Consider the following 60,948-nt stretch of genomic DNA (forward strand, 5'->3'; position numbering starts at 1 on the left):
TAATCCCCTTGAAACTGTCCAACTTGTCAGACCTGCCGAGGACTGTCAAGAAACATTGGAATTAAAACTCACAAAGAACAATGAGGGGAAAGCCACTGCAGGAGAGACAAGTGAGCAGAGATCTCATCATCTTGTCTCCTATTTAACAGAAATCGGACCCAATTATTCCCCAAGATGCCTCGCCAATTTCCCACTGCTCACTACAATACAGACTCCAATGTGGGTACAGTTCACATACCGCTCAGCTTCACCACCAATAACAAGTGGTAGTCTTCACATCCAGGTCCTGTGAGTGTGATCCAGGATGGACAGATCGATGAGGCTCCTCCTGTGAAATTCGGAACCGTGCAGGTAAATACTGTTGAGCTATCTGGCTTCACATTGAATGTCAGTGAATTAGACTCCATTTCATCTTTGATCATTTTGCATTGTTTACATTGCTGCTTACTTTTCTTAAGTTTGTCTTTTTCACAATCCCCATTATTATCCATTGTTCTGTGACACATCATTTTCTGAAATTCTGAACTGAGGTCACTGATTAAGCACAAGGCTCCAGTGTCCGTGTTGTAGGAGAATCACTCAATGTTTTATAAAAAAAATACCAGGAGACACAGAAAATCCTTCACAAAATTAAACTTTAAACTTGTAAAATCAAAGCTGTTGCAGCCAGAAAAATGTCTTCCCTGACCACCCACAATTTCTTTGTTCTCCTCCAGCTTATACAATTTGTTGGTCTCACGCTTATCAGATAACACTAGCATAGCCAATCATGAAGATTTGCTTTATCTTTCTAAACTAATCATTGTCTGCCACACTGGTTTCCTCCATTACACTTAACCTATCACAGTAGTGGGCGGCACGGTGGCACAGTGGTTAGCACTGCTGCCTCACAGCGCCTGTAGACCCAGGTTCAATTCCCGACTCAGGCGACTGACTGTGTGGAGTTTGCACGTTCTCCCCGTGTCTGCGTGGGTTTCCTCCGGGTGCTCCGGTTTCCTCCCACAGTCCAAAGATGTGCGGGTCAGGTGAATTGGCCAAGCTAAATTGCCCGTAGTGTTAGGTAAGGGGTAAATGTAGGGGTATGGGTGGGTTGTGCTTCGGCGGGTCGGTGTGGACTTGTTGGGCCGAAGGGCCTGTTTCCACACTGTAAGTCTAGTCTAATCTAATTACAATGCCAACATCTTTAGCATTAGCTCATCTCCCGGTGATTTAGCTAACCTATCACAATGCACTATCATTATCTGTTACTGGAACCCTGTAACATGATCCCAGGCATACATTGCAATACTACATTAACTACATGACTGCCATAATAACTTCCACATCCACAGCACCAGAGGATGGGTTACAGTATAGAGGATGGGTTACAACCCTGATTGTAGGGTTTGGAGATAGATGGATCCTGTGAGAAAATGCCAGACAACAGAAAGGGTGATTTAAAAAAATCCATTTAGGAATTATGACTAAACGCTCAATGTAAATCATAGCTCTGCTGAATGACTGATTCTAATCCAAGTAAACCCTGTCCACACAGTCTGGATACAGGTACATCCTCATTCCCAGTATTACTCTGAGTCTGACAACTCTCATGCATTCTACAATAGAAGATGATTGTGATATGAGTTGCCCTCAATGGGGTATTTGTATCTTTTGTGGCAATACCTTTGAAAACCCCCACAACACAAGAACTAGTTTCAATAGAATGTTACTGCAGCTGCTGATATCAGCACAGGTGAGCACAGGCTAGCACTGAACATGTAGCTAGAAACTGTAACACTCTTCCCTCAGCATGTCACACTGCACTGAGTTGGAGACTGAAACCTTGATACCATCAGAGTTGACAAGGTACTGAGACCGTATGAGATGCGTCCAAATATTCTGAAGGAAGTGGGAATGGAAATTGCAGGGGCACTGGTCACAATCTCTGTGTCTTCCCTGGACTCATGGCAGGCGTCAGAAAACTGGAAAATTGCAAACATTCTAGATTTGTTCAAGAAAGTTTACAAAGATAAGCCCTGCAATTACAGGCCAGTCAATTTAACTTGAGTGGTAAGGAAGTTTCTGGAGACAATTTTTCAAATTAAAAATCGAATCAATGGTTACATGGAAAAAGGGGGCTCATTAAAAAAGGCAATATGGATTTCTAAAAGGGAAACCATGTTTAACTAAAGTTGCTAGATTGTTCAGAAGAGGTTCAAAAAGGCTCAATGAATGGAAAACTGTTGATGCAGTGTTTATAGACTGTGGTGTACATAGACTTTCAAAGGACATTTGAAACTGTGCCAGAAAACAGACTTGTGAGGAACTTTATAGATCATGCAGTGTTGGGATCAGTCTCAAGACTAACCTGAAACTGGCTGAGTAATAGGAAATTGTCTGAAATAATCAATGGATATTTTTCGGGCTGGGTAAACATTTTTCCTGGAACTGCCCAGGGGTCAGTTTTGGGACCCTTACTTTTCCTGGTAAATATATTAATGAACTTGATCTTGAAGTGCAGGGGGAGATTTGCAAATGATACAAACTTGGAAGAATTATAAACAATGAGAAGGAGAATGTAGAGCTTGAGGGAAACATGGACAGGTTCATGGAGTGGGCAGATGGATGGCAGATGAGGTTCACTACTGAATAGCGTGAGGTGATGTATTTTGGTAGGAAGAAGTTAAATGACAATATAAAACAGGGGTTACAATTCCAAAGGGAATGAAGGAGCAGAGAGTCCTGGGTGTACATGTGCACAGATCATTGAAAGTGGCAGAACAGGTTGAGAGAGCAACATTTTTTATGAGAGAGATAGAGTACAAGAGTAAAGAAGTAATGCTGAATTTGTACAAGACACTTGTTAGATCGCAGTTGGAGTTCTGTATACAGTTGGGTACCATGTTATAGGAAGGATGTTATTACATTTAAGAGAGTGCAGAAGTGGTTTATTAGAATCGTTCCAGGGATGAGGAACTTCAGTGACAAGGAAAGATTGATGAAGTGGGGAGCATTCTCTTCAGACAGAAGATGGTTGAGAGGAGACCTGGTAAAGGTTTAAAACCCATGAACCAGCTGGATAGAGTTCCTGCTTGTAAAAGGACCAAGAAGAAGACGACATAGATTTGAAGTGATTTGCAAAAGAAACAAGAGTGGTGTGAGAAAGAGCCTTTACACACAGCAAGTAGCGAGGCAATGGGATACACTGCCTGGAAATGTGGTAGTGGCAGGTTCCATTGGGGTATTCAAGAGGCCATTGGATAATGATTAATCAGATAAAAGTAATGTACAGGAGTAAGGGTAAAAACAGGAGATTAACACCAAGTAATGATGCTTTGTTACTGAGTGAGTCCTTTGATTGTGTGACCAGGTCACGTGACATGATGCAGTGATGACATCATCAGCATGTCTCTTAAAGCTGCATTACCTACTGCCTGAGTGACACAACACAACAAAGTGAGGCTGTTGAAAGTCAGTAAACACAAGGCCTGTCATTAACTGCTTCACCAATTACTTCCTCTCCATAATAAAGTTAGGTGTGGGACTGATTTCTGATGATTGGACAACAATCATTCTCTATCAGATCCTGAAGCAGACCTGCTCAGAGGTCAGCATGGGCTGCACAGTGCCAACTAACATTCGGACTACAAATAATGCCAGGCAATGACCATCTCCAAGGACAGAATGTCTCACTGAATCACCTCTCTGTTCAAAACTGTTCCCATCATCAAATACTCCATTGAAATTCTGCACGTTCCCATAAATCAGAAATGTAACAGGACTTTCCGTGTACATACTGTGGTGACTCGACAATCTCTGAGGCTGGGAATCCAGCAGTGAGTAACTCGTCCTGTGAGCCCCCTGAACCTGGCCTCCATTTACAAGGCACACACCGGGAGTTGTAGCTGATGAATATACTGGAGCATTTCTGAAGAAACACGTATTCATCACTTACTCATCAGGACATCTCACAAAAATACCAATAAGAGAGGAAATCAATATTCATACTGCACAGCAGGAGAGTACTGACTGATTGTTGCCAAGGAGAATGCAGCAGTTAATGATAATTGACAGTTAATTGCCAGGCTTGTTCAAATTTCAAACCAGGGGGAATGATTCTAATTGGTCAGGCATTGCCTTGAGAAATGAACTAGTGAATGGTTATCATTTATTTCGTTGAGTTGAAACAGGTGCAGTGGTTGGACACATCCTTTTTTCTGCAAGAACATGGCTCTGTGTATTGATATCTGGAGCCTCCGGGACAAACATTTGAGCCAAACTGTGAGTTCAACTCAAGCCTCGAGCAATCCACTTGTTAACCAATCAGTACTCTCCTCTTATACACTGTAAATGTCACTTTTGCTCTTTGTTGGCATTCTTGTGAATCATCCTGATGAATGTCAGACAAAAAGTTATGAGGAACTGTATCTTATTTCAGCACTAAACATGAATACTATCAGAATGTCAGAGTCAGGGAATTTATGAAGCCTGACATAAAGTGGAAGTAATGTATATTTGGATTCAAAACGGTTCAATCAAACAAAAATACAGAATATTAACCATCAGTCCATGGCATGTCCCCAGAACAAACTGACTAGCTCCCACTTCCCACGTTCCGATATCATTTTCAATCTCAAATGTTTATTTAATTCTTATTGAAAGATACAATGGCTTCCACCTCATCCACTGATGGTGTCTTCTAAGCCTTATTTTGTTGCTTCTAATCTCTCTTCAGTCTTTTATAGGAAGTGTTAAAGTGTTAGCCCGTTATTAAACTATGCTAAAATGGCACAATGATGATTATGATTCCAAAAGAAACTGAAATTTCCAGATAAGTAATAGTTAACAAATAATGGAAAGTATCAATCCTTGCCTGTAGCACCTGAGAACATGAGTAAAAGGTACACACACAAAGCACTGAGTATCAGTTCTGATTCCTAGCTAACCTTGCTTCTGTAGAAACCGAGTTGCTGCTTTACCATAATTTTCTCATCTAAAACTAAAGGAAATGTAAGTGCTGTTTTTAGAGACAACAGAAGACAAAGACAGCTTCCTGTTTGACCCACAGAAGCATTGCATCATCTTACACCACCCATTCTTTGAAAGGCTTAGCATGGAACACAGTTTAAATATTGGATTAGCAGATCATAAAGGCGAGAATTCAGCATCTCCTCCATCATGCCATCTAAGTGTTCCTATACTGAATCCAATGTCTCCTTTCCCACAGTTTTCCCAGCAGCAACAGATAACAGGATTGTTAGTCTGTGTTCAAATTTCCTTTCACCAGATATAGCTCAAACCCATTTTCTTGAATTTTAATCTGTTTTCAATGGCATCAGAACTTACTGTCGGAATAGTGGTTGATAGAGTATTTTAATCACACTTTAGTTTGTAAGCATTTTGAAATTCCAATATTTGTTGCTCTCCTCTAGTTATGCAAAACCGAACCAGAATTGTGCCGGAGGATTGGAAAAAGGTGAATGTTGTCTCTCTTTCCAAGAAAGGTAATAGGGAAATCCCTGGCAATTACAGACCAGTCAGTCTTACATCTTATGCACTCAGCAAGGTTTTGGAAAGCATTCTGAGGGATAGGATTTATGACTATTTGGAAAAGCAAAGTGTGATTAAAGGCAGTCAGCATGGTTTTGTGAGGGACAGGTCATGCCTCACAAATCTTATTGAGTTCTTTGAGAAGGTGACAAGACAGGTCAATGAAGGTTGAGCAGTGGATGTGTGTATATGGACTTCAGCAAGGCATTTGATAAGGTTCCCCAAGGTAGGCTCATTCATAAAGCCAGGAGGTATGAGATACAGGGAGATTTGGGTATCTGGATTCTGAATTGGTTGGCTGACAGAAGGCAGAGAGTGGTTGTAGATGGAAGGTATTCTGCCTGGAGGTCAGTGTTGAGAGGTGTCCCGCAGGGCTCTGTACTTGGGCCTCTGCTCTTTGTAGTTTTTATAAATGACTTGGATGAGGAGGTCAAGGGGTGGGTTAGTAAATTTGCAGAGGTTTGACACAAAGGTTGGAGGTGTTGTTGATAGTACAGAGGGCTATTGCAGGCTGCAGCGCAACATAGACAGGATGCAGAGGTGGGCTGAGAAATGGCAGATAGAGTTCAACCTGGATAAATGCAAAGTGATTCATTTGGAAGCTCAAACTCGAATGCTGAATATAGGATTAAAGACAGAATTCTTGGAGGTGTGGAGAGATAGAGGGATCTTGGTGTTCAAGTATATAGATCCCTCAAAGTTGCTACCCATATGGATAGGGTTGTTAAGGAAACATATGGTGTTTTGGCTTTCATTAACAGGGGAATTGAGTTTAAGAGCAACGACGTTTTGCTACAGCTCTACAAGTCCCTGATGAGACCACACTTGGAATATTGTGTCCAGAAATGGTCGCCTGACTATAGGAAAGATACAGAGGCTTTGGAGAGGGTGCAAAGAATGTTTACCAGGATGCTGCCTGGACTGGAGGGCTTTCCTTATGAAGAAAGGTTGACTAAGCTTGGACTTTTCTCTCTGGAGTGAAGGAGGAAGAGAGGAGACCTGATCGAGGTGTACAAGGTAATGAGAGGCATGGATAGAGTGAATAGCCAAAGACTTTTCCCCAGGACAGGATTGACTGGCACAAGGGGTCATAGTTTTAAGATATTAGGAGAAAGGTATAGAGGGAACGTCAGAGGTAGGTTCTTTATGCAGAGAGTTGTGAATGCATGGAATGCGTTGCCAGCTGTGGTGGTGGAAGCAGAGTCATTGGGGACATTTAAGCGACTGCTAGACCTGCACATGGATAACAGTGAGTTGAGATAACAGTAGGTTAAGTTATTTTATTTTACATTAGGATTAATCTTCGGCACAACATCGTGGGCCAAAAGGGCCTGTTCTGTGCTATACTTTTCTATGTTCTAAAAGGTGATAGAGAGCCCACTCCCAGAGCTGCAGCAGTAGGGATACCTGCAGTAGGGATACCTGCAGTGTAGTTAATGATGAAATTCCAGGATTAAGACACAGCAACAGTGAAGGAACAGTGATATATTTCTAAATCATGATGGTATATGACTTGGAGGGGAAATTATAGGTGATGGTATTCACAAACATTCGCTGTCCTAGTCCCTCTCAGGAAAGGAGTCACAGGTTTGGGAAATGTTGCAGAAGATACTTTGGAAATTTGCTGTAGTGTATCTCGTAGGTGATACACATTGTTACTGCTCAGTACCAGTGTTGGAAACAGTGGATACTAAATTAATGCATGAGCTCTTTATAAATCATTGGAACTGCTCCCTTCCAGGAAAGTGGGAATATTCCATCACATTGTTTGTGCCTTGTAAATGTTGGAAAGAATTTAGGAGTCAGGAACTGAATCAGTCACTGCAGAATTTCTACCTCCTAATCTGTTGTTGTAACCATGTCATTCGCAAACCTGGTCAAGCTACATTTCTAGTTAATGTAGAGACATTTCCTCAAAAACTCCCTCCACTAATACAGAGGGCAGCACGGTGGCACAGTGGATAGCACTGCTGCCTCACAGCGCCAGAGACCTGGGTTCAATTCCCGCCTCAGGCAACTGTCTGTGTGGAGTTTGCACGTTCTCCCTGTGTCTGTGTGAGTTTCCTCCTACATTCCAAAAATGTGCCGGTTAAGTGAATTGGCCGTGCTAAATTGCCCATGGTGTTAGGTGAAGGGGTAAATGTAGAGGAATGGTCTGGGTGGGTTGCTCTTCAGAGGGTCGGTGTGGACACTGTAGGGAATCTAATCTAGAATGTTGACGGTGGAACTCCCAGAGAGGGAAATGCCATTAAATGTCAAGGACAGCTGGTTAGTCGCTCTCTCTCCCTTATTGGAACTGACCATTGCCTGACATATATATTGTGTATCAAAAGTGAGGACTGTGGATGCTGGAGATTAGAGTTAACATTAGAGTGGCGCTGGAAAAGCACAGCAGGTCAGGCAGCATCCGAGGAGCAGGAAAATCAAGAGCCCTTCATCAGGAATAGGCTGGAAGCCTCAGGGATGGAGAGATAATTGGGAGGGGGTGGGGCTGGGGAGAAGGTAGTTGAGAGTGCAATAGGCAGATGGAGGAAAAGGTAAAGGTGATTGATTGGAGAGGAGGGTGGAACGGATAGGTGGGAAGGAAGATTGACAGGTGGGACAGGTCATGAGGATGGTACTGAGCTGGAAGTTTGGAACTGGGGTAAGGTGTAGGGAGAAGAAATGAGGAAACTGGTGAAGTCCACATTGATGCCCTGGGGTTGAAGGGTCCCGAGGCAGAAAATGAGACGTAATTCCTCCAGGCGTTGGGTGGTGAGGGAGTGGAGGTGGAGCGTCCCAGGACCTGCATGCTCCCCACCCCACCCCCTCCCATTTATCTCTCCATCCCCAAGGCTTCCAGCTTCATTCCTGATGAAGAGCTCCTGCCCAAAATGTTGATATTCCTGCTCCTCGGATGCTGCCTGACCTGCTGCGCTTTTCCAGCACCACTCTAATCTTGGATATAAATTGTGTGAATGTTTCTACCGCTTATTAGCCTGAGCCTGGATAATGTCCATGTTTTGCTGCATTTAGGCATAGACTGCTTCAGTATCTGAGGAGTCTTGAGTAATCCTGTACATTATGCACTCACCAATGAACATCCCCATGGATATACCCAGTAAGATGGACTTCTGAGGCCAGGGGTCAACTGCTCAGTCAGCATTTTGTTTGTTTTCTCCTTCTTGCTTGTCTAGTTTTTTGGTTATATTTTCTTGTTTTTTTTATTACCTAGTCTTGGAAAGAGCTTGATTGCAGGGACAGCACCCATTGAGGGCAGTGAGAGGGCCCAACAGTGCGGACCCAAGTAGGCCCAGCAGTGTGACATCAGGACGGTGGCATCGGAGGTGAGTTGTGTTTCCTGGTGGGTTCTGATGAGGTGGTCCTGGCGCCAACTAATGGCTGCTATTGAGGATGGGAGTTTGGGTCCCCAGCAGCAGCTGCTTCCAGTGCAGATCCATGGGGGTGAAAGTGCAGGTGATTTTGGGCCCAGTAGGAGACCTAGTGGCATCAGCAGCTGCTGCATCGGTGACATAGAACATAAAGTATTACAGCGCAGTACAGGCCTTTCAGCCCTTGATGTTGCACTGACCTGTGGAACCAATCTGAAGCCTACCTATCCTACACTATGCCATGTTCATCCATATGCCTATCCAATGACCATTTAAATGCCCTTAAAGTTGGCAAGTCTACTACTGTTGCAAGCAGTGTGTTCCACACCCCTACTACTCTCCAAGTAAACAAAACTACTTCTGACATCTGTTCTATAGCTATCACACCTCAATTTAAAGCTGTGTCCCCTCATGCTAGCCATCACCATCAGAGGAAAAAGGCTCTCGCTGTCCACCCTATCTAACCCTCTAATTATCTTATATGTCTCAATTAAGTCACCTCTCAACCTTCTTTGCTCGAACAAAAACAGGCTCAAGTCCCTCAGCCTTTCCTCATAAGACCTTCCCTCCATACCAGGCAACATCCTGGTAAATCTCCTTTGAACTCTTTCCAAAGCTTCCACATCCTTCCTCTAACTTGGTGAGAACTGTACGCAATACTCCAACGCGGCCGCTCCAGAGTTTTGTACAGCTGCAACATGACCTCATGGCTCTGAAACCCAATCCCTCTACCAATGAAAGCTCACCCTCCTTAAGCCTTCTTAACAAATGTATCAACCTGGGTGGCAACTTTCAGGAATCTATGTACATGGACTCCGAAATCTTTCTGCTCATTTATGCAACCGTGAACCTTACCATTAGCCCAATATTCTTTATTCCTGTTGCTCCTTCCAAAGTGAATCACCTCACACTTTTCCACATTAAACTCCATTTGTCACCTCTCAGCCCAGCTCTGCAGCTTTTCTATGTCCCTCTATAACCTACAACATCCTTTGGCACAATCCATAACTCCAACAACCTTAGTATCATCCTTCTATGCCCTCATCCAGGTCCTTTATAAAAATGACAAATAACAGGGGACCCAAAACAGATCCTTGCAGTACACAACTAGTAACTGAACTCAAGGATGAATGTTTCCCATCAACCACCACCCTCTGTCTTCTTTCAGCTAGCCAATTTCTGATCCAAACCACAAAATCACCCTCAATCCCATGCCTCCGTATTTTGTGCTATAGCCTACAAAACTCCTTACTGAAATCCATGTATACACATCTACTGCTTTACCCTCATCCATCTGTTTGGTCCCCTTCTCAAAGAACTCAATAAGGTTTTTGAGGCACGACCTACCCTTTACAAAACCGTACTGACTATCCCTAATAAACATATTCCTCTCTAGATGATTATAAATCCTATCTCTTATAACCTTTTCCAACACTTTACCAACAAACCAAAGTAAGGCTTACTGGCCTATAATTACTAGGATTGTCTCTACACCCTTCTTGAACAAGGGGACAACATTTGCTATCTCCAGTCTTCTGGCACTATTCCTGTAGACAATGATGACATAAAGATCAAAGCCAAAGGCTCTGTAATCCCCTCCCTGGATTCCCAGAGAATCCTAGGATAACTCTCATTCAGCCCAGGGGACTTATCAATTTTCACATTTTCCAGAATTACTGACACCTCCTCCTTGTGAACCTCAACACTGTCTAGTCTAGTAGCCTGTATCTCAGTATTCTCCCCGACAAAATTGTCTTTTTCCATTGTGAATACTGATGAAAAATATTCATTTAACGTTTCCCCTATCTCCTTGGACTCCACACACAACTCCTCACAACTGTCCTTGATTGGCCCTATTCTTACTCTAGTCATTCGTTTATTCCTAATATACCTAGAGAAAGCTTTAGGGTTTTCCTTGATCCTATCTGCCAACGACTTCTCATGTCCCCTCTTCTTAGCTCTCTCTTTAGGTCATTCCTGGCTAGCTTGTAACTCTCAAGCATCCTAACTGAGCCTTCATGTCTCATCCTCACATAAACCTTCTTCTTCCACTTGACATGCCATTCAACTTCTTCAGTAAACCATGGTTCCCTCAGTCGACCACTTCCTCCCTGCCTGACAGGTAAGTACTTATCAAGGACACGCAGTAGCTGTTCCTTGAATAAGCTCCACATTTCAATTGTGCCCATCCCCTGAAGCATCCTTCCCTATCCTATGCATCGTAAATCTTACCTAATCGTATCATAATTGCCTTTCCCACAGCTATAGCTCTTGCCCTGCAGAATATACCTATCCCTTTCCATTATTAAAGTAAACATAACCAAATTGTGATCACGATCATCAAAGAGCTCACCTACCCCCAAATCTAACCCCTGGCCTAGTTCGTTACCCAGAACCAAATCCAATGTGGTCTTGCCCCTTGTTGGCTTGTCTACATACTGTGCTGAAAAATGTGTTGCTGGAAAAGCGCAGCAGGTCAGGCAGCATCAAAGGAGCAGGAGAATCGACGTTTCGGTCATAAGCCCTTCTTCAGGAATGAGGACCAGTTCAGTCAGTCGAAGGAGGGTGTCAGTGGAAGGATACTGGTTGGTTCGACGGAAAAGGAAGAAGTGCAGGGCTTTGAGGCCTTCATGATGGGGGATGGAGGTGTATACGGACTGGATGTCCATGGTGAAGATAAGGCATTGGGGGCCTTTGACTGACTGAACTTGTCCTCACTCTGAATAACTTCTCTTTCCAATCCTCCCGCTTCCTCAAAACCAAAGGAGTAGCCATGGGCACCCGCATGGGCCCCAGCTATGCCTGCCTCTTTGTCGGATATGTGGAACAGTCCATCTTCCGCAGCTACACTGGCACCACCCTCCACATTTTCCTCCGCTACATCGATGACTGTATCAGCGCTACCTCATGCTCCCACGAGGAGGTTGAACAATTCATCCACTTTACTAACACCTTCCACCCCGACCTCAAATTTACCTGGACCATCTCAGACTCCTCCCTCCCCTTCCTAGACCTCTCCATTTCTATCTCGGGCGACCGACTCAACACGGACGTTTACTATAAACCGACCGACTCCCACAGCTACCTAGACTACACCTCCTCCCATCCTGTCCCCTGTAAAAACGCTATCCCATATTCCTAATTCCTTCGCCTCCGCCGCATCTGCTCCCAGGAGGACCAATTCCAATACCGAACAACCCAGATGGCCTCCTTCTTCAAAGACCGCAATTTCCCCTCAGACGTGGTTGATGATGCTCTCCATCGCATCTCCTCCACTTCCCACTCCTCTGCCCTTGAACCCCGCCCCTCCAATCGCCACCAGGACAGAACCCCACTGGTCCTCACCTACCACCCCACCAACTTCCAGATACATCGTATCATCCTTCGTCATTTCCGCCACCTCCAAACAGACTCCACCACCAAGGATATATTTCCCTTCCCTCCCCTCCCCTATCAGCATTCGGAAAGACCACTCCCTCCATGACTCCCTTGTCAGGTCCACACCCCCCACCAACCCAACCTCCACTCCTGGCACCTTCCCGTGCAACCGCAAGAAATGCAAAACTTGCGCCCACACCTGCCCCCTCATTTTCCTCCAAGGCCCCAAGGGATCCTTCCATATCCGCCTCAAATTCACCTGCACCACCACACACATCATTTACTGCATCTGCTGCACCTGAAGTGGCCTCCTCTACATTGGGGAGACAGGCCGCCTACTTGCGGAACGTTTTAGGGAACACCTCTGGGTCACCCGCACCAACCAACCCAACTGCCCCGTGGCTCAACACTTTAATTCCCCCTCCCACTCCGCCAAGGACATGCAGAGTGGGAGGGGGAAGGCCTCATCTTCCGCCTAGGAACCCTCCAACCACACGGGATGAATGCAGATTTCTCCACTTCCTCATTTCCCCTCCCCCCACCTTTTCTCAGTCCCAACCCTCGGACTCAGCACCGCCTTCTTGACCTGCAATCTTCTCCCCGACGTCTCCGCCCACACCTCCCTCTCTGGCCTATCACCCTCACCTTAACCTCCTTCCACCTATTACATTCCCAACACCCCTCCCCCAAGTCCCTCCTCCCTACCTTTTATCTTAGCCTGCTTGGCACACCCTCCTCATTCCTGAAGAAGGGTTTATGCCCGAAACATCAATTCTCCTGCTCCTTTGATGCTGCCTGACCTGCTGTGCTTTTCCAGCAACACATTTTTCAGCTCTGATCTCCAGCATCTGCAGTCCTCACTTTCTCCTTGTCTACATACTGTGTCAGGAAACCCTCCTGCACACATTGGACAAAAACTAACCCACCTTAAGTACTCGAACTACAGTATTCCCAGTCAATATTTGGAAAGTTAAGGACCCCCACAACTACCCTGTCTCTCTCGCTCCTCTCCAGAATCATCTTTGTTCTTCTTTCCTCTACATCACTGGAACTATTCAGAGGCCTATAGACCTCTCATTTCCTGTTTCTAACCTCAGCCCATACTACCTCAGTACAAGATCCTCAAATATCCTTTCTGAACCATAATACTGTCCTTGACTAACAATGCCACACCTCCCCCTCTTTTATCATCTTCCCTGTTCTTACTGAAACATCTAAATCTTGGAACCTGCAACAACCATTCCTATCCCTGCTCTATCCATGTCTCTGAATTGGCCACAACATCAAAGTCCCAGGTGCCAACCCATGCTGCAAGTTCACCCACCTTACCCCAGTTGCTCCTGGCATTGAAGTGGACACACTTCAAACCACCTTCCTGCTTGCCAGTGCACTCTTTCTCCCTTGAAACCATATTTCTGACTCACTACCCTCAACCTCCTGGACATTGAAACTACAATTTAGGTTCCCATCCCCCTGCTCAATTAGTTTTTACCCTCCCGAGGAGCATTAGCAAATTTAGCCCCCAGAATATTGGTACCTCTCTGGTTCAGGTGTAGACCATCCTGTTTGTAGAGGTCCCACCCACCCCAGAATGAGCCCCAATTATCCAGGTATCTGAATCCCTCCCTCCTGCACCACCCCTGTTGCCACTCCTCTCTCTCCCATTCCTCACCTCGCTAGCACATGGTACGGGCAACAAACCAGAGATAACAATTTTGTTTGGTCCGACAGGACTTCAAAATGGACTCATGGCAGCAGTGCAGTTGGAGTTGAGTTTTGGCTGGTGTGGTACCCAATGGCACCAGCGGCTACTGCACTGGCGAGGGTGTTGGTGGAGGTGAGTTGACGTCGAAGAATGGCATCTTTCATTCCAGCGGCAGCGATGGGGAAAGGCAGACTGACGCTTGGCCCACATGCCCATGGGGATGTAGCAGAGCAGTTCACAAGAAGAACTGTAGAATTGAATCATCTTCTTTCTCCATTTTTCTGCCTTTATTTTCCTGTGTTTCAAGATGGTGCCGGAGAGTGGCGACATTATGCAACACGTTTCGCTGTATTTTGTAACAGAATACATGTGACAATAAACAAATAAACACAATATTTGGGACAACGATGTTTCTTTGCAAAAATGATATCAGTGAACTTTTCCTTAAATGTAAGGATTCTCACCAAGAATTAATTTACCATAAAATTACAAACCACTATTTCCTATTACTATGGTGGAGGAGCTATGGATGGTTGGGTCTTGGACACTGCCCTGAGGAACTTCTGCAGAGATGACGTGGCTGGCTGCCAGCAGCTACAACATCTGCCTTTGCATCTTAAAATCCACCCCTCTCATCGAATGTTTTGGCTACCTTTCCTATGGGCTCCTTTCTCTTTCACCAGTTTCTAGTTCTTACCCTCTAAGATGGACATGTTCATAAAAGTTCAGCTTTGGTACTAGTTCCTCGATCAAGGACAATGTGACGATTTGCAACTCGATTACTGGTTGCAGTTGCGGGTATGTCCGCTGAACTGAGAAGTTAGTTTACAAACAGCACAGCCAACACACCCATAATAACTACACTGGTTCCTCATTGTAAGCTTTGACTTTCGGATAACAAACAAAAAAGGGGAAGTCTGATGAATGTTTTCAACACAAATTTAAATTGTGGTTAATGACTCATTTTCCTCCCGAACATAGAAAATGCCTCACTGGCCTAGAAATATCTGCTCATTGCACGGTCTAAATGGGGCACATAATTATCAGGAAAATCAGAGACTGAAGATCTTTGTACGTTGGGTTGGGACCTCTGTGGAAAATCTCATGTGCTTGTCCATCAAGGCAGCAACTGTGAGTAGCCGAGTCTGTTGCACTTGCTTTACTGACAGTCATCAGGAACATTTCACAATCACCACAAAACACCCTGCTACTTTATACAGAAGAGGCTTTAATGCTGAAGTAAAATTGATCAGTTAAGATCCAAAGAAGTCATATGGGACTTGAAATGTCAACTCTGCTTCTCTCTCTCTCTCTCTCTCTCTCTCTCTCTCCACAAACATCGCTCCATCAGCCTGAGATTTCTCTGCACTTCTTTGATTTTATTTCCGATTGCTACCTCTTCACTTTTACTGTAAGTGTTAGTACAGCATTCATTTGGATTCACTTCACTCCAGTCCTTGTTCTGTGTTGTTCACATTGCAGTTTTCAGAGTTTGGTTCATGACTGGACTCCAAAAAACAGGTTTGGAACATTCTTCTAATGGGAGGTAGCACGAGCTAAATAGAACGGGAGCATTTTTTCAAACGACTTTGGTGACAGGAGTACTAGGGAGCAGGCCTAGATTTAAATGTAGATTTTATTGCCATGTGTACTTGAGTACAGGAATGCAGGAGTACAGTGAAGAGTGTACAAAGTCTGTACAAAGTCGTCATTCTCTGGTACCACCTTACTATACAAAAACCAAAAGAAAAAGAAACATCTTGATTCTGCAATTCCCCCCCACCCTGTTCTGCTATGAATCCTCACCCCCACCAGGAAAACACACTCACACAAAGTCCATCCCTCAGTCTGTAAACACTCAGGCACTCCAGGTACCCACATGCCGCAACATCTGGAATACAACCACGTCCAGATCACTGCCACATCCGGAACTTCACCGCATCTAGAAAACCACCATGTCTGGAACACCACCGCATCCAGAACACCATTGTGCCTGGAACACCACCACATCCAGGACACTACCGCATCTGGAACACCACCTGTCTGGAACACCATTGCGTCTGGAACACCATTGCATCTGGAACATCATTACATCCAGAACACCACTGCATTCGGAACAACACTGCGTCCAGAACACCACCACGTCCAGAACACCACCACATGTGGAACATCATTGCGTCCGGAACAAACCATGTCCAGAACACCACCACGTACAGAACACCACCGCATCTGGAACACCACTACATCCGGAACAGCACAGTGTCCGGAATGCCACTGGAGCTGGAACAATACCACATCTGGAACACCACCGCTTCTGGAACACCACCGCGTCCAGAACACCACCGCATCCAGGATACCACCACATTCAGAACACTAGCACATCCGGAACACGACCGCATCTGGAACATGACAGCATCTGGAACACCAATGCGCCCGGAACACCACCACATCCAGAACACCACCACATCCGGAACACCACCATGTCCGGAACATCACCGTGTCTGGAACATCATTGTATACAGAACACCACTGCATCTGGAGCACCATGGCATCTGGAACACCACCGCGTCTGGAACACCACCATGTCTGGAATGCCACCGCGTCTGGAACGCCACTGCTTCCGGATCGCCACCGCATCTGGAACACTACCATATCCAAAACACCACTGTGTCCGGAACACCACCGCATCCAGAACACCACTGTATCCAGAACACCACTGTGTCCAGAACACTGTCTCATCCAGAACACCACTGCAGCCACTAAAACCGTCACATCTGGAACATCACTGTATCTGGAAGATCGCTGCATCTGGAACACCCTCAACTCTGCCAACAGGTACTCAGGCCCAGCCATTGCCTGGAGCCGCACTGCTGCTGCTAGAACTATGTGGCTATTCTAGATTCAGAAAGGCTTTTGACAAGGCCATGTATGGTAGACTAGTTCATTCGCAAGCTAAAAGCCCTTGGCTAATGACGGGGGGTGATGGCTGAAGCCTGTGTCCAGAGGTGTACTGTAGGGTTTGGTCTCTTGTTGCTTTGTGTTCATTAATGATCTACATATGAATGTAGGGATATGATCAGTAAATTCACCTATGGCATGAACATTGGTGATGTGATAAATGGTGAGGAGGAAAGCTTTAGATGACAGAATGATATAGACAGGCTTGCCTGATGGGTGGAACAGTGAAAATTGGTATTTAATTCTGAACAGTTTGACATGATGCCTTTTAGGATCTTTTCTTTTTCCTTATTCATTCAGAGGTTGAGGGCATTGCCAACTAGGCCAGCATTTATAACTCATTCCTAAGTGAAGCCTCAACCACATTGCTGTGGGTCTGGGGTCACATGTAGGCCAGACCAGGCAAGGATGGTAGTTTTCTTCCCTAAAGAACGTTAGTGAGCCAGATGGTTTTTTTCCATGACAATCAACAATGGATTCATGGTCATCATTAGACTCCTAATCCCACCACTCAAACCAAGGTACCCAGAACATTATCTGGATCTCTGGTTTAATAGTCCTGCAATAATACCACCAAGCCATTTCTTCCCCTTTTTGAAGAAGATCAGAGGATCAGAGTGATGAAAGTGAACAAAGGAAGGATGACAACAGGAACAGTGTTATATCTGTAGTGAGAGAGAGGACTTGGGCAGTGGTCAGTGCTGATTGGTCATGATCTTCTCAAACCCCAGAGATACCAAGCCTTACTGTCATGATTGTCACAGGCATTGGTTAACTTATTCAATCAGCTTAGCATAAAATCACTGCTCGAGTAATTACTCTGATCACCATTTAGATTTTTAAAGCAATTTTTATTGAATGATTTAATGCTGAAGTTATATTTGCATATCACACAGCAGCATGCCTTGTTCCAGAGTCCCCGGTATGGGTATGGTGGAAATTAAATTGGTCTTTGTCAGTTGCGTGAAGCTCACAGTTAATCAGTGGCCAGTTTCAGGCTGTGCCAAATTTCCATTCCAATCAAAGTCCATTTGGTAAAGATCAATTTCAGCCCTGGATGTGTAATGGATACTTTTGTCCCTCTGTGGGATCCTCCAGATCCATCCTGTGTTAGTGAGGTCGATCTCTTCAAACAGATTCTATGCTACAGTTGATGAAAACACACTTGCCCCGGCAGGGGTCAGTTTCCATTTGAATTCTGTTTGTTGCCCCTTTCCCGAAAATGGATGGATGGACAGAAAGACAGTTTGCAGTCATAGAGAGTCTTTCATAACCACGGAAGGTTTCAGTATGTATTACAGTGAGTGAAGAAACTTTAAAATAGAGGAAATAGCAGCCAATCTGCACACAGCAAGCTTCTCTGAATAGTATTGTGATAATAACAAGTAAAATATTGACCTTGAAATAAGGACTCTGAAGCCAAAGCACACTTAAAGGCTAACAGACAGATGAGAGGGGTCCTAGCTTTAATGTTTCATCCAAAGACAGCCCCTTTGACACTGCAGCACTCCCTCAGTATCTCCCTGTTAACCTGTATTGTGCACTCGATTGTCACTCAAATTTCCTGATACACATTTTCAGCCTGTGAAGTTTCGCGTGAATCTCTAAACTCATGCTCCACATTCCTCAGGCATCAACAAGACATGCTCATCGCTACTAATTCTAAACAGCACTCCAGCAATATCAGGATGATTACCCATTTCATGGACCAGCCTTCATTACAGGCTCCCTCTCTGTCACTCCCACAGTGAATGAGGTGCTGTGTTAGCCTGAGGGTCAGGCAAAGCTGGGCGGAGCATCTTTCACAACTCGATGTTACAAGACAGAAAAGACTACACTCTAGAGATCTAGACAGTCTCAGATGGAAAGGTGAAAGGATATGGTGTTAAAGCTAGCATCAACAAAGGATTACTGTCATAGAAAGGTCAGGTGATGAAGGTAAACCACTCTGAACATCATTGTTTCTGTTTTTCTTTGTTTCAGAACTCCTGTATCTTCAGGTTTTTTTTATCTGCATGTTTTAGCGTGCACTGTGCTAAGTGTTAATACGGCTTGTGCTGAGTAGAATTGGCTTTGTGTCAAACCTACTCTGCACCAGCTCTGGGTCCCCTCGTTCCTGACAACGGAGGCTAAAAATTGGATCTTGCTGCACCACAAACTACATTTGGCCAATTAAGCTGAGTCAGGTGGATGGTGAGTTGAAACATAAGGGTTCACCCACAGCCTATTTCGTTCAGAAAGACTCACAGGTCACACATCAATCAAGCTTCTGATTGGTTATCTACTAAAATTACAAAGCTGAAGCAGGGAGTCCCAGCAGACGCTGGGACAGTGGTTTCTGCTGGACCCTCAGGTGGAGGAACAGAATGAGCGAGATGTGTTATTTGTGCAGGGGAGGGTTGGGGGGAAGGGGGCTCTATGGGGTTGGAGTTCATGGGAAGAGGTGGGTCACCAGAGAGGGCAGTGAGGAGGCTCAGCAGTCAAGAGTCAAGCACCCTGGGTTGAGCCCCTTGGACCTGCACAAATCAAGGACTGTTTCCCCTGTCAACCCACCTCAACAAGCTGACCTTCCTGGACCTGTTCACCAGTCAGCTCAACAATCTCAGAATCACCTTGCCTGGAGCTGAAGTAATGGTATTTCATATGGAATTAGGTTCCTAAAGTGATCATTAATCCGGCACTCCAGGCGGCCTCATCATTTTGGAGTTGGTGGGTATATCCATTATCTGGCTTCCCAGCCTCCAGGAAGGAAAGAGGAAAATTCCTGACCCTAGTTTCAGTCCCAGTTTGTGAGTTCTAGTCATCACAACAAGCACAGAACATCAATCACAAGAGGATGGAGCAACTCAAGGGAGGGGACAGGATATAATCATTTCGGAGCTCACTTCCCAGACTATGGCAAGGTTCAGAGTAAAGCCAATCTTCTACTTACGTCGTACAATAAGTGTTAGACCCTTTACTACTAGACTCTGCCAGATGGACCTCTAAAGTCTGATTGTGGGTCAGCCCAGAGGTGCTGACAATTTGATCACAAAAACTTTATCTTGATATCGGATTTCTCTTATACCCATAATATGAGCCAGGAGAAATGGTGCAGCAATAGCTAATTGCATCCATCCCACCACACAGCAACAGTCCTCCCCTTTCAGGTACCTGCTGTGGGAAAATATTCACTACCTGTTCCTGAATATGATAAGTCTAAGATATTTAAATATTTGTGAAAAACATGCACCACTATGAATTTAAACATGAAATTCTCCAGTTAGTCAACTGTGGCATGGTTTCCTCTATTTAGAATAAATCGGATTTTCCTCCATTTTTAACAGGCCATGATTTGGGTCATTTGCCTTCATGTCAGATTGTGGTACTGGATGTCTGAGACTCTCTTCCCCTGGGCTGCCAATCAAAGAGTACGTCGGGTCAGTCGGTAAAGCCATTGGATCTCCTTGGTTGAGCAGTGACCAGTTGTTGAGTTCGATGGGTGCAGAGGCCCCATGGTTCCTGTCATCTTTGCCTAGATGTGAGGAGATCGCATGTTTAATGAGATTCACAACAAACCATGGACACCTGGGAGATGTTTCATTCCATTAAACTTTAGAATGTTTACAGAGTGTGATTAGATTCTAAGATCTAAACTACTTACTTTCCACTTCCTGAATTTCAGTCTTGTCTCTAGCTCTATGAAAACACAAAATGAAACATGAAGACACATAGACTTAGACAATGTTAAACAACAAGCCGCAGTTCTTGTTTAGTTAAAGTATGTGGAGAGCTGATTATGCAATATCCTCTTTGTTGTTTTGTCTCTCTCTTTCTCTTTCTCTCTCTCTGTTTCTCTGTCTCTGTCTGTCTCTCTCTCTCTCTCTCTGTCTGTCTGTCTCTGTCTCTCTGTCACTCTCTCTCTGTCTCTGTCTCTGTCTCTCTCTCTCTCTCTCTGTCTCTGTCTCTGTCTCTGTCTGTCTGTCTGTTTATGTCTCTCTGTTGCTCTCTCTCTGTCTCTGTTTCTCTCTCTCTGTCTCTCTCTGTCTCCCTGTTTCTCTCTCTCTTTCTCTTCGGCTGGCTATCTCTAGAAATGTGAAAGATTTTGACGGATTGATGGCGGGTGTATGTACTGAGGATGGTGGGAAGAAGGAAGAAAGGGATGCTGTGTCTTAGGGTGGAAGTTAAGGGAGGGGGGAAGCCAAAGGAAGTGGTGTTGGACAAGTAATTAAATAAAAGATTTATCTGGAAGAGTTGTGAATGGCAGGAAAGCAGCCGTCTGATCACAAAGTAAAGGTTTTAACAGTTAACTACAAACTAGCAAAATAAAACACAAAAATGAAATGAGGACAGAGGTTAGGATCTAAAATGTTTAAACTTCCTGTTGAGTCTGACAGCTGTGAAGCACCTGATGAAAGACGAGGAGCATGCATTGAGCTTCATTGAAACACTATGGCAGGTTATGGACAGAGTGGTCAGACTGGGAGAAAGGTAGACAATTAAAATGACAGGCAAATGGGAGCTTGTGGTCAAGCTTGTGGATTGCATGAAGGTCTCAGTCTCATAATGTAGAGGAGACCACATCATGAGCAACAAATGCCTTGTATAAAATTGAAACAAATACAACTAAATCACTGTTTTATTTGGGAGGAGTGTTTGTGCTCTTAGACTGTGAGAAAGGAGGATGCAAAAGGATTGATGTGCTTGGGTAATAAGGAGAACTCCATTTGGGAGTGATGGAGCTGTTAACCAGGTACCAAGGAGGAAGCAGTCCCTTCAGAGTGTTGAATAGAGAGTGAAAGGGACTTTGTCCCACTTATAATAAAAACAGAAAGGTTTTCTAGCACTCATGCTGTCTCACTCCTTCAACCTACACACGTGTTCCTTATGCCTCAATCCAATCACCTACCATTTCCTCTCATACCAGCTCTGTCCCCATCCAGCTCCCAAGACCCCTCAAGCTCTTTATGCCAAGTTAAGGTACTGTGGGCATGGGCGAGATTCTCAGTTGGTTTGTTGCCTCCCGGGTGCCAAGGTCCGAGATGTCTCGGACTGTGTCTTCAGAATCCTTAAGGGGGAGGGTGTGCAGCCAGAAGTCGTGGTGCACATTGGCACCAACGACATAGGTAGGAAGAGGGGTGGGGAGGTCATTCAGGAGCTCAGGGAGTTAGGCTGGAAGCTAAAAGCTAGGGCAGACAGAGTCATCATCTCTGGGTTGTTGCCGGTGCCACGTGACAGTGAGGCAAGGAATAAGGAGAGAGTGCAATTGAACACATGGCTGCAAGGATGGTGTAGGAGGGAGGGCTTCAGGTGTTTGGACAATTGGACTGCATTCTGGGGAAAGTGGGGCCTGTACAAGTGGGATGGGTTGCACCTGAACCAGAAGGGCACCAATATCCTGGGGGGTAGGTTTGTTAGCACTCTTCGGGGGGGTTTAAACTAATTTGGCAGGGGGATGGGATCTGGACTTGTAGTCCAGCAAGTAGGTTAGCTGTTTTTCAGGATGTCCAAGAATGTAGGGAGGCTATGGAAAAGGTAGCACTGACAGGGAATACTTGCGGACACAGTGATGGGTTCAAGTGTGTATACTTCAACGCAAGGAGTATCAGAAATAAGGTGGGTGAACTTAAGGCGTGGATTGGTACTTGGAACTACGATGTTGTGGCCATCACGGAAACGTGGATAGAGGAGGGACAGGAATGGTTGTTGGAGGTTCTTGGTTACAGATGTTTCAGTAAGATTAGGGAGGGTGGTAGAAAAGGAGGGGGTGTGATGTTGCTGATTAGAAATGGTATAATGGCTGCAGAAAGGCAGTTCGAGGGGGATCTGCCTTTGGAGGTAGTATGGACTGAAGTCAGAAATAGGAAAGGAGCAGTCACCTTGTTGGGTGTTTACTATAGGCCGCCCAATAGCAGCCGAGATGTGGAGAAACAGATTGGGAAACAGATTTTGGAAAGATGCAGAAACCACAGGGTAGTAGTCATGGGCGATTTCAACTTCCCAAATATTGATTGGAAGCTCTTTAGATCAAGTAGATTGGACAGTGCAGTGTTTGTGCAGTGTGTCCAGGAAGTTTTTCTAACTCAGTATGTAGATTGTCCGACCAGAGGGAGGCCATATTGGATTTGGTGCTCAGTAACGAACCGGGACAAGTGATGGGCTTGTTAGTGGGTGAACATTTTGGTGATGGTGACCACAATTCTGTGACCTTGGTTATGGAGAGAGATAGGTGCGTGCAATAGGGCAGGTTTTAACAATTGGGGGAAGGGTAAATACGATGCTGCAAATCAGGATCTGAGGAGCATAAGTTGGGAGCATAGGCTGTCAGGGAAAGGTGTCATTGAAATGTGGAACATTTTCAAGGAACAGATACAACGTGTCCTTGATATGTATGTACCTGTCAGGCAGGAAAGAGATGGTCGTGTGAGGGAACCTTGGTTGATGAGGGAGGTTGAATTTCTAGTAAAGAGGAAGAAGGAGGCTTACATAAGGTTGAGGAAACAAGGTTCAGACAGAGCGTTGGAGGGATACAGGATAGCCAGGAGGGAGCTGAAGAAAGAGATTAGGAGAGCTAAGAGAGGGCATGAAATATCTTTGGCGAGTAGAATCAAGGATAACCCCAAAGCCTTTTATCCATATGTGAGAAACTTGAGAATGACGAGAACGAGGGTAGGTCTGATCAAGGACAGTAGTGGGAGACTGTGTATTGAGTCGGAAGAGATAGGAGAGGTCTTGAATGAGAACTTTTCTTCAGTATTTACAAATGAGAGGGGCCATATTGTTGAAGAGGAGAGGATGAAACGGACTGGTAAGCTAGAGGAGATACTTGTTAGGAAGGAAGATGTGTTGGGCATTTTGAAAAACTTGAGGATAAACAAGTCCCCCCGGGCCTGACGGATTATGTGGGAAGCAAGAGAGGAAATTGCAGAGCTGTTGGCAATGATCTTTTCATCTTCACTGTCAACAGGGGTGGTACCACAGGACTGGAGAGTGGCAAATGTTGTGCCCCTGTTCAAAAGAGGGAATAGGGATAACCCCAGGAATTACAGGCCAGTTAGTCTTACTTCGGTGGTAGGCAAAGTAATGGAAAGGGTACTGAGGGATAGGATTTATGAGTATCTGGAAAGACACTGCTTGATAAGGGACAGCCAGCACGGATTTGTGAGGGGTAGGTCTTGCCTTACAAGTCTTATTGAATTCTTTGAGGAGGTGACCAAGCATGTGGATGAGGATAGAGCAGTGGATGTAGTGTACATGGATTTTAGTAAGGCATTTGATAAGGTTCCCCATGGTAGGTTTATGCAGAAAGTCAGGAGGCATGGGATAGAGGGAAATTTGGCCAATTGGATAGAGAACTGGCTAACCAGTCGAAGTCAGAGAGTGGTAGTAAATATTCAGCCTGGAGCCCAGTTACAAGTGGAGTTCCTCAGGGATCAGTTCTGGGTCCTCTGCTGTTTGTAATTTTTATAAATAACTTGGAAGAGGGAGTCGAAGGGTGGGTCAGTAAATTTGCAGATGATAGGAAGATAGGTGGAGTTGTGGATAGTGAGGAGGGCTGTTGTCAGCTGCAAAGGGACTTAGATATGATGCAGAGATGGGCTGAGGAGTGGCAGATGGAATTGAAGTGTGAGGTTGTCCATTTTGGAAGGACAAATAAGAATGCGGAATACGGGGTTAACGGTAGGGTTCTTAGTAAGGTGGAGGAGCAGAGAGATCTTGGGGTCTATGTTCATAGCTCTTTGAAAGTTGCCACTCAGGTGGATAGAGCTTGTAAAAAGGTCTATAGTGTATTAGCGTTCATTAGCAGAGGGATTGAATTCAAGAGTCGTGAGGTGATGTTGCAGCTGTACAGGACCTTGGTAAGGCACATTTGGAGTACTGTGTGCAGTTCTGGTCGCCTCACTTTAGGAAAGATGTGGTAGCTTTGGAGAGGGTGCAGAGGAGATTTACCAGGCTGTTGCCTGGAATGGAGACTAGGTTGTACGAGGATAGGTTGAGAGTGCTAGGCCTTTTCTCATTGGAACGGCGAAGGATGAGGGGTGACTTGATCGAGGTTTATAAGATGATCAGGGGAATAGATAGAGTAGACAGTCAGAGACTTTTTCCCCGGGTACAACAGAGTGTTACAAGGGGACATAAATTTAAGGTGTAGGGTGAAAGGTATATGGGAGATGTCAGGGGTAGGTTCTTTACCCAGGGAGTGGTGGGGACATGGAATGGGCTGCCTGTGGGAGTGGCAGAGTCAGAATCGTTGGTGACCTTTAAGCGGTAATTGGATAGGTACATGGATAAGTGCTTAAGCTAGGAGAAATGTTCGGCACAACATCGTGGGCCGAAGGGCCTGTTCTGTGCTATATTGTTCTATGTTCTATGTTCTATGATATTCTTATATCCCTTGTTGTCCAATACCAGTCGAGGCCTGATGAAGGGCTCCAGCCCGGAATGTCGATTTTCCGGTCCTCGGATGCTGCTTGACCAGCTTTTCTAGCAACACACTCTCAACACAGGTTACCAGAAATGTCAACCAAACAAACATTTTCTTACACTGGGTGCCAAAGCTCCTCATAATGCATACGGCATACTGAAAGACCTGGGCGCCTTTAGGCCTAGGCTGGTATGTCACAAAGGTAAAAACAATGACTGCAGATGATGGAAACCAGATTCTGGATTAGTGGTGCTGGAAGAGCACAGCAGTTCAGGCAGCATCCAAAGTGCAGCGAAATCGACATTTTGGGCAAAAGCCCTTCATCAAGAATGTCACACATTGGGCAACAAGGGACATAAGAACATCATAAAAACATAAGGATTGCTTTGCACAATCCTTCAGCCCATTACTATTTAAAAATCTGTTTACCTCCTTAGAGTCATGGAGTCATCAAGTCCTACAGCATGAAGACAGGCCCTTTGGCCAAAGGGGTCCATGCTGACCAAAACGTCCATCAACATTAACTCCATTTCCCTGCACTTGGCCCATATTCTTCTTATTAAAGTGAATAGTTTAGATACATGAAATGAGAGGTTAGACAATTTAGAAGAGAGAAGAGAGATGGTTACTCTTGTGGATTTTGATGATGGAAAATGGGCAGACACTTAAGGGAAGCATAAACACCAATTTGGACTGGTTGGGCTGAATGACCTGTGCCATCTATCCTGGGTGATCCTATGTAGTAATGTAAAGAGCAGCAGCTAAACTGACACTTTGACTCAAACAGGCTGTGAAGTGTGAGAAGTGAAGATGTCCTAGCTCCACTGAGTTTGAAGTTGAGAAATCTTTTTAATAGAGTGTAGAGGGATCCCTACCCTGTAACCCAGCTGTACAGGCTGATGAACAGTGATTTAAATAATGCAGGGTTTCAAAGGAAGTGGAATACAGTAGAATCCTTACTGTGTGGAAGCAGACCATTTGACCCATTGAGTCCGCAGAGTACCCCACCCAGACCCATCCTAGCCCTGTAACCCTACATTTCCCATGGCTAATCCACCTAGCCTGCACACCGTTGGACACTGTGAGCAATCCATCTAACCCGCACATCTTTAGCAGCTCCAAAAGCTAGTGCTTCCAATTAAACCTGTTGCATTATAACCTGGTGTTGTGTGATTGGTAACTTTGTCCACCACAGTCCAACATCGGCATCTCCTAATCATTTGTCATGGTGGAGAAGAACCCATCTGCCAGTATGGGCTTCCACACAATTTAAACCATTTTCTGATCCTCCATAAACTTCCCTGCTGTCAGTTTTGTCAGTAAATATGGCTAGCTGTTTACCCTTTAACTGCTGGCTCTTTGATCAAACAATACACATGCTCTGTGGAAGCAGAGGTTGTGTGGATTTTCTCCTTCCCTTTGTCAGGCTTTGACTGGCTTGGTGGTGCTGGAACCTCTGTCACTGCGTAGGCAACAATTTCATTTTCATCCGAATTTTCCCTTCTGGGAACCACTGCGTATGCAACACCTAGACAGAAGAATGGTTACACATCACGTGATTTTAGTTTCAACTCTGATTAAAAACAGACTTGATAGAGGTGGAGAATAATTCAAGTCACTTACATTCATTTTCCTGTGTTAGTTGAGCACTATTATTGCTATAGTTATTAAAAGAAAAGAAGAAACTATGAATGTTTCATTAAATGAGCAGAAGTTGACACAAATTTGCCCAAAAACTGAGAAAAGCCCATTCATACCTCAGTCCTGTTGTTGAGAGTTTGTCACAAGACATGTATGAGATTGGAAAGACAAAGTTAAAAATTGCTATGAGGAGTTTGCACTCAATTACAATTTTCTGAATTTGAATTCAACAATTTAAAGTTCTTACTTACCTTTGGCCATTTGTTGTTTTCTTCTGATTAAGTAAACCCCAACAATGCAAATTGGTATGACCACACATACTACAGCTACGATTGTGATGATTGGTTCTGCAGAAAAGAAGTAGCATTAATACGGAAACAAAACATATTTTCGTACCACAATTTACGGAATTATCAAACTATGGATCAAATTCTGCAGCTTTAACCCCAACTTGGCATAACTTCAATTGTTTGAGACTCTAAGTGAATTTTTTGTAACCTGTAGCTGCATGAAAATGTACCAGACAAGTTAAAACCTGCACTCATCCAAAAGCTTTTGGGATGTGTGTGAGAATGTCCACCCTTAGGAATGGAATTAATGTCCCATAGCAAAAACCAATGAGAAATCAATTATGTGGCACAGGTCAATTGGATCAAATGGTCTGTAAAGGTTGAAGCCATTAAACTATTTCACAACATGAAAACAATGTTTATCAATAAATAAGAAAGTTTGTTCTGGAAAGGAGATATATTGATCAAGCATATGAGCCCAATTACATTGTTATTTGAATTTCAGACATCTTTGAAATAAAGAGGAAGACATGCACAATTGGACAGGTGAGTGAATTAAATGTGATATAATATGAAGTACAAACACAATGGTGGACTTTTGTGAGGTGAGGTTGTGACCGAGTTGTGAAAGAAGGCTGGTAAGGTCTTTCTTGATGTCAGGAGCAACTTGCTGCATCGTTCATGCCAGTTGCTGCACAGTGAAGTAGCAGCAAGTTGCTAATGAAAGGAGGATTCTAGTTTGTAAAGCACCTTATTAATGATACAGCTCTCCTCAGTAATATTCAGATTCCTATTGACTGAATGTGCCAAACAAGCTGGACGTCACAAATTCTTGATATGGAAATCAGAGAGGGTATCTGGCGTATTCAGCTCGCTACTCACTCAAAAGGACCTCCATGTTGGACACCAGGCACCAACGTGGCAGGACATGATCCATGGGTACTGCCACACAAACTGCTTGTCCACAGGTATTGGCATCTGGCAAGTGATAGTCTCCAAGAAAAACCCTCCCAGAAAATCATCAGTGTACTTACAGGATGTTTCTATACTTCAGTGCTGCCCCTCAGGCTGCACTGGCAGCTCTCATTGAAATCCTAAAGCAAGGATACTGTGTGCACAGGGAGACACACCCGGCTCGTGGACTGAACCAGGTGGTAACTCCAGGATGTTCACCTACTGTCATAACACTCACTCACTGTGTGTCTACCTTGATACCCTCAGTACCTTGGCCTCTCATTTTCTTTGGACATTTCCCCTCACCAATGAGAGGAAGCAGGCTCACGGTATTTCTGTTTTGCTGTGCTATTTAGCACAGACACCAAGCCACGAAGCTTGTCATAATGGCCTGCAGCTTTCAGTCAAGAGAAGGGAGTTAGCCTTCACTCAGGGGCTGCCAGCACAGTCAGTCAAGGGTAATCCCCGATACCAGTCCAGGGGCTTGGATCAGGGTCAGGAGAAGCGAGCAACTGGATATTGGGCAGCCCAACAATTCCCTTGATGCTTTCCACCCTACTGTGAACTGTTTCCCTCTTAGAATGAGAGACAGGCACAGATGGAAGTGGTGGCACGGCTATTACTGTTGGCCTGTTTAACCCAACTTGTCAAAACTTCAATTGTTTGAGACTCTAAGTGAATTTTTTGTAACCTTAGCTTTTATGCTTACCTGTAGCTGCATGAAGGAGAATAGGCAGTACAGAGGGAATGCAGGGGTTAATGATTAGATTAGTGTGGAAACAGGCCCTCCGGCCCATCAAGTCCATACCGACCCGCCGCCCACCCATACATACATTTACCCCTTACCTAACACTAGGGGCAATTTTGCATGGCCAATTCACCTGACCCACACATCTTTGGACTGTGGGAGGAAACCAGAGCACCGGAGGAAACCCCGCACAGACACAGGGAGAACATGCAAACTCCACACACTCCACAGTCGCCTGAGGCAGGGATTGAACCCGGGTCTCTGGCGCTGTGAGGCAGCAGTCCTAACCACTGTGCCACCATGCCACCCACTGATGTCAGGGGTGGGGAGGGTGACAGTGAGTGTGGAAAGATGTTGCAGTCAATAGTGAGACTGTTATAGAAAGAGCCTTAGTGGGAGCTGGGTGCAGTAACAGACTGAGAGTAAGTCTGAGATATGTTTAGACAGTTCCAATACACTGGATTGGAAATATTAGTACTGTTCTTTCTCTCTTCACAAATGGTGCCAGATATGCTAAATGTCTCTAGCACTTTTGTTTTTATTGGAGATCTCCAGCACATGAACATACAAACAAGGGGCAGGAGTCAGCTATTGGAATCTGCTGTGCCAGTCAATAAGGCCATGATAGTTCTGATTTATTCCATATTCCCTCCTTACTTACCAAGAGTCAATCAACGTGCACCTTCACTTTCACTGCCTTCAGTGAGAAAATATCTCTCCTCACCTCCACTTAAAGGGTTTATACATTGTCATACATTTTCTCATAAGAGGAAACATCCTTGACACAAGTTAATGACTGGTTCCCACACAAGGGTGCCCATGTCATTACAATTCTGTTCTGATTATGGGTTGTGTCCCAAACTGTGGACATAATACGAGTTGAAAGAAAGTTAGTTCTAGGCAAAAGGTAAAAATGGACATTAAAAACTAATTGCATCACCTGGCCTGTATGTGTTGAATGTGCATATGCTAGTGTTGGGGGATGTGTTTCATTATGATAAACATATAGACATATGCACAAGGAGCAGGTTATTTGTTGAGGAGGTACTGTCTCCTGTTCTTTACTCAACCCCTCCCTCCATTGTTTAGCATGGTTAATTTAGAAAACATCCCTTGCCTTGTGGACGTTTTTATCCAACCCAAATGTATTTATGTCTTCAAAGGGGTTAATCAAACCAAGTTTTTTTAAGTTCAAAAAGCAATGAGTTTATTTGCTACTTAAATGTGTTATGACTATAGGGTATGACTATAGAGATAATGGTCCTTCATTATCTCTGTAGTCACAGGATATTGCAGTTCAGGCTTTGCATATCATCTTTTATTTTGAAATATTGCTATCTGAGATATTGTTGATACTCGTCAGGTACAACCTCCAATAGTTCCTCCCAGGAATCTGTGTAATCACTGGATTTTTAGATACACTGGTATTAAAAATAAACATATGTTGCACCTAGGAGATCAATATATCTGTAACTGTTTTTAGGTTGTGGCGCATTGTCATGACAATATCCATCCTGTTCAGGTGAGTGGCACGGTGGCACAGTGGTTAGCACTGCTGCCTCACAGTGCCAGAGACCTGGATTCAATTCCTGCCTCAGGCTACTTACTGTGTGGAGTTTGCACATTCTCCCTGTGTCTGCGTGGGTTTCCTCCGGGTGCTCTGGTTTCCTCCCACATTCCAAAAATGTGCAGGTTAGGTGAATTGGCCATGCTAAATTGCCCATGGTGTAAGGTGAAGGGGTAAATGTAGGAGAATGGGGCCTGGGTGGGTTGCGCTTTGGCGGGTCGGTGTGGACTTGTTGGGCCGAAGGGCCTGTTTCCACACTGTAACTAATCTAAAAAAATAGAGTCCTCTGGAACGTGTTTCAATAAAGTTGCTTCTTAGTCTATAAAACATCAGTGAACACAAGCATTGCCTGTGTAGCCTTTTCTCATAAGACAATCTTCCAATTTCAGGTATGAGTCAAATAAACCTTCTGTGAACTGCCTCCAATGTATTTACATTCTTCAGGGAATGCAATGGCCTAGTGGTATTATCACTGGACTGTAAATCCTGAGACCCGGGTAATGTTCTGGTAATGTTTGAATCCTGCCGTGGCAAATGGTGGAATTTGAATTCAATAAAGGGAAAAAAAACCCCAGCATTAATAATCTAATGATGACCATTAATCCATTGTTGATTGTTGGAAAAACCCAGCTGGTCTTACCTGGACTGGCATCCTTGTGACACCAAACCCACAGCATTGTGCTTGACTCTTAACTGCCCTCTGGGAAATTAGGGATGGGTAATAAATGCTGCCTAGCCAGCAATACTCTCAAACAGTGAATGAAAAAATAAATAAGAAAACCAGTAAAGTACAAAGAATTCCATATGTGATCTCACCGATGCCCTGTATAATTGAATCATAACCTTTCGTCTAAACTTATTCCCCTTGCAATGAATGGTAATTTTTTTTAGCTTTCTGAATTGTTTGCTTTACCAACATGCCAACCTTTTGTGATTCGTGCACAAAGACAGCCAAATCCCCCTGCATCTCTGAGCCCTGCAACCTCTCAATCTTTATAATAAGGCCCTTCTTACTTATTCTTCCTGCTGAATTAGACTATTTCATATCTTCCCTCATTACACTCCATTTAGTAAAGGTAAAGCTTAGATTTAGATTTTATTGTCATGCGTATCAAGTATAGGAATACATGAGTACGGAGAAAAATGTATAAAATTACATTCTCGAGCTATATTGGTGCAACACCAGAATTTAAAAACCGACAGAAATAAAGAAAGCCAAAAAATAAGAAAGACAACCAGATTTTAAAGTGTAAGTCTTATCTCCATAAAGGTGTTTGGAACCACAGATACAGGCATGCGGGCCTAGCCATGACCTGGACTCTCGGGCAGCCTATGAGTCTCACTTGATAGCCGGGAGAGCCGTGCTCCCATCAGAGAGAAATGGTGAGTTTAATCTGAGGGTCACCTCTTTGCAGGGGAGGGGCAAGGTTGAGCAGATAAGACCTTCACAATGACCTCAGCTGGGGACAGGATCTGAATTCACGCTGCATCACAAACTCGCTGTCCAGCCAACCAAGCTAACCCAGCCCGGGATCTATGCCCACTCAAAATCTCTCCAAACTCCTTTACAGCTTCTGAACCATTTTGTCTTTGACAAGTTGGTAATAATCAGGATTCATATTTTACCAGAATAATTTTCATTTAATTCTAAAAAATCGTGGGGATTTAGGCACAAATTCCACATGTTCACTACCCTCAATCCTCAGGATTAAGTACAAAGAGGAAGCAGAACAATCCATTGAAAAGTGGGTACAGAATATCTCACGCAATCAAATGCTTGGGCAGCATGGTGGCTCAGTGGTCAGCACTGCTGTCTTACGGCACCAGGGACCTGGGTTTGAACCCTGCCTTGGACGACTGTGTGGAATTTGCACATTCTCCCTGTGTTTACATGGGGCTTCATTTAGGTGCTCTGGTTTCCTCCTACATTCCAAAGATGTGCAGGTTAAGTGAATTGGCCATACTAAATTGCCCATAGTATTAAGTGCAATGGTTAGGGGAATGGGTCTCAGTGGGTTACTCTTTGGAGGGTCAGTGTGGACTTGTTGGGCCGAAGGGCCTGTTTCCATACTGTAGGGGATCTAATCTAGTCATTGTCACTAGATCTCTATTTGGGAATCGCCACAAGTAAAAATGAAAAAGAGTGAAGGATTAAGGGATTAGAGTGGAAATTCCCAGATGTGACTGGTACAAAAAGCCTTTGCTATTTTGGATGGCAATGGCCGCAATGCAAAAAGCTGATGCTTAGAAAGGAGATGTTACAAGAGGATACAGTCTTGTTTATCTGGGACAGAGTGGGAACAGCTTAAATTGGCCAAGGATCATCAAACAGCACCAAGCAATGTCCGCATGCTGTAGTAAAGGAGGAATGGAAAAGGACACCTCATGTATATGCAATAAGAATACTGACTGGCATGATTTGATAGTGGAACTCATGAGGATCTTGGAATGGACTATGTACATATTTTTTGCAGGTCCCCAATGAACCAAAGTAACTATTGAGTCTTGTTCAGAAAGAGAGTATCTAAAAGTATCTAAATGTGATGTTGGGAAGCCAGGGAAGGCAATTGGAGGTTTTATGTGAGATAAGAATTCATTCACATGTGATATAACCATCCAGAATTAGGGAAAAGACCATGTATGACAAGATGGGAACATCCTGTGTTAGCATCAACCCCCACAAAATGTGAATGAAGAAGAGTTTTCCTGGATTCAATGATCCACAGATGCTTTAAGTCAGCCCAGACCACCTGAGTTGGGAATCATGTCTTGTTCCGGATATTAATTCATAACATCACTAAGTTTTTCAAAGCAACAGGAAATGCTCAAAATGGTTGCACAGTTTGAATATTCTATTCTCCCTTCATCATTATGTCTAAAAGCCAATAGAGAGGGGACTCATCTCACAGCAGGATCTAATCAAAATGAAATGAGAAAAAGCAAAAGATGCAATAGAGAAGGGGTTTTTAAGTAGAGGAAACATTGCTCTGTATTTTAACCCCTTGATGTCCCTGTCCCAGGGGTATTTGATGGGGACAGAGCTGAGGGGTCATTACTTTCAGTTTAAAAGATGTCAAATAATTCACAATCCAGATTGTTGTACTTAATTTTCCTGTTTGTGTGAGCTATTCTGCTGATCATGAAGTATATTCCAGATATTGAGTTGCCTGAGGATTCATTACTCCAGACTTCACTGCAGGTTTCCTGGGGCGACTGGTTAACAAATGAAGTTGAACTAACTTTTACATCAGATACAAACTGCACAACACATCCCTCAGGTGAATTATTGTTGGTGTTGAATGACTCCTATTTCAACTGTCAGACTTACGTTTCCTGTTTGTGGGAGTCCCATCACTGGTGCCCTGGGATATTCCAGATGTTGAGGTGGGGCTGTGAGTAGATTCCACACTCGACTCTGTCACAGTGAGGGAGATGTTTGCTGCAATCTTCCAGATAGGTTTCCCTTTCGTCACACCGTGTATAACACAGAGATACCTGCCCGTGTCCATCACCTCCACTGACTGAATGGTAAGGTTGTGGAACTGTATTTTACCAGTAGGATTAGATGAGCTGTGGTTAAAGATTCTTTGTGCTGACTTGCCATCCACACAGCAGCGGGTGTTAAAATGAAATTCATATCCCTCAATGTGAACAGAGGACAGACACTTGTTAATATTTCCAGATGTGAACCAAAGCAGAGTGAAGGGCAAAGCGTTGTCAAGTTCAAATTGGCAGGGTAAAGTCACATTGTGTCCCTTTGGCGCTGTCAATGATGAGGGGCTTTCGTCAGTAGAAAATATTTCATCAGTTTCTAGAAACAGCATTGAATAGAACATTCATCATTTTATTAATATCTGCGGTAGAACTTTGTGAAATGATCATGTTAACCCCATCTACACATTTGTCCATATATCTGGGCTGTTACCTCCTCAACAGAATATCCAGCAAAACTAGCTCCTCGGAAATCTGTGTCAGCTGTCTGTCATGGCTCTACTTGTTGATACACGCAGTAATTTCAACTTAATAAAGACTCCATAATTATTCAATGGCAGCTCTCTGTCCTAAAACATTACCAAATCTCATTTTGTATTTCTCAAATATTCCCCCCGTAATCACACCCCAATACCTCCTCTTACCCAGTTCACATACCATTCAGCTTTACCACCAAGTTCAGGTGGTAGTCTTCACATCTAGGTCCTGTGAGTGTGATCCAGGATGGACAGATCGATGAGGCTCCTCCTGTGGAATTCAGAACAGTGCAGGTAAATACTGTTGAGTTATCTGGCTTCACATTGAATGTCAGCGAATTAGACTCCTTTTCATCTTTGGTCGTTGTGCATTGTCTGTGATGCTGTTTACTTTTCTTATGTCTGTTTTCTTCATAATCCCCATTGTTATCCATTGTTTTGCTACACGTCATTTCCTGAAATTCTGAACTGAGGTCACTGATCCAGCACAAGGCTCCAGTGTCTTCATCATCAGACAATTGGTTACAGTGCAGAGTGGGGACATTCTCTGATTGTAGGATATGGAGATCTATGGAGCCTGCAGGAAAATACCAGAATCAGAGGGAAATAAAATGTATTTAATTAAAAAAAATTAAACCTGCAATGAAAATCACACTGTGAATGAAGGAAGTGTGAATGTTTTTACGCCACACAATGAGTTGTCACAGTTATTTATTGTCATTTCTTTCACAAAGTTTTAGCATATAAGATATTTGCTTGGGATCCAATGACTGAGAGCAATATAGAAAACAACATTTTATTCACAATGTCCAATTATAATGCAGATTCAATAATCTCAAAATGTTTGAGACAATTGGTGGAAATGTTTAGTTGTTTCTAATCCATAGATTCACAGATTCATAGAGTCATACAGCACAGAAACAGACACTTTGGTCCAACCGGTCCATGCTGAACATAATCTCAAACTAAACTAGTCCCACTTACTTACTCTTTGCCCATATCCCTCCAAACCTTTCCTATTCATGTACTTATCGAAACGTCTTTTAAACATTGTAACTGTGCACACACTCGCCACTTCCTCAGGAAGTTGATTCCACACTTGAACCACCCTCTGTGTAAAACATTTGCCTCTCATGACTCTTTTAAATTATTCTCCTCTCACTTTAAGAACATGCCCGTTAGTCTTGAAATCCCCTTCCCTAGGGAAAAGACAGCTTCCATTAATCCTAGCTACATGACTCATGATTTTATAAACTTCTATAAGGTCACCTCTCAACTTCCTACGCTCTTGTGAAAGTCCCTATGCTCCAGTGGAAAATGTCCCAGCTGATCCGTCCTTTCTTTCCACACCCAGCAACATCTTCTTCTGAACTCTCTCCAGCTTATTAATATCCTTCCTAAAACTAGGTGACCAGAACTGGATACAATACTCCGGAAGAGGCCTTATTAGTGTCCTGTACAACCTCAACACGGTGTCCCAACTCATACTCAAGTGACTGAGCAATAAAGGCAAGCACGCGCCTATATTGATGTAAACTTCAAAGAATTATGTACCTGAACCCCTACATTCCTCTGCTCCAACGCACCACCCAAGGCCCTACCATTAATTGTATAAAGCTGACCCCTGTTTGTTTTCCCAATATGCAATACCTGGCATTTATCCAAATTGAAATTTAGATAATTTGAAGCTGCTTGAAAACTGAGTTAGGGAACTGGAGCTGGAGCTGGATGAACTGCAGATCAGCCGGTAGGCCGAGGGAGAAATTGAGAGGATGTACAGGGAGGTAGTCACTCCTCGGATTCAGGGTAAGGACAGCTGGGTTACAGTCGCGGGAGGAAAGGGAACTGACAAACAGAGCAGGGATCCCCTGTGGCCATTCCTCTCAGCAATAAGCATACTGTTTCGGATACTGCTGATGGGGATGGCCTACCAGGGGAAAACCATAGTTGTCTGGTCTCTGGCACTGAGGCTAGCACTATGGCTAGGAAGGGAAGGGGAGGAATAGAAAAGTGCTAGTGATAGGGGACTCATTAGTTTGACGAATTGGCAGGAGACTTTGTGGTCAGGAACGGGACTCCTGGAAGGTATGTGGCCTCCCCGGTGCAAGGGTGTAGGATGTTACAAATCGGGTTTACAAGATTCTGAATGGGGAGGGTGAGCAGCCAGAAATCCTGGTACATATTAGCACCAATGACATAGCCAAGGAAGGGATTGAGGATCTGAAAAGTGACTACAGAGAGTTTAGGTTGGAAGCTAAAGAACAGGATCTGTAGTGTTCTCAGGTTTGCTACTGGTGCCACGAGATAGTGAGGTGAGGAGTAGTCAGCAAGTGCAGCTTAACACATGGTTGCGAGGCTGGTGCAGGAGGGAGGGTTTCAGATATTTAGAACGTTGAGATGCCTTCTGTGGAAGGTGAGACCTGTACATGAAGGATGAGTTGCACTTAAACTGGAGGGGCACAAATGTCCTCGGTGGGAGCTTTGCTCGTGTGGGTCGGGTGGGTTTAAACTAGTTTGGCAAGGGGTTGGGAATCAGAGCCACACATCTGAGAGGGGGTTAGTTGTAGATGGGGCAGTGACAGGATGTAGTAAATTTATCAGGAAGGTTTCTCATGTGATGAAACAAAGGGATAGGTTCAACTGTGTCTGTTTTAATGTAAAAAGTGTCAGAAGTAAAAGTGATGAACTTAGAGCATGGATCAATACTTGGGAGTATGATGTTGTGGCCATAATGGAGACGTGGGTTTTACAGGGGCAGGAATGGTTGCTAGATGTTCCAGGGTTTAGAATGGTTGAAAAGAACAGGGAGGGTGGAAAAGAGAAAGGGGTGTAGTATTGCTAATCAGAGAGTGCACCACAGCTACAGAAACAAAGGTTATTGAGGAAGGTTTGTCTACTGAGTCAGAATGGGGGGAAGTTAGGAATAGCAAAGGAGCAGCTACCTCACTTGGAGTTTTCTACAGACTCTGTAATAGCAGTAAAGAGATCAAAGAACTCAAACTCATAGATTTTGGAAAAATGCAGAAGTAGCAGGGTTGTTGTTGTGGGTGACTTCAACTTTCCCAATATCGACTGGAACCTCCTTGGTGCAGATGGTTGGGATGGAGCCGTTTTTGTCAGGTGTGTTCAGGAGGGTTTCCTTACTCAGTATGTCGACAGACTGATGAGGGGAGAGGCCATTTTGGATTTGGGGCTCGGCATTGAGCCATGACAAGTGTCAGCTCTCGCAGTGGGAGAACACTTTGGTGACAGTGATCACAACTACCTCACATTTTCCATAACCACAGAGAAGAAAAGGAGCAGATACCATGGGAAGATATTTAATTGGGGAAAAGGAAATGATGACGCTACCAGATAGGATAGTACAGATTAGGAGCAATTTTTCCACAGAAAGGGCACAGCAGAGATGTGGAGACTGTTTAAGGAGCAATTGTTGTGAGTGATGCTTAAATTTGTTCCTCTGAGACAGGTAAAAAGAGGTAAGATTAAGGAGCCTTGGATGACAAGAACAGAGGAGCTTCTCATCAAAAGGAAGAAGGCTGCTTACGTAAGGTGGAGGAAGCAAGGATCTAGCATATCTTTAGAGGATTACAGGCTTGCTAGAAAGGAGCTCAGAAATGGACTGAGGAGAGACAGGTGGGGGCATGAAAAATGCTTGTCAGGAAGAATTAGGGAGAACCCAAAGGCATTTTACTCATACGTGAGGAATAAGAGAATGATCAGGGAGAAGGTAGGGCCAGTCAGGGATACTGTAAGGAACTTGTGCGTGGTGGTTTGAGCAAATAGGGGCAGCTCTAAATGAATTTTTTGCTTCGGTTTACACTAAGGAAAGGGACCTTGTTGTGAATGAGAACTTTGAGGAGCTGGAAAATAAGCTTGAATAGATCAAAATTGGTGGAGTTGATGTGCTGGAAATTTTGGTAAACATTAAGATTGATAAGTCCCCAGGGCCAGAGCATATTTATCCCAGGTTGCTCCGGGAAGCGAGAATGGAGGTTGCTAAGCCATTGGCGAAGATCTTTGCCTCCTCACTCTCCACAGGAGTTGTACCAGAGAATTGGAAGGAGGCGAATGTTGTTCCTCTTTTTATGAAGGGGAATAGGGAAATCCCTGGCAATTACAGACCAGTCAGTCTTACGCCTGGTCAGCAAGGTTTTGAAAGACTTCTGAGGTATAGGATTTATGACTATTTGGAAAAACGTAGTGTGATTAAAGGCAATTAGTATGGCTTTGTGAGGGACAGGTCATTCCTCACAAATCTTATTGAGTTCTTTGAGGAGGTGATGAGACAGGTTGACGAAGATCAGGCAGTGAATGTGGTGTATATGGATTTCAGCAAGGCATTTGATCAGGCTCATTCATAAAGTCAGGAAGTATGGAATACAAGGAGATTTGGCGATCTGGATTCAGAATTGGTTGACTGACAGAAGGCAGAGAATGGCTGTAGATGGAAAGTGTTCTGTCTGGAGGTCAATGTTGAGTGGTGTCCTGGAAGGCTCTGTTCTGGGCCTCTGCTCTTTGTAGATTTTATAAATAACGTGGATGGGGAGGTTGAAGGGTGGGTTAGTAAATTTGCCAATGACACAAAAGTTGGAGGTGCTGTTGATAGTATCGAGGGCTATTGCAGGCTACAGCGCGGCATAGACAAGATGCAAAGCTGGGCTGAGAAATGGCAGATCGAGTTCAACCTGGATAAATGCAAAGTGAAGCATTTTGGAAAGTCGAACCTGAAAGCTGAATATTGGATTAAAGACAAGATTCTTGGCAGTGTGGAGGAACAGAGGGATCTGGGTGTGCAAGTACATAGATCCCTCAAAGTTGCCAGCCAAGTGGATAGGGTTGTTAAGAAAGCACATGGTGTTTTGGCTTTCATTAACAGGGGATTGAGTTTAAGAGCAACGAGGTTTTGCTGCAGCTCTACAAAACCGTGGTGAGACCACGCTTGGAATATTGTGACCAGTTCTGATTCAAAATGTGTTTGCTGGAAAAGCGCAGCAGGTCAGGCAGCATCCAAGGAGTAGGCGAATCAATGTTTCGGGCATGAACCCTTCTTCATGAGCACTTTTCCAGCAACACATTTTCAGCTCTGATCTCCATCATCTGCAGTCTTCACTTTCTCCTCCAGTTCTGATTGCCCTATTGTAAGAAAGATATGGAGGTTTTGGAGAGGGTGCAAAGAAGGTTTGCCAGGATACTGCCTGGACTGGAAGGCTTGCCTTACAAAAAGAGGTTGACTAAGCTCAGATTTGTCTCTCTGGAGAGAAGGAGGAAGAGAGGTGACCTGATTGAGGTATACAAGGTAATGAGAGGCATGGATAGAGTCAATAGCCAGAGACTTTTCCCCAGGGCAGGATTGACTGGCACAAGGATCATAGTTTTAAGATATTAGGAGAAAGGAATAGAGGGGATGTCAGAGGAAGGTTCTTTATGCAGAGAGTTGTGAATGCATGGAATGAGTTGCCGGTGGTGATGGTGGAAGCAGAGTCATTGGGAACATTTAAGCGACTGCTGGACATGCACATGGACAGCAGTGAATTGAGGGGTGTATAGGTTAGGTTATTTTATCTTAGGTTAGGAATAATCCTTGGAGTTGAAGGGCCTGTTCTGTGCTGTACTTTTCTATGTTCTATGTTCTATGAACTCCATCCGCCATTTTTCAGTCCAATGTCCCAAATGATCAAAACCCTTTTGTAATCTTAGAAAATCTTCTTCACTGTCTACTATTCCATCAATATTGGTGTCATCTGTCAGCTTACAAACCATGCCTCATACATTCTCATCCAAGGAGATAGTGAGGACTGCAGATGTTGGCGAATCAGAGTCGATAAAGTGTGGCGCTGGATCAGCACAGCAGGTCAGGCAGCATCTGGGGAGAAGGGTCCGGCCCGAAATGTTGACTTTTCTCCTCCTCAGATGCTACCTGACCTGCTGCGTCTTTTCCAGTTCCACACATTCTCATCTAATTAATTTATATAAATGACAAACAAAAGAGGGCCCTGAGGAAAACTGCTGGTGACAGGCCTCAAGTCAAAAAACAACTCTCACCCTCTCTCTGTGTCTCCTGCCGTTAAGCCAACTACATATCCAATTGGCAAGCTCACCCTGAATCCCATGTTACCTAACTTTACTAATTACTCTACCATGCGAAACCCTGTCGAAACAAAGTCCAAACAAACAACCTTGAATGTTCGGTGGCATGGTAGTTCAGTGGTTAGCACTGCTGCCTTACAGTGCCAGGGACTTGGGTTTGATTCCAGCCTTGAGTGACTGTCTATGTGGAGTTTGCACATTCTCCCAGTGTCTGCATGGGTTTCCTCCCACAGTCCAAAGATGTGCAAGTTAGGTGAATTGGCCATGCTAAATTGCCCATATAGTTTAGGGATGTGTAGAATAGGTTCATTAGTCAGGGATAAATATAGTGTAGGGGAATGGGTCTGGGAGTCTTGTTGGGCCTGTATCCATACTGCAGGGATTCTATGCTCTGCCCTCATTAATTATTTTGGTAACTTGCTCAAAAAACGCATTCAAATTTGTGAAATACAATTTTTCCAGTTGAGACCGGAGTGATCACAGCCATAAATGGCCAAAGCGTAGCAGAGAAAGTCTTATTTGAAACTGCCTGAACCCTGAGTTCCTCACTGGTGACTCTTTGAGAACATGCTGGACTCACTGAAAACTGCCTCACTAACAGGAAATACGATTGCCTCTCTTACCCACACCTTGCACAGCCTGGTCCTGTCAAATCCATGGACAAGTTCTGCATCCATCCCCAGATCTTTCCCTCATCCCTTCATCCTTTAGCAAGTCCACTTTATTGCAGGACTTCACAATCCATCTCCACCTCCCCTATTCATTGCTTGATAGCCATCCAACTTGCTCCCATTGATTGCTCTGTTGTCAAGCCTCCGTTCCTCAACCTGCCCTCAGTGTTTCAAGAACATCCATTCCTACCTCACTTGCAGTGCTGCTAGAACCTATCACAATCTAATACCCTTGATTCTGGATCAGTGGTGCTGGAAGAGCACAGCAGTTCAGGCAGCATCCAAGGAGCAGCGAAATCGACGTTTCGGGCAAAAGCCCTTCATCAGAAATAAAGGCAGTGAGCCTGAGGCGTGGAGAGATAAGCTAGAGGAGGGTGGGGGTGGGGAGAGAGTAGCATAGAGTACAATGGGTGAGTGGGGGAGGGGATGAAGGTGATAGGTCAGGGAGGAGAGGGTGGAGTGGATAGGTGGAAAAGGAGATAGGCAGGTGGGACAAGTCCCGACAAGTCATGGGGACAGGGCTGAGGCTGAGCTGGAAGTTTGGAACTAGGGTGAGGTGGGGAAAGGGGAAATGAGGAAAGTGTTGAAGTTCACATTGATGCCCTGGGGTTGAAGTGTTCCAAGGCAGAAGATGAGGCATTCTTCCTCCAGGCGTCTGGTGGTGAGGGAGCGGCAGTGATGGAGGCCTAGGACCTCCATGTCCTCGGCAGAGTGGGAGGGGAGTTGAAATGTTGGGCCACGGGGCGGTGTGGTTGATTGGTGCGGGTGTCCCGGAGATGTTCCCTAAAGCGCTCTGCTAGGAGGTGCCCAGTCTCCCCAATGTAGAGGAGACTGAATCGGGAGCAACTGTACCTTCTGGCTTTCACAGAACACAGGCTCCCAAAGCCAGAACCATCACTCATATCCTACCCTACGACAGCATCTGGCTCATCAGTTACTCCTGTCTTTTCTCTTCAATCACTGAGTTTAACCTTTTCTTGACATCCCTCACACACTTACTCAGAAAACCAATCACGCTGAACCATTCTCAGCTGCTAATCAATTACCTTCCCTCCATCTTAGGTGCAGAGCTAGTTTTGATTAATGATTGCAGTATTTGGCTGACTTATAATCTTTCAGTCTGTACCCAGATGGTGTGAGACCCTAAAATATCCAGCATCAAACTGATAAACAGCAAGTAACACTGAAAAATATTCAACTGACAAATTTATTCTTGAAAGAGATGATGATGGACTAACTATGTCTTTTGAGACACAAAAAAACTGCAGATGCTGGAATCCAAAATAGACAGACAGGAGGCTGGAAGAACACAGGAAGCCAGACAGTATCAGGGGATGGAGAAGTCAATGTTTTGGGTGTAACCCTTCTTCAGGACTGGGGAGTGGGTGTAAGGGGAGCTGTAGATAAAAGGGGTGACAGGGCAGGAGGGTGAAGTGGTGATAGGTGAAGGCAGGTAGAGGGTACCTGGTTGATCAATGAAGCCCTGGGAGTGGTGGAAGGGGTGGGGAGGAGCTGGGAAGAGAGGTTATTTGAAATTGGATGACTCATTGTTGAGTCCTCCGGGCTGTAGGCTGCCCAGCGGGAATGTAAGGTGTTGTTCCTCCAATTTGCGGTTTAGTTCATTGTGGCAATGGAAGAGGCCAAGGATTGTCATGTTGGAAAGGGAGTGGGAAGGGGAATTAAACTGGGCAGTGACTGGGAGGTCAGGTCGGCTCGTGTGGGCCCAGCTGAGATGCTTGGTGATTCATTCCCTCAGTTCACACTCGGTCTCCCCTACTTCCCGGTGTAGGGAAGACCATACTGGGAGTATCTGATGGGGTAAACTAGGTTAGAGGAGAGGCTGGTGAACCTCTGTCTCACCTGGAAGGACTGTTTGGTGCCCTGGATAGAGGTGAGGGCAGGGGGTGGGGATGGTGGTGTACCAGCAGGTTTTGCATCTTTTCTGGTTGCAGGGGAAGGTACCTCAGGGTTCGGGGGTGGGGAGGGGTATTGGTGGGGAGGGTGGCACAAACTAAGGACTGTCGAAGGGAACGGTCCTTGTGGAAGGCAGAGACGGGTGGGGAGGGGAAGATGTTCTTGGTGGTGGGCTCTAGTTGGAGTTGGCAGAAGTGTTTAAGGACGATATGTTGGATGCGGAGACTGTGGGGTGGTAGGTGAGGTCCTTGTGCCCGAAATGTCGATTCTCCTGCTCTCTGGAAGCTGACTAACCTGCTGTGTTTTTCCAGCACCACACCACAACCAAGAAAGACAAGGGCAGCAATGGCAGGGAGCAACCTCCAAGTTCCCCTCCGGGTCACAAACCATTCTAAACTGGACATAAACCACTGAGTCTAAACCTGAAACTGCCAACCTGAATCAGGGGAATGCTCGCAACACTCGCTTCAGGGGAATTGCAACCACTCAAGAGGAAAGGCCACCTGAAGACCCTGATATAAGAGGCACCACATAAACATATTACAGAGAGATCTGGGTGTTCAGGCCCATTGTTCCCTGAAGGTGGCAACACAGGTCAGTAGAATGGTCAAGAAGATATGCGACATGCTTTTCTTAATCGAATGGGGTATTGAGTACAAGAGTTGGCAGGTCGTGTTACAGTTGTACAGGACTTTGGTTCAGCCACATTTGGAATACTGCGTACAGTTCTGGTCATCACATTACCAAAAGGATGTCGGTGCTTTGGAGAGGGTGGAGAGGAGGTTCACAGGATATTGTCTGGTATGGAGGGGTGCAAACTATCAGGAGAGGTTGAGTAGATTAGGATTATTTTAATTGGAAAGTAGGAGGTTGAGGGTGGGGGTGGGGGGGCTGATTGAGATCTACACAATCATGAGAGGTATAGACAGGGTGGATAGCAAGAAGCTTTTACCCACAGTGCGGAACTAGGGGTCACGAGGTAAAGGTGAGAGGGGAATAGTTTCAGGGAGGTATACATGGAAAGTTCTTTACACAGAGGATGGTGGGTGCCTGGAACGCGTTGCCAGTGGAGGTGGTAGAGGCAGGCACGGTAACGTCATTTAAGATGTATTTAGACAGATGCATGAATGGGCAGGGAGCAGGGGGATATAGATCCTTGGAAAATAGGTGACAGGTTTAGGTAGAGATTCTGGATAGGTGCAGGCTTGGAGGGCCGAAGGGCCTGTTCCTTTGTTCTTTGTTCTTTTTAATTTGTTCTTTGTAAGCATTGCATTTTGACTTATGATTAACAGGTTTCCAATCAGCCTGTTTATGAATGCTCCTTTCTAGATGGTTAGTTGTTAAGATGCGATGGTGAAATTACCAAGGGTGCTGAATGGTTGGTTTAAGTTCCCAAAAAGAGGATTCATAAAATCACTAACATGGATTTGCTTTTGCAAAGTGAATATCTAATTATACGCCAGCCCCACTGTAATAATGCTGACAAATTATAACTGAAGATCCCAAGCCAAACTTAAGCTGAGTGGTTAGCACTGCTGCCCCACAGCACCAGAGATCCACGTTCAATCCCAGCTGGGGACAACTGTCTGTGTGGAGTTTGCACGTTCTCCCCGTTTCTGCGTGGGTTTCCTTTGGGTGCTCCGGTTTCCTCCCACAGCGCAAAGATGTGCAGGTTAGGTGAATTGGCCATGGGAAATTGCAAATAGCCATTGAGGGATATGTAGGTTAGATGCATTAGTCTGGGGTAAATGTAGAATAATGGCAAATGGGTCTGGGTGAGGTCATCTTCGGAGGGTTGGTGTGGAATTGTTGGGCCAAATGGCTTGTTTACACACTGTAGGGATTCTATTTCAAAATGAGGACTGCAGATACTAGAGATCAGAGTTGGGAGTGTGGTGTTGGAAAAGCACAGCAGGTCAGGCAGCATCCGACGAGCAAGAGAATTGACATTTCGGGCATAAGGAATCCTGATGAAGGGCTTATGCCCGAAACATCGATTCTCCTGCTCCTCGAATGCTGCCTGACCTGCTGTGCTTTTTCAGCACCACACTCCCAACTCTGATCTCTAGTATCTGCAGTCCTCATTTTCTCCCTGTAGGGATTCTATGTACTATGTTCAATTTAATTAGAAAACAGACATCAGCCACATTGTAATTATCGTAGGAACTAATATCATTTTCATTTACAGAGTAGAGTCTGTCTGGCCAAAACCCTTCTGAAACCATATGTTCAATTCCTACAAACTATTTGGATAAACTGCAATGGTTTAGCCATCATTTTAGGTGCATGCTGGGTAATACAAATCATCTGCATGTAGAATGTATAGTACAGGAGGAGGCCATTCAGCCTCCTGGTACTTGACAATCTTAATGTTCCACATGGAGGTCCTCCCAGCCCTGTTGATCAAATTCTCTCTGCATACCCTTCTAACTCATCTCAATCTTTAAGAATTACATTCCTCAAGAGAAGCATCATTCCTCAGTCAGACCATCTGGGATAAGATCAGCTTTACTCTAGAAATATAGATTAGAGTCTCTACAGTGTGGAAACAGGCCCTTCGGCCCAACAAGTCAACACTTCCCCTCCGAAGAGTAATCCACCCAAACACATTCCCCTACCCTATATTTACCCCTGACTAATGCACCTAACACAGTGGGCAATTTAGCATGGCCATTTCACTGACCTGCACATCTTTGGCTTGTGGGAGGAAACTGGAGCACGCAGACATGGGGAAAATGTACAAACTCCACGCAGTCAGTCAGGAATTGAACCCAGACTCCTGGTGCTGTGAAGCAGCAGTGCTAACCACTGAGCCACCGTACACGGGTGCAGGGGGGGAACAGATCAGCTTCAAAGGTCTTTCTGCCAATGTACAATGGGGGTCCATCCAGTTATCGGACTCTCCCAGTGACTCAATGTACGTAAGTGTAGTTTTGTATCAGTAAGAAATGTCTTGAATTTGTTCATTCTCCATGTGTAAAGGCTGCACAGAACTGATCTGCTCCAGTGACTATGTATGAATATGAAGATATTTTATGAATGAAGCATCTTTGAAATAAGAAAGGAATACGTCATTCAGCACTTCAAGCCAGCTCCATCAGTATCTTGTTCCTGTTTCTCCTCCCTATCATTTGAATACTTTAGCTCTAAAAACTATATCCAATGCCTTTCTGAAAATATTATTCTGGTCTCAATTTTTTTTTGTGTCAGACAATCCCGCCAGCTCCCCACTCTCTAGGTGCAGAAATTTCCTCTCAGTCCTAAATGGTGCACCCCGAAAGTTTAAACTGTGAACCCTGGGTTTTTTTGAACTCCAGTCAATATAGTCCTAACTGATACAATCTGTCCTCAGGCATTAGTCCTGTTACCCCAGGTATCAATCTAGTATCAGTCTGGTAAACTTTCATAGCACTCCCTCCCTAGTCAGAATATCCCTCCTCAGATAGAGACTGAAACTGCACACAACACTCCTGTATAGTCTCACTAAGCCCTGCACAAGTGCAGCAAATCCTCATATGAGGATTTAATGCAATCATCTTTGTACTGTTGTAACACGGAGTTTTAAAAAAAAGACATGTCCAGCATCAATGGAAACCATTTGTCCTACGCTGCAGTCAAATCCATTGCTTCCACATTCCTGTATCCTCATCTAGTTCAAATGCTTGTATAATTTTCATTTAAAACACACCAACTTGTGTCTGTATATATGTGCGTCCATATTAATAAATATCTGCATAAAATATGCAGCTATCCAGCTGGCAAAACCCTCTGTGTAAAGAACTTTCTTCTAATCTCTTCTTATTCACTTCATGCAAATTTTAAACAGGCAATGATTCATAATAATCTTGTGATGGCGAGTGAATATATTTTCTGAAAGCAAGGACTGTGATGTGCCTTCATTAGACATCCAAACAACAGCAGCACTAGTGGGAGTTGCCATTTAAATATTGATGTTTCTCCAATGAGATACAGATAGAAACAGACATTTCCAGATAAAGTTTAATTCTTACCATTAACTTGTTGAAGTAGAACAAACAGACTGAACAGCAATGCAGTGAGTGCCATGGCAGATTGTAGAGAACCCTCAGTGCTCGTTTCACAATCCGTTTCTGATTTCCGTAAAAGAAAAAGAGAAGTTATTGTTAAAGGGGTCGAAGGAAACAAAGAGCAGCTTCCTGTTTCTCAATTCAGATGCAATTTAGAAAGTGGCATTTTTAAAAAATATATATTCACGGTATGTGGGGTTGCTGTCCTGGCTGTGCCTTACCTCTCTCTAACTGTCCTGAAGGTGAACTGTCTTCCTGAGACACTGAGTCTCACAAGGCTGTCAGGGAGAAACATAAACCGGAATTGCTGGAGAAACACAGCAGGTCTGGCAGCATCTGTGGGAAGAAAGCAAAGTTAATTTTTCAAGTCCCATGGCTCTTCATCAGAACTGTTAGCAATTGAGAAAAAGTGGCATTTATGCCGAAAGTGACGTGGGAGATTGGGTGAGGGGGGGGGGGGGGGGGGCGGGGGGGGGGGGGGGGGGGGGGCTGCTGGGAAAGGGTGAGTGGATTGTTGAAGATGGAGCCCAGAGAGAAAGAGAGACATGAACGGACTTGGTAAACAAGGAGATAATGGATAGCAGGCCAGGACAGAAGAAAAGCTGAATGACAGCAAACTTAGAATCCCTATTGTGTGCAAATTAAAGTGCAAGTTTGGTGCCCAATATGCCAACATTTTCATGCACAGGTTCAAACAAGACTTCTTCTGTACACAGGACCTACAACCAACATTATACACCATATATTTATATATATATGCACACCAGGTATATTGATGATATTTTCTTCCTCTGGACCCATGGCAAGGATTCACTGAAACAACTACACGGTGACATCAACAAGTTTCATCCCACCATCAAACTCACCATGGATGACTCTTTAGTATTTTGGAGACATGCATCTCCATCAAGGATGGGCACATCAGCACCTCACACTATCGCAAACCCATGGATAACCTCATAGTGTTTCACTTCTCTAACTTCCACCCTAAATATATTAAAATAGCCATCCCATACAGACAAGCCCTACGCATACACAGGATCTGTTCAGATGAGGAGGAACATGACAGGCACTTGGAAGTACTCAAGGATGCCCTCATAAGAACAGGGTACGATGCCCAATTCATCAACCGCCAGTTCCGATGTGCCATGATGAGAAACCGTAATGACCTCCTCAGGAGACAGACACGAGCTGCAAACAACAGGGTACCCTTTCATTGTCCAGTACTTCCCAGGAACCAAATAACTATATTATGTTCTTCACAGCCTGTAGCACATTATCAATGAGGATGAGCACCTCGCCAAGACCCTCCCCACACCTCCACTGCTTGCCTTTAAACAACCGCCAAACCTCAAACAGATCATTGTTCACAGCAAACTGCCCGGCTTTCAGGACAACGTCATACAACCCTGTCATGGTAGATGCTGCAACCGTGTCAGAGTGTGGTCATTACGCGTGGGGACACCTCACACCATGTACGTGGCAGGTACTCATGTGACTCAGCCAACGTTGTCTATCTCATACCCCGCAGGCAAGCATGCCCTGAGGCATGGTACATTGGCGAGACTGAGCAGATGCTACAACAACTGTTGAATGGACACCGCACAACAATCAACAAAGGGTGTGTTCCCTCCCAGTCGGCGAACACTTCAGTGGTCCAGAACCTTTGACCTGGGACCTTTGGGTGACTGTCCTTCAAGGTGGACTTCGGGACAGGCATCAATGCAGAGTGGCAGGCCAGAGGCTGATAACCATGGTACCCATGGGGATGGCCTCAACCGGGACCTTGGGTTCATGTCACATTACGGGTGACCCCACTAAACTATACACTCTCTCACATACATGCACACAAGTGACACACACAAGCACACACACATACTCCTGCAGACCCACACTCATACGCTCACACATCCACCCTCTAAGTGACTTATACTCCATCTCTCACACACACACACACACACACACACACACACACACACACACACACACACACACACACACACACACACACACAGTCTCTCACAGACACTCACACCCCCCCATGCAGACACTCACTTGGTCTCCCCTGCATGCACACACATATATGTTTGAGGGGTGAATTTGTACTTGCAGAATTACATTGTACTTTGCTGAAAAGCCATGTAAGTCTATGTAAGACTCTGTAAATCCCACTTTAGAAACAGAATCAGTCTGACCTAAAATTGGGTCACAGGCAGACTTTTTTTTTAAAGATATTTTTATTAGAAATTTAATATTTTGACAGATTTACAAAAATAAACAGAACTTTCAAGCACAAACATTAATATAAAAATAGATCTTAAATATATAATCATCAAAATTCAAAGGAATGATACTAAAGAAGAAAGAAAAACAATGAAACTCAGTTAACTACTAATCTAATCCACAATTATCCAGAGTGTATAGTTGAGTCACTTACATCCTTCAAACAAGAGAAAATGTTCTCTAATACACTCATAACAGTATAATAAAAAGGAAACTATTTCCAAACAATAAGAGCAAAAAAAAACATGTTTGAATGGAGATCCTCCCCCCTGTTCTCAGGGGGCCTTACTTCCTTTCTAAAGGTCCACCATATCCTCTCCCAAACAGTGTCCCACCCTTGACCCGGGCGCTCCTTAATAGGATTTAGATATAATACCGAGCTAGAGTTGACAGTGAGCGCCCCACCCCCACCCCTCCCCACCCATACCTGAGTATATCTGATACATCAATGCCACGTACAAACACACATAACTATAAAATTACAACTCCAACAAATTACAATTAAGTATAATAACATAAAATAGCAAGAGAAGACAACCCTGCTCCCAGAAGCAAAAGTAAAGTAGAGTAAAGTATCCACTTCTCCCCACGGAGTGTGGAAGAGGCAAGCCAACATAAATTGTCTCTTACGATTTATTTAAACGAGTCTAAAAGTTCCTTAGCCTCTTCTGGTGATCTAAAATTATACTCGGATCCTTCGTGGGTAAAGCATAACGTCGCTGGGTAGCGTAAGGTGTATTGAATATTTAAGTTCCTTAGACATTTTTTCACCTCATCAAACGCCTTCCTCCTTCGTGCCAAAGCCGGGGAGAAGTCCTGAAATAACATAATCTTGGATCCTTCATGAATCATAGCTTTAGGATCCTTTCCAAGATTTCTGGAGGCATCCAGGAGTATCTGCCTCTCCCTATAACTCTGCAGCCGGAACAGGACCGGGCGTGGGCGCTGGTTTGGGCCAGATCCGCGTGCTGCGACCCGGTAGGCCCACTCCACCCGTACCCGGTCAGTTTCAGCCCCCAGGTTTAAAAGCTGGGGCAGCCATCGCTCCAGAAATAATGCTAACTGTCCCTTCTCTTCTTGTTCAGGGAGGCCCAGAAGACGGATATTCTTTCTCCGATTTCTATTATCCAGGTCATCCATGTAGATTTCAAAGGCCCGGACTCTCTGCTCCAGAGCTCGCACCTGTTCTGCAGCTGTTTGTGCTGCAGCCTCGGAGGTCGTGGCCTTTAGCTCCGCCCCCTCCACTCGGCCCTGTAATTCCTCGAGAGCCTGGCTGTACTTTTGTAACTTTTCTTCGAATGCATTCCATCTCTGTCTGGATTCTACAATGAAATTGACGAGTGTCGTTTCCAGCCTGGCAATCATCTCTTCAAGGCCTGTTTTTACATCAGCTGCAGCCGGAGGAGGAGAGGAGGGTGGGGGAGGGGTCTTTGTTTTCTGAGAGCTGCGGGATCCCTTTGGTTTACTCATTATCCACTTAATATTAAACTGCTTAAATATAATAGTAAGCAGCTAATTAAGGTTAGAAAATTTTTTTGGGTGGTTTGGTAAGTGTGGTGGGGGTGAGTAACTCACTTTACCCAGGTTTTGGGAAGAGCTCTGTAAACTCAGACTTGCTGAGTCGCCGCCATCTTGGATCTCCCCACAGGCAGACTTTAACCTCACACCTTCAATGCATTATCTGAGCTGAAATGGCACCTATTGTTAAAGCTATCTTGAGCATGTAACTTTACAGAAGTTCTGGAATTTACATATGACTGAACTGAAACTACCATGGTCATTCTAAAAGATGAAAGACTTAAGCTAAATGTGTTTAATATTACATTAATGACACTGCAATCCTGTTGCTATAAAGTCTGTGTCTTATGATTCTGCTCCACAACCACCTGATGGAGCAGCGCTCCGAAAGCTAGTGCCTCCAAATAAACCTGTTGGACTATAACCTGGTGTTGTGTGATTTTTAACTTGGAAAAGCATGAGTCAGTTAGGGATAGTCAGCATAGATTTGGTCATGCCTAACAAATTTGCTTAAATTTTTCAAAAAATGTGATCAAGTGTGTGGATGAGGAAAGTTCAGCTGATAGAGTTTAAATCGATTTTAGCAAAGGTTCTGAAAAGGTCCCACATGGGAGTCTAATTGAGAAGGAATTCAGGGAGGTAGATAAGAAACTGGCTTAGTGACAGGACACAGAGGGTAGTTTGAGTTACTGGAGGCCAGTGTCCAGAGATGTACCACAAGGATCAGTGCTGGGATCCTTATTGGTTGTTATAGTAGTAAATGGTATAGATGAAAATATGTGGGGAGAATGTTAAGCAAGTTTGCAGATGACAACATGGTTGGTAAAGTGGTTAATAGTGGAAAAAGATGGTTGTAGGTTAGAGGAAGATATAGATGGGTTAGTCAGATAGCCAGACAGTGGCAGCTGACATTTAACCCTGATAAATGTGAGGTGATGCACTTTGAAAGAAGAAAAGAAGTGAGGAAGTATTTATGGAATGGCGGGACACTGGGTAGCTTAGATGATCAGAGGGATCTTGGGGTAATTATTCACAGATCTCTGAAGTCAGCAGAGCACTTGAATAGGACAGTTAAAAAGGCATATGGGATACTCGCTTTCATCAGTTGTGGCATGAAAAGAGTAAAGAGGTAATGTTGGTGTTGTACATATTGTTGGTTATGCCACAGGTGGAATACTGTGTGCAGTCCTGGTCATCTCCCTACAGAAAGGAAGCAATAGCGTGAAGAGCATACAGCAGAGCTACATCAATGTTGCCTGGGTTGGAGCATTTTAGCTATAAGAAATGAGATTGTTTTATTTAAAGCAGAGAAGGCTGAGGGGGGACATGATTGAGGTGTATACGATTACAAGGTGTATAGACGGGTGAATAGAGAGCAGCTTTTCTCTTGATTGAGGGGTCAATCTTGAGAGGGCATAGTTTTAGGGTAAGGGGTAGGAGACTAAGAGGGGATTTGAGAAAAACATTTTCACTCAGAGGGTCATAGAAATCTGGAATGCATTGCCTGGGAAGGTCATGGAGGATAGAAACCTTACAACCTTTAAAACATATTTGGATGAGCACTTGAAATACTATAACATTCAAGGATATGGAGAAGTGCAGGAAATTGTGATTAGCATGCCCAATGTGGTAGGAAATGTTGGTGCAGACTCAATGGGCCTCTGAGCCTTTTCTGCGCTGTATAATTACATAGCTCTAGGTCTCAGCTGCCCTGGAAGACATCCCAATGATTCACATACCTGAAGCTCTCCTCCTACTCCAGCTTTTTAGCTGCGTATTCAATTGTACTATCTTCCTATTCCTAACCTCTCTGGCAAGTGGCACCTCCTGAGATTAAGATCCTAGAGTCCTGCTCTTCAACGTCCTACCTAACTCCCTGAAGACCCTTTGTGGGACCTCATGTCTCTTCTTATCGATGTCGTAAGTGCCAGTGCTCTGGCTACCATCTTCCCATTGCCTGCTCAGACACATCCTTAACCCTGCACCAGGGAGGCAGCACACCATCCTGGAGTCTCTTTTGCGGGCACAGAAAAGCCTGTGTGTGCGCCTGACTATGGAGTCTCCTCTTACTACTGCTTTGTTGCGTTTTGATCTCCTCCTGCTATATTACAGACCCAGCTGTAGTGCCACTGTTCTGGCTGCTGCTGTCAGTATACTTGTTGGAGAGGGGAATAGCCATAGGGGACTTCCAAACTGTCCACCTGACCCTTCCGCACTCACCAACCCAGCTGCGTGAACTGTGGAAGTGACCATATCTCTAAAACTGCATTTGGACATGAACTGCTTCAGTGTCTGAGGGCTGATAAATGCTGCTGAATATTGTGCAACCATCAGCTCATATCCCCACATCTGACCTTATGATGGAGGGAAGGTCATTGATGCAAGAGACGAAGGTGTATAGGCCTAGGACACCGCTCTGAGGAACTCCTGATGTTCTGGAGCTGAGATGACTGACCTCCAACTGCAACCATTGTCCTTTGTGCCAGATATGTCTCCAACCAACAAAGAGTTTTACCCCTGGTTCCCATTGATCCCAGCTTTGCGCAGGCTCTTTGATCCCACACTTGGTCAAATGTTGCCTTGATGTCAAAGGCAGTCCCTCACTTCTCTTTTGAATTTGTAAGTTGGAGCAAGAAATTGGGAGTTGAGTGACGTTTCACAGACTGAACATCAGAGATCAGTTTATTTTTCAGTAAATGCCTCTTGACTACATTATTCATGTCACCTTCCACCATTTTGCTAATGCTTAAGAGTAGACTGAAGGGCAGTAAGTGGTCTATTGGAGATGTTCTGTTTCTTTGTGGACAGGACATACCTGGGCAATTTTCCACCATGCTGGTTAAATGCCAGTATTTTGACTGTACTGGAACAGCTTGCCTCGGGGCGTGATTGGTTTTGGAGCACAAGTCTTCAATATTCTTGCTGGAATGTTGTCAGGGCCCATTGTCTTTGTACAGTCTGGGCACCACACTGAAGAGATTTACAAAAATACTTTGATGGATGAGAATCTTTAGTTATGAGGACAGATTAGGACTGTTGGGAAAGGTAAGAGGAAATTTGAAACAATTGGGATACTAGTTCGCCCATCTAAGCAGAGAAGGGACAGAGGGGTGAGAGGCTCTAAAATATCAAGTATTTATTTCTGAGAGTGCCACTGTGAGTAACACACCCATCACACTTGTCATTTTTCATTATCCATCAGACTGTAATATTTATTCAATGCTGGAAGGGTTACGAGACACTAAATCATAGCCCATCAGTGTCCCACAATGTTGATCATGCAGTCTCCCCAGTCATACTCTGGTGCAATACAACACTGTGTGTGGTATGAGCAACATTATAATGTGTGGTTTTCCTCCAGCCGCAACATAGCACAGTTAGCTAAAAAAAGGTCTTCAGCACCTCACTTTACAGGAAGCAGGAAGATATATGTACTTGCATGTATCTTGACCAATGATATAGGGCAGGGTTTAGTGTAGTATAGTGTTTAAGTACAGAGATGGGTATGTGCCGCTCTTTGTGCTCCACCCACTGTTCCTGATGTAACCCCTTTCACAAATCCTTCTTTTCCTTTCCCTTTCATTCACTTATCTAACTCCTCCTTAAATGAATCTACTCTGGTCACCTGAACTTCTCCCTGGTAAGTCTTTCTGCATTGTACAATTCTAGTTCCCTCATGCTTATCTATTTGCGAGTGGTGGCTCAGTGGTTAGCACTGCTGCCTCCCAGCACCAGGGACCCAGGTTCTATTCCAGCCTCATGTGACCGTCTGTGTGGAATTTGTGCATTCTCCGTGTGTGTGGTTTCATTTCTCCCTACAATCCAATGATGTGCAGACTAGATGCAATGTCCAAGCTAAATTGCCCATAGTTTTCAGGCTCAGTGGGTTAGCCATGGGAAATGTAGGGTTACATGGATAGAGTGGATCTGAGCAGCTTGCTGTTTGGAGAGTCAGTGTAGACTTGATGGATTGAATGGCCTGCTTTCACACTGTAGGGATTCCATATTCACCAGCAGATAGTGCCTGTCAGCAGATATTAAAATGGAAATAGACCACAGAACAAACAGGTTGAAACAATCTAAAGACAGGACGTGAGCCCAGTTTCCTCCTAACTCCTGGCTTGAAGTATCAGCAGCCATCCCTGAACCATTATTAAATTAAATATATAAATAGTTCTTGAACAAGAAGCAAAGAAATTTTATTAAACTGGTATCAGGGACTTCGGTTAAATGGAAAGCCGACAAAAGCTGGGGTTTATCTCCTTAGAACTGAGACTTACTGGGAGATTCAATAGAAGGATTCAAAACAATGGGGAGTGTAGATTGAGTAAAGAAGCAGAAACTGCGTCCACTGTCAACAATGGCAGTGATTGGATGATAGATTGATGGTAATTATTAGTTAAATAAATCAGAGGAAATTTTGATTTAAATATATTGTCACTTGTATAAAAATACAGTGAAAAGTGTCACCATCTTGTATTATATCATCATAGTCTTACCAGACCATAGGGGAGCTCTCTCATTAGTGATAAGCAACTGGTGGTGATTTAACCTGAGGGCCACCAGATCTCAGGTGAGGGAAGAGTCCTTCATGGTAGCCTCAAGCCAGTGATGGGAATTGAACCCATACTGTTAGCATCACACTGCTTGTAAAGCAACAATGTCAGCCAACCGAGCTAAACCAATTCCCTGGCACCATCTGAAAACATTACAATGCAAGATTTCACTGAACCTGTGGCAACCAAGGAAAGACAATGGAGCATGGTGGCTCAGTGGTTAGCCCTGCTGCCTCACAGAACCAGTGACTGGGGTTTGATTCCAGCCTCAGGCGATTGTCTGTGTGGAGTTTGCACATTCTCCCCTTGTTTGCCTGGGTTTCCTCCAGGTGCTCCGGTTCCCTCCCACAATCCAAAGATGTGGAGGTTAGGTGAATTGGCCATGCAAAATTGCCCATAGTGTTAGGGTAGGGGAATGGGTCTGGGTAGGTTACTCTTCGGAGAGTCACTGTGGACTTGTTGGGTTGAAGGGCCTGTTTCCATACTGTAGGGAAACTAATCTCCAAAGAATCGAGAAATGTGTGAGAGGATGTGCATGCAGGTGGCTTCATTGCACAGTACCATCTCCATGGTACCCAGGAGGAGCTGAGCCCCGGATCATGAGTAAAACACTGACTGACTCTGTAGCCAGATCTTGAAATTGGGGAATTATTTTTAATGTAACAAGTTATTGAGTCATAGAATCTTACAGAATGGAGACAGACCCTTCGGCCCAAATCATCCATGTCAATTAAATTTCTCAAACTAAACTAGTCCCATTTGCCTGCATTTGGCCCATATCCTTCAAACCTTTTCCCATTCATGTACTATCCCAATAATTTTTAAATATTATAACCGTACATGTATCTACTATTTTCTCTGGCAGTTCATTCCACAGATGAGCCACCCTCTGAGTGAAAAGGCTGCTTCTCAGGGCACTTTCTCAGCTCACCTTAAAATTATGCCTCTAGTTTGAAATACCCAACCCGACGCTATTCACCTTATCTTTGTCTCTCATGATTTTATAAACCTGTATAAGGTCACCCTCCAACTTCTTACACTCCAGTGAAAAAAGTCCCAGCCTATGCAGCCTCTCCTTATAATTCAAGCCTTCCATTCTGGGAACATTGTTGTAAATCTTCTTTACACTCTCTCCAATTTAATAATATCCTTCTTGTAGTAAGGTGACCAGAACTCTACACAGTGCTCCAAAAGTGGTCTCACCAACATCTTGTGCAATACAACACGATATCCCAACTCCTGTGCTCAATAGTTTGACCAATGAAGGCAAGCGTGCTAAATGCCTTCTTTACCACTTGTCTAATTGTGATGCAACTTTCTATGAACTATGTACCTGAACGTCTAGATCTTTCTGTTGTATAACACTTCCCAGTGCCCTACCATTAACATTTTTGCTTCTAACCTTGTTCATTTTACCAAAATGCAATACCCCACATTTAAATAAATTAAACTCCATCTGGTATTCCTAGGCCCATTGGCCCAGTTGATCAAGATTTATTTGTAATCTTAGATAACCTTCCTCACTGTCTACTATACCACGTATTTTGGTGGCACCTGCAAACTTACTAACCATGCTTCCTACATTCTCATCCAAATTGTTGATACAAATGCCAAACTACAATGATACCAGTGAGATTCTCTGGGTCGTAACTCCCCAGTCTAAAAATCAACCCTCCACCAACCACACTGTTTCCTACTGCCAAGCCAACTTTCTATCAAATTGGCAAGCTGTCCCTGAATCCCGTATGATCTAACTTTACAAAACAGTCTACCACACAGAACTTGGTCTTAGGCCTTCCTAATGTCCATGTAGACAACATCTATTGCTCTGCCTTCATTTATCTTCATGATCACATCCTCAAAAAACTCAAACAATTTCGTGAGACACGATTTCCCATGCACAAAGCCATGTTGACTATCCCAAATCAGCCCTTGCCTCTTCAAATGCGTGCAAATCTGACCACTCAGAATCCATTCCAACAACTTACCCACCACTGACATCACATCTACTTTCCTGCCCTTTTCTCTGTAACCCTGGATTCTCCTTCTGATAAAGAATTTACCCAGCTCAGCCTTAGATATACACAAGGATTCTACCCCCACAGCTCCCCATGGCAAGATGTTCTACAGACTCGTAACCCTCTGAGAGAAGAAATTCCTCCTCATCTCATCTGATGTCCCTTTATTCTGAGACTATGCCCTCTGGTCTCTCCCATGCAGGGAAACATCTTCCCAGCATTTACCCTGTCAAACCCCTTCAGAATCCTATACATTTTCATGAGATGGCCTCTTATTCTTCTAAATTTCAAATAATAGGGTTCCAATTTGTTTTACCTTTGCTGATAAGACAATCCTTCTATACAAGGTATCATCTCATGAACCTTCTGTTAACTGTTTCCAATGAAAATTTTCTTTAAATCAGGGGATCAAGATTGCTCACAGTACTGGGGATGTGGTCTCACCAGTCACAATAAGGTTTCCCTACTCTTATACTCTAACGCCCTTGAAATATGGGCCAACATTTCATTAGCTTTCCTGATTACCTGCTGTACCAGTTGTGCTAGCTTTCTGTGTTTCATGCACAGATACCCCCAGGTCCCTTTTTGTGTGTTTTTATATCACTCAAGGGCTGTGAGCTTCACTGACTAGGTCAGTATTTATTGCCCATCCCAAATTGCTCAGAGGGAAGTTAAAAGTTAACACATTGCTGTGAGTCTGGGGTCACATGTAGGTCAAACCAGGTAAGGATGACAGATTTCCTTTCCTAAAGGACATTGGTTGCAGCTTTTTACAGTTTTTGTTCTATTTAATCACATTTTCCCACATTATAGTCCATTTTCCAACTTTTTTTCACTTACTGAACCTGTCAATATCTCTCTGTAAGCTGATTGCATCCCACTCACAACCTGCTTTTTCACTTATTTTTGTGTTGCCTGCAAAGTTGGCTAAGCACATCTGCTTCCTTCCGCCAAATCATGAAATATATATATTGTAAACAGTTGTGGTCCCAGCACTGATCCCTCTGGAGCCCCACTGGTCACAGGTCATCAACTGAAAAATAACCACTTGCTGTTTCCTGCCCATAAACCAACTCTCTACCCGTGCTGATATACTACCTCCAACACTGTTGTTATATGTCTTACCCTATCGTGAAATAAAAACTGAAAGAACTGAGGATGTTCTAAATCAGAAACAAAAATATAAATTGCTGGAAAAGCTCAGTATGTCTGGCAGCATCTGTGGAGAGAAATCAGAGTTAATGTTTCGGGTCGAGTGAGCCTTTCTCAGAAGGGTTCCTTTTAAAAGAAGTTCTGGGATTTATATATTAATGAACCGAAACCTGTAAACCATTCTAAAAGATGAAAGACTTAACAACAATTGAGGTTTGTTCAATATATCATTTTACTTGCATGATGCTGTAACCTTTTACTATAAATTCTGTGACTTATGGTCCTGCTTCACAACCACCTGATGAAGGAGCAGCGCTCTGAAACCTTGTGTTTCCAAATAAACCTGTTGGACTATAACCTGGTGTTGTGTGATTTTTAATGTTGTCCGATACTGGCACCTCCACATTATTGGAATTACAATGATAGTTGCCAGTGCAGCCCAAGGTGCAGCACTGAAGCAACATCCTGGAAGTGGATCAGAGGTGAGCCATGTGACTTCTCAAAGGCTGGTATCTTTCAGAGCAGTAGTATCCAGGTACCCACTCCAAGTTCTTTGTCTAGATTTAGCAAGGTTGAGCCCGTTTTGCTCATTTGTCAAGATGGAAATATCAACGAAATGTGTTGCGACCTTCATAAGAAACTCAACAAACAAGTAACTTGTTTAAAATGCAACCCACCACTTCCTAGTAAGAAACTTGCTACTTTGTCGATTGTAAAAGATGGTGTGAGGTGACCCCAACAGCGAGCTAGGTCTGGTGTGAGGTGATTCACTTTGGAAGGAGCAAAGGAAGGGAGAGTACTGGGCTAATGGGCAGATTCTTGGTAGTGTAGATGAACAGAAAGATCTTGGTGTCCATGTTCATAGATCCCTGAAAGTTGCCACCCAGATTGACAGGATGGTTAAGAAGGCATGGGGTGTGTTAGCTTTTATTATTGGAGGGATTAGGTTTTGGAGCAATGAGGTCATGCTGCAGCTGTACAAAACTCTGGTAAGGCCACACTTTGGGGTATCGTGTACAGTTCTGGTCACTGCATTACAGGAAGGATGTGAAAGCTTTGGAAAGGGTTTGGAGGAGATTTACTAAAATGTTGCCTGGTATGGAGGGAAGTTCTTAGAGGAAAGGCTGAGGGACTTGAGGCTGTTTTTGTTAGAGAGAAGAAGGTTGAAGGTGAATTAATTGATAATCAGAGGGTTATATAGGGTGGACAGTGAGAGCTGTTTTCCTTGGATGACGATGGCTAGCAGGGGGTGTGGACACCCTGCCTGCAACAGTCGTAGACTCACCAACTTTAAGGGCATTGAAATGGTCATTGGATAAACATATGGATGAAAATGGGATAGTGTAGGATAGATGGACTTCGGATTGGTTTCACAGGGCGGTGCAACATTGAGGGCCAAAGGACGTGTACTGCGCTGTAATACTCGGTGTTCTTTGTTCTTGGTTTATTTTGTTATCCTTAATATGGGAATCCCAAAATATTTCACAGCCAATAAAGCAAACAAATGTTACTGTTGTAATCTAGGAAACATAGAAGCAAATATGTCAGAGCAAACTCCCACAAACAATAATTCAATAATGACCAGCTTATGTTAATTCCTGTTGGTTGAGCCACATACATTGACCAAGACAATGGTAAAACTCTCCTGTTTTTCTTCAGAATGTTTTATATCCATCTGAGAGGGCAGACAGAGTTTCAGTTTATTGTCTCCTCTGTGGATTACAGTACTGACTCAGTGCTGCACCAGTGTCAGTGTAGACTTTGTTCTCAAATCCCGAGTGTGACTTGCACCCACAACCACGGGTGGCACGGTGGCACAGCAGTTAGCACTGCTGCCTCACAGCGCCAGAGGCCCAGGTTCAATTCCCGCTTCAGGCGACTGACTGTGTGGAGTTTGCACATTCTCCCCATGTCTGTGTGGGTTTCCTCCGGGTGCTCTGGTTTCCTCCCACAGTCCAAAGATTTAGCTGCACTAAATTGCCCGTAGTGTTAGGTTAGGGGTATGGGTGGGTTGCGCTTCGGCGGGTGGTTGGGAATTGTTGGGCCGAAGGGCCTGTTTCCACACTGTAAGTAATCTAATCTAAAAAACCTACTGACTCAAAGGTGAGACTACTGATTGAGGGGTAGTTGCAACTCGTACCATACTGACCTCAGCCACCTGACTGCCTGAGATTTTCATTAAAGGTA

General features: G+C 44.3%; 1 protein-coding gene across 1 annotated transcript; it reads right to left on the reverse strand.

Moving 5' to 3' along the window:
- Positions 1 to 17,822: 17,822 nt before the first annotated feature.
- Positions 17,823 to 47,486, reverse strand: LOC132834692 (uncharacterized). The gene is made up of 8 exons (XM_060853651.1): positions 47,456 to 47,486; positions 47,199 to 47,297; positions 34,695 to 35,090; positions 33,874 to 34,356; positions 27,238 to 27,333; positions 26,687 to 26,873; positions 20,585 to 20,619; positions 17,823 to 20,455 (listed from the first exon to the last, which is right to left on the reverse strand). The coding sequence occupies exons 2-8, from the start codon at positions 47,251 to 47,253 to the stop codon at positions 20,229 to 20,231; spliced, it is 1,479 nt and encodes a 492-aa protein (XP_060709634.1). The 5' UTR covers positions 47,254 to 47,297; positions 47,456 to 47,486; the 3' UTR covers positions 17,823 to 20,228.
- Positions 47,487 to 60,948: the final 13,462 nt, after the last annotated feature.

Source organism: Hemiscyllium ocellatum, chromosome 42 (assembly GCF_020745735.1).
Source record: "Hemiscyllium ocellatum isolate sHemOce1 chromosome 42, sHemOce1.pat.X.cur, whole genome shotgun sequence".
NCBI classification, from domain to species: Eukaryota; Metazoa; Chordata; class Chondrichthyes; order Orectolobiformes; family Hemiscylliidae; genus Hemiscyllium; species Hemiscyllium ocellatum.

Bases quoted from the DNA above. Each gene is read 5' to 3' on its own strand.
- LOC132834692 (XM_060853651.1), bottom strand. From the start codon at position 47,253: ATGGCACTCACTGCATTGCTGTTCAGTCTGTTTGTTCTACTTCAACAA. The intron at 27,334-33,873 runs GTAAGTCTGACA...TCTTTTCTGCAG, and splicing joins GACTCCCACAAACAGGAAAC to AACCAATCATCACAATCGTA. The intron at 20,620-26,686 runs GTAAACAGCTAG...GTGTTTTCATAG, and splicing joins AAAGAGCCAGCAGTTAAAGG to AGCTAGAGACAAGACTGAAA.